The 70,633-nt window shown below is 41.2% G+C and overlaps 2 protein-coding genes across 7 annotated transcripts; one reads left to right on the top strand and one right to left on the bottom strand.

Moving 5' to 3' along the window:
- Positions 1-28,715: 28,715 nt before the first annotated feature.
- On the bottom strand, positions 28,716-43,935 carry LOC147528417 (uncharacterized). 6 transcript variants are annotated; one of them, XM_086614732.1, is made up of 5 exons: positions 43,758-43,935; positions 43,546-43,649; positions 43,067-43,337; positions 39,442-39,594; positions 33,444-33,487 (listed from the first exon to the last, which is right to left on the bottom strand). In XM_086614732.1, exons 2-5 carry the CDS (start codon positions 43,598-43,600, stop codon positions 33,451-33,453), a joined length of 516 nt encoding a protein of 171 aa, XP_086470858.1. In that variant the 5' UTR covers positions 43,601-43,649; positions 43,758-43,935; the 3' UTR covers positions 33,444-33,450. The 6 variants fall into 6 exon arrangements, 5 of the variants coding, with proteins under 5 accessions (XP_086470859.1, XP_086470862.1, XP_086470858.1 ...); XM_086614733.1 differs by lacking the exon at positions 33,444-33,487 and adding an exon at positions 28,716-28,918 and having other exon boundaries at positions 43,546-43,935; XM_086614736.1 differs by lacking the exon at positions 33,444-33,487 and adding an exon at positions 28,716-28,918 and having other exon boundaries at positions 43,067-43,332; positions 43,546-43,935.
- A 97-nt stretch (positions 43,936-44,032) lies between these two features.
- AQP1 (aquaporin 1 (Colton blood group)) lies at positions 44,033-67,536 on the top strand. The gene is made up of 4 exons (XM_009991757.2): positions 44,033-44,565; positions 62,651-62,815; positions 63,220-63,300; positions 64,814-67,536. The coding sequence occupies exons 1-4, from the start codon at positions 44,176-44,178 to the stop codon at positions 64,991-64,993; spliced, it is 816 nt and encodes a 271-aa protein (XP_009990059.1). The 5' UTR covers positions 44,033-44,175; the 3' UTR covers positions 64,994-67,536.
- Positions 67,537-70,633: the final 3,097 nt, after the last annotated feature.

Here is a 70,633-nt window from a genome sequence, read left to right as displayed (position 1 = left end):
TTTAGAGTGCACATCGTCCTAGGCAACGGTTTAATTTTATTAAAATTATTTTCATCTGTTAAGACAAATATGAAGTTTACTTGATTTTTTTTTTTTCTTTCCAAAATCCCTAGCACTACATCAAAGTCATGGAATTTGGAGTTCTGACCCTTAAGAAACCTGTCAGCAAACTGAGGATGTAACCTGCCTTGGGGTTATTATAGCTCTGAAAGTTAGATTTAACCTGCTATTGTCTGAATGCGTTTACAATCAAATAGATTGTAATTAAAATGATTTGATTTTTCATTTGCCTAACAATCTTGGTCTCAATTATTGAAGATTTTTGCTCTATTTTTGTCTTAGAAAGTCTAGATATTGCTGAAATTATTAATTTTGCAGTGACAGAAGATCTTACAGACAGACCTGAAGCTAAACAGAACTCTGTGTGCAGAGAACATCTTGTCTATTCTCAACAGGTATGTCTTGTCAAAGACCTGGAGGTTCAGCTCAGATGATTCCTCAGTTCTTATTTGGGTTTGAAACCTAAATGTTCTGGAAGTCAGCCTGGAACTAGCATGGTTTAAGAACAAAACAAAACAAAACAAAAATTTCTGGAAGTTACTTCGAAGATGATGGACGTGTTCTCTGAATTTAAAATAGAACAAAGCTTGCTTAATTGTGTTGACTGGGTCTGAAATACCACGAATCCTACGCCTTCCGCACAATTCTGGCAGATTGATGTTCTGTCCTAGCCAAATCTCAGTTGTACCAAAGAAAGAAAACATGTAAAAGAAAACATTATTTCATAGAGTCTGTCAATTTTTCACTTGTCAGGAAAGGTACAGATGAAGACTTAAGTAGTTTTTCATTTGTTCAAAAGCAGTTTATCGTCAAAAGGATAGAGCAGAAAAGAAAGTCTGTTTTTCTCTGGGACTGAATCTATACCCCGTGAATAAAGTTTTGACAACGTTTCAGTTTATGTTAAAGTGATTCAAATTTTATGCTCAAATTCTATGTAATATTTGACTTCCAGAAAAAAGAGAGAGAGTGAAAGTGGGAGATACGTTGACAGGCAAACCACAGACTGCACCTAGAACTGCAGGAGGTTTCTTGTGATTTCTGACAAAAGAGTCTATGAAATTTCCGGCTACCAAGACCATGTTACTTGTAGGTAATTGGAAGAATTTGCCGCTGAATTACTAAATTAAGAATTTTGAAAGTTTCATTTGGGTTTGGGAAAGAGTGCTCTTTTAGACACATTAAAAATGATAATTATAGAAAACAAAGCAGTAAAAGCTGAGCAGTTGTGAACGAGGAACGTAGCCCAACAGAACTCCAGCAAACTGTTACAGGCAAGCCGTCGGTCAGACTGCCTCCGACAAAACTCTTTCCCAACTGCTCAGCAGCTATGTGCTTTTCTGCCAAGGCACATGAAAGAATTCATTATAAAGAAATGCCTTTATCTATTGGCAAAGCTATTGAGAATGTAGGTGGGGTTACGGCTTTGCGTCCTACAAGTCGGAAGGGTCCAAGCCCCCACAAGAAGCGAGGCTGAAGTTGTGTGGATGTCCCTTCTCGTTCCCTTGTGAGCCCTCCAGTTTCAAACCTGCCACCTTGACCTCTCCTGGCCTTTTTCTTTTGGAAGTCACCCCCAGCTATGTCTCTCCTGTAACTTAATCTGCTTTTCTGGTTACATGCCTCCCGCTACATAACAATATTTCATCAAAACACATTTCTAATTAATATGTTCTGGATTTGATCCTACCTTAGAGAGAAAGTCCAACTGATTTAAGTGGGAGGAGGATCAATCTTTGCTGTGTTCTTTTCCGTTAAGAATGTAGCAAGATCTCATGAAACCTAATCAAATAAAGCTCTTTGCCAGTCTCTCTGTCTCTCATGAGCCTTTAAGAGGCTGTTCAGTTCATTAAAAACACCTTGGAAAATGTTGCTCTTGGAGACAACGAAAGGCATAAGCATGATTAGCTACAGATGAACATTTTCTTTTTAAAAATCAGGAAATTAGAATCAAGCTTTGGAATATCTGTGGCACTAGCAGTTCCTTCTCACTTCACTTGGGAAGGATTATCTGAGATATGTTGTTTTGACACCATCGTGTTTCAAAGACATCAACGGAGTGCACCTTAGCCCAGCCTGGCAATACATATCTTTGCTACTCTGTCAAGAGAGTCATGTTCTTTAATGGCATTTTCCTGTCACCACTGGTGTAACGTATTGTGCTGATTTTCCAGAGCTGGAAAACTGGCAGAGAATGGCTGGGAATGCACAAGAGCGTCTGTTGAAGGAGCAATTGTGTAGAGACTGCATGCTGCCTTAGAGTCAGTGTTTTCCTCCAGGGAGTTGCTCATGACTAGTGATTTGAATTAATAGAACCCCAATCAAAAGTGAATTGGAAAAATATCAGTGTTTTTTGGTTTATGGTAATTCCTACAGACCCAAATCAACCTTATAGCCCTTTATCTGGTGCATTGTACAGTTAAGCTGGGTCTATGCTGTTTAGTTAAAGATCACCAGGGCTGGACATGCAATCTTCCGTAGGGATCAACCGCCCAGCACACTCCCTGGGTGATGAGCAAAACCAATTTTGCTCCATGTAATTTTCCTCTTTCCCAGACAATGCTCAGCGACAGTTCAAATAATATCGCAGGTCAGAGAGTGTTCCCAGTAGGCGGTGTGGGTGAGGCCATGCTTTTTTTCACATGGAAGAAAGTTTAGCCATATGGCCATGAGATCACACCACTTGCCTTCAGGGCCAAGGAACAGGTCCTGGCCTGTTTGTCAAACTTGCATTGATGTTTCCTTGTGTAATATGAGAAAGGGCTTGCCTTTTAATACTTGTAATCTCAACAGAAAAGAAAATCAAAAGGCAAAAATTAAATAAATATGATTATTTTCCAGATGGTACAGAGAGATTAAAGACATGTTTACTTAGTGCAATGGAGCATTGTACAGACATCCTCAAGCTAGTGCTGACCTCTGGTTGATACATGTTGACCACAATTACAGATAGAGTATCTTTGTTGGCCTGTGAAACTTTAGAAGTTGGCTCAAATTTCATATAACCCAAAGATCACTGAGAAAACAGTCAATAAGAGTAGCAAAAAGACAGTTGACAAGAGACATAAAAGGAGGGGGCATTACTATAATCCTTGTATTAAATCTGGAGTGTGATCATATTAGGTTTGGTTCCATGCAAAACTTCTACTTCTACTAGGTAGTTGCCAGTGTCATTTTCTGATGGCATCTCCCTGCCTCAGAGCTTCGGGTCCCTTCAATTTTTGATGGAAAGACCATCAGACTGTAGTAGTGCCTGTGAGATTTATTAATCACCTTCAGTTATTATCTCTGAAGAAACTATGAGTTTCTTCACTCTTTTAGAGATTTGAACATGAACTCTTTATTGTGATAGAGGACATCGCCTCTTAGGATGTCTGAAGATCACACATTTATCACATTTTTGTTCATCATGTGACAGTCCGCCCCTTCTACAGAAGGACACCCTCAATTAAAGTATAGCCAGGCATCCCAGTTCAGCTTCCCTTTTCCGTGGGTGGGTGAATTGGCTTCCAGCTTTCCAGGAGACACACAATAAAAGTATGCTGTTGGCTTCATATGCTTGGGAAGCAAACCTCATCATCTACATGACCAGTTTCCAGGGCTCACATATTTTAGTCTTTATTTGCTAGTTAGAAACTTGAACCAAGAATTGGAAAGGAACAGGACTATCTGAGCTCTCCAGTGAAATTGTCCAGTCTTGTTTTTTGCCCAGCACAACAGGCCTCTTAAGAGCTGAGTGCAACTTCACATTAATATAATTATGACTTCTGCAAAGCTCATCGCTATTCATACATTGCTCCCAGCCATCTTCATGTTAATATCATTATAGAATCATAGAATCATAGAATGGTTTGGATTGGAAGGGACCTTAAAGATCATCTAGTTCCAACCCCCCTGCCATGAGCGGAGAAATCCTCCACTACACCAGGTTGCCCAAAGCCTCATCTAACCTGGCCTTGAACACTTCCAGGGATGGGGCAGCCACAACTTCTCTGGGCAACCTGTTCCAGTGCCTCACCACCCTCAATGAAAAAAATTTCTTCCTTATATCTAATCTAAATCTCCCCTCTTTCAGTTTAAAGCCATTGCCCCTTGTCCTATCACTACACGCCCTTGTAAAAAGTCCCTCTCCAGCTTTCCTGTAGCCCCTTTAGGTACTGGAAGGCTGCAATAAGATCACCCCGGAGCCTTCTCTTCTCCGGGCTGAACAGCTCCAACTCTCTCAGCCTGTCTTCATAGCAGAGGTGCTCCAGCCCTCAAATCATCTTCATGGCCCTCCTCTGGACTCGTTCCAGTAGCTCCATGTCCTTCTTATGTTTGGGACTCCAGAGCTGAACACAGTATTCCAGGTGGGGTCTCACGAGAGCTGAGTAGAGGGGCAGAATCACTTCCCTCGACCTGCTGGCCACACTTCTTTTGATACAGCCCAGGATACGATTTGCTTTCTGGGCTGCCAGTGCACATTGCCGGCTCATGTTGAGCTTCTCATCCACCAGCACTCCCAAGTCCTTTTCCTCAGGGCTGCTCTCAATCCATTCTCCGCCCAGCCTGTCCTTGTGCTTGGGATTGCCCCGACCCACGTGCAGGACCTTGCACTTGGCCTTGTTGAACTTCATGAGGTTCTCACAGGCCCATCTCTCCAGCCTGTCAAGGTCCCTCTGGATGGCATCCCTTCCCTCTAGCGTGTCCACAACACCACACAACTTGGTGTTGTCAGCAAACTTGCTGAGAGTGCACTCGACCCCACTGTCCATGTCACCAACAAAGATGTTAAATAGCACTGGTTCCAGTACTGACCCCTGAGGAACACCACTCGTCACAGGCCTCCACGTGGACATTGAACCATTGACCACAACTCTTTGAGTGCGATCATCCAGCCAATTCCTTATCCACCGAGTGATCCATCCATCAAAACCATGTCTTTCCAGTTTAGAGAGCAGGATGTGGTGTGGGACAGTATCAAATGCTTTAGATAAGTCCGGGTAGATGATGTCAGTTGCTCTTCCCCTATCCATCAATGCTGTAACCTCATCGTAGAAGGCCACCAAATTAGACAGGCAGGATTTGCCCTTAGTGAAGCCATGTTGGCTGTCACCAATCACCTCCTGATTTTCTACGTGCCTTAGCATAGTCGCCAGGCGGATCTGCTCCATGATCTTGCCGGGCACAGAGGTGAGACTGACTGGCCTGTAGTTCCCTGGGTCTTCTTTTTTCCCCTTTTTAAAGATGGGGGCTATGTTTCCCCTTTTCCAGTCATTGGGAACTTCACCAGATTGCCACGATTACGTTATGAGTGGAGAAGTGAGGCGCAGTGACTCTGTCAAAGTCAGAGAGGAAGCCTAGATTGGACCAGGAGACCTGGGCGGAATGCATAAATTAAAGTCCATTGTGGTAACTACTGGACCATCTTTCCTCTAGAGGCATTTATGATCTGGTCCTATGGTAATTTTAATATGAACTTGATTTCCTTGATTTTTACCTCTTTGCCTTGACCACTGGTAGTTTTTCCTAAAAACCTTCTGGCTGAAGACTTGTTCTGTATCTTGATTGTCCACCCATACTTGTGACTAAATTTATCTGCCTTTTAAGTTGTTTTTAAATTGCCTTTAGCGTGTGATGTTTCCTTATCTTGGACAAGAGAAAGGAAAAAGGAAGGAGTCTATTTCTGCCATCTCTTTCCTCCTGGAAGAAATCCCCCTCCCCCTTCCCTTCTCCCTGACTTCCAAAGCTTTTGTTAATTTAAAATTAGTCCTTTGAGATGTTCTTGGGAAAATCAGCCTCCACACAGTGAACAAGTCCCTGTGGAGAGGGTTGTTGCGGTAAACACGGGGCAGAATCTCAGTGAGTCACCTGGCTGACGTTCCCCCACTGGGTAGGAAGCCCATAAAGAAACATGCCACCACCACCAGGGAATCCACGCGGGATACTTCAGCAAAATCATTTCCCCTCCTATCCAGGCCTCCTACCAGCTATTCACTGCAAACGTCAGTCCAGATAGTAATTAGCGGGCACTAGATGCCTGGCTCTGATCTCATTGCCATTGTTTGGCCAAAGGAAGGATTCAAAACAAGGGTTGGGGCCAAAAATAAGTTCTGAAATGCTTTTTTAATATTCAGGTTCCCTTGCCCCCATGCTTTTTTCTTTTTCAATTTCCTTCACAGCTAATTTTTAGTGACACCCACCGGCCAAGGCTCGATTGTGACAAATCCCTGGTGACCCTGGTTGACTTGTAGAGAAGGTATCAGCTTGCAGTGCATCAAAGCAGTCTGATATCAGCACACACATGCTGTTCAGGTCAACCACTAAAAATGCTTAGGAGCACTGCTGCTTCCAAAAACACCTCTGTCTCTGTCCCAGTAAAGACATTGCAAGAGAGATGGGACAGACAAGCCATTTCTTGTCAGCCTTTTGATGTAAGAAAGAAAGCACATGGGACGTTTTATTCAAACCACCTGTCATGTTTACTCACAGAAGCTGTGTGAAATACGAGGAAAAAAGTACAGACAGTAACGTTTCTTGGCATCTTTATTATCTGTTTTGTTGATGTACGGTGGAACACATGGATGGAGGGTTTGTTTTGCAGGAGGAGGAGGAGGATGACAAATGCTGGCAGATTGTTTTGGGGGCTTTACTGGGTAGAAGATTTAAAGGAGCTTCTCTTTGAGGACAGAGGGAAAAGACTATGCACCCATGAACAGCGAGGACAAATATATTAAAGTCAGAGGGTGATACGTGGGTAACTTGGAAGATGAACTTCTTTCCCATTCTCTTTTTTTTCCCCACTTTCCACTCTACATAGATCAATCTTTAGATTTTTAGGAACCCCGAACCTCACATTTCTAATGCTGCAGTCACGTAGATCTAGGAAACAACGGCTCGATGTCCATGTGGAGACCGGTCACGAGTGGCGTCCCTCAGGGGTCCGTGTTGGGCCCGGCCCTCTTCAACATCTTTGTCGGTGACGTGGACAGTGGCATGGAGTGCACCCTCAGCAAGTTCACCGATGACACCAAGCTGTGTGGTGCCGTCGACACGCTGGAAGGGAGGGATGCCATCCAGAGGGACCTCGACAGGCTGGAGAGGTGGGCCCGTACCAACCTCACGAAGTTTAACCAGGCCAAGTGCAAGGTCCTACATCTGGGTCATGGCAATCCCAGGCACAATTACAGACTGGGTGGAGAATGGATCGTGAGCTGCCCTGAGGAGAAGGACTTGGGAGTACTGGTGGACGAGAAGCTCAATATGAGCCGGCAATGTGCTCTTGCGGCCCAGAAGGCCAACCGCATCCTGGGCTGCATCAAGAGGAGCGTGGCCAGCAGGTCGAGGGAGGTGATTCTCCCCCTCTACTCTGCCCTCGTGAGACCTCACTTGGAGTATTGCGTCCAGTTCTGGAGTCCCCAACATAAGAAGGACATGGACCAGTTGGAGAAGGTCCAGAGGAGGGCCACGAAGATGATAAGAGGGCTGGAGCACCTTTCCTATGAAGACAGGCTGAAAGAGTTGGGGCTGTTCAGCCTGGAGAAGAGGAAGCTCCAGGGTGACCTTATAGCGGTCTTCCAGTACCTCAAGGGGGCCTACAAGAAAGATGGGGAGAGGCTGTTCAGGAGGGCCAGTTGTGATAGGACAAGGGGTAATGGTTTTAAAATAGAGGGAGGTAGATTCAGGTTGGATATTAGGAAAAAATTTTTTACCATGAGAGTTGTAGAACACTGGAACAGGTTGCCCAGAGAGGTGGTGGATGCTCCATCCCTGGAGACGTTCAAGGCCCGGTTGGATGAGGCCCTGAGCAACCTGATCTAGTTGGAGATGTCCCTGTTCCTTGCAGGGGGGTTGGACTAGATGACCCTTGAAGGTCCCTTCCAGCCCTAACGATTCTATGATTCTATGATCTTCAGCGCTTGCTGTGAAATGCTGATTGCCTAAATCTTCTTCCAAATAAAAACTGTTTGGGATGCATACGTGAAAATCTAACTGTAAAGTCATGCTGTGCACTATAAATAAGACACATCTGGTGTCACAGCACATATTTACACCCTAGACATTCAGTGTAGCTTGTACCTCCAACCAAGCCAGCTCTCATTCTAGAGGTGCAGCAGCCGTGGTAGCACAGATCTCAGCAAAAGGTAGTTATTCTACTAAAGGATGTTTTGATCTGGTACATCAGACACCAACGCTACTGCACTGGTGTTCACTGCTCACAGCAAACAAGGGATGGGAACAGAATATCACTTTTACAGGCTGTAATATATGTGTGGACTGTTTCTGAGCCTATTACTGTGATGCTCGAAGTTTATTGCTCATGATGGAAATAGATACACATTTTCTCCTCACCTCTCAAACACGAAACTTTACTTCAGCTAAGGCTGGATATTTTCTTGATGTTTTAGAATTACATGTTTTTATGGCCTGAATACAGTTATCATGAAGTAAAAACCCCACAAAATCAGTGGTAGGTCTGATATTTCACGCAGAATAGTGCAATGGCACAGAACCAGGACATTTCACATTACGTTTTCTTCTTATGTTTTCATAGACATTTTTACACTTACATTTTTAAAGCACTCATAAGTTCATTTTCAAAAAAATACCCCAAAACGAACAAAAAGGCAGATGTCACCTGTCAGAACTATAATGATAACCAGTGTTTTCAAATCAAAGATTTTATCAAAATGAGCAAATAACAGTGCTCAGAAGTGGAGCGTACATGCACCACTGGGATAGTATTTTCTGTTGTGTGGTTTTTGGGGTTTTTTTTAATCGCTTCATTTCTAAGGAGTTTTTCATTAAAACATAAATTTTGAAACTTTAACATCTCAGGACAACAATCAAATGTGAGGAAGATAAATATATAGAAAACCATGCCTGAAATGAAAGAGTGATAAAGAAATAAAGGAGTGTGGAAATAAATATCGCTGTGGAGTAACCAAACAACTGAAGGAACATAAAGAAGAAAACCAAAGACTTCATAGACTGAGACCTTGCAGTGATGAGGATATACTAATATATCACTCCTTCCTTGGTTTTGAGTGACCCTTACAGCCTTCTATGAATAACAAAGGTCTCAAATTCAGGCAGAGGAAAGAAATGCCCCATCCCTGGAAGCGTTCCAGGCCAGGCTGGATGAGGCTTTGAGCAACCTGGTGCAGTGGAGAGTGTCCCTGCCCATGGAAGGGGATTGGGACTAGATGATCTTTGAGGTCCCTTCCAACCCAAACCATTCTGTGATTCTATGATTCTGTAATCAGCTTCCCACATGCACCTGCGTTTATATAACTTCAAAATGAAGTCTGTGCTGGACGTTGCTGGATAAGGTGTTATTCTCTAAAGGCTGGTTAAACTCTTTATTCTCCTTAGCAAAACACTGAAATTAGGTTGTTAAAGACAAGTCCTGAATACATTTCAGTGCTTACTGAAGGTAGTCTAAGTGGGTGGCTTACAGTTCATTGAACTATCACACATTCGATGCTCCCATAGCCTGGAAACATTTCCAAGACATAAAAACCAGTAGGGCAGGACCAAACAAGAAGGTGTCAGAGAGCTCAAGGGGCCTGCTTACATTGGTGTCAAGATCCAGATGTGACCAAAGGCGAGAGAGTGACCTGAGAAACGTGCTCACATTGAGGTCGATGAGCTCTGGCCAGAGACCAGCTATGAGCAGCAACCTTCCACTACACCAGGCTGCTCAAAGCCTCATCCAACCTGGCCTTGAACACTTCCAGGGATGGGGCATCTACACCTTCTCTGGGCAACCTGTGCCTCAGCCACCCTCAATATAAAAAATTCCTTCCTCATATCTGATCTAAATCTCCCCTCTTTCAGTTTAAAGTCCTTGCCCCTTGTCCTGTCACTCCACGCCCTTGTAAAAAGTCCCTGTCCAGCTTTTCTGTAGGCCTCCTTTAAGTACTGGAAGGCTGCTATAAGATCACCCCGGAGCCTTCTTTTCTCCAGGCTGAACCACCCCAACTCTCTCAGCCTGTCTTCATAGGAGACCAAACCATTCTATGTTTGTCCCTTCCAACCCTAACCATTCTATGATTCATAGATACAAAGATACGTCATCTTGGTTTCCTTCCAAAAACACTTAGGCAAGAGGAACTCAATGTTTTAGAGGGACTGTAGATATACCATACGCATGCATGTCTCTGATGTTATGTATAACATGTTGTGAGGACACGTTATACATAGGACTGTCTTTGTTGAGTGAACAAGCAGGTGACACTTCCATGCCCTGTCTTTCATAATTCCTCAGGACGCTTTGCTATACATGAAGAGGAGGGGAAAGAAGGAAAAAAAAAAGACCAGGGCATTCCTAGGAGCATCTTTAGGACTGTCAGGAAAAATCAGATGACATGAAATCAAGCCCTCTAGCTACAAACAATAGTTATTGCTTTCTTTTTGGAAAATTATTACAGATGTTCAACCCAATTGAAGAAACCTCAGCAATAGCTTGTGGAATGAAATCATCTATGCCATTAGTGAAGCTTGTTTGCTTTTTTTTTGAGCCCCAGAGAGCATTTAAAATGCTTTAAATTGTTTACCTCGACTTAAGTGAAGATTAATTAAGTTTTCCTTGGCTGCAACTGGTCATGTCCAGAAACTGTGGGATGAGCATGAGATACAAGTGTACATGGTAGGGTAAGTAGGCTAGCTTTTCACATAAGTCATAAATCCTGAGGCAGATCCCTCCAGATTGTTATATTGACTGGGAAATCATTAAAGGAAAAGGAGATCTTTTGTTCTCTTGATGCTTTTAAGCTTTTCTTTGCAAATACTTTTCTGAAAAGGTGGTATAAACTGATACTGTCACAGGAATTCCAGAGGAGTTAGCAAGTTCAAAAGCTGCAAGGATATGTGGATTTTAAAGCTAAAAGAGACTGTTTTAATCATGTGGCTTGAAAGCTTCCTAGCACAGGCTAGCATATTTAAGCCAATAATTCCTGTGGTGAGTTTAATAACATCTGGTTGAGATAACCCAAGTGTTTCTTAACTGGGTTTCATAAGAGGCCTCTTCATCTCAGCCTTTGTGTCTTATCAGTATATGATATTATATGAAATATTCCTGTTTTATCAATAGAATAATGGAAGGAATTTTCAGGGATGTCGCAGAGAGGGAAGCCCTTGACTTTCAGCAAACACTTAGAGAGATCGGTCTCAGACTTGAGCAACATGAAGCGCTTTAATGTTTGTTTTTCAAGAGATGTCTCCACAGTCTTACAGATGAAGAGGTGGATAACGAGGAAGATCTCCTCTTGAGCCTTTCAAACTTTCCTGAGGTGCTCAATTTCCATCCCTTGGAAAACCTAATGAGTTGTGAGCATATCAACCTGGCTTGCAAAGCAGGAACAGTTCGTTCCGAGCTATTTACCACACTGCTCCCTGTTTGCTTCATGTTATCAGCACACTGGCTTTGGTTTCAAGACACTCAAAATTAATCACTTTGCAAGCAAACAGGCTGGCTGTAGAGGTTTGCAGTGTTTTCTTCAGAGGGTGGGTTTACTTTGGAGGCCAAGTAAAGAGTTGCCAAGCAGCTGCCAGAGCTGATGGATAGAAGGCAATTGCAGGAATGTCCAGAAATGTTTCATTGTTCTTCAGTTGTTTAAACAAATGGATACAGGATGAACTCCAGGTTGTGCTGGGTGTGGTCATTGGCCAAAAGGGGGGAGTTTGCAAATATATGTGCTTTTTTAAAAGCAATTTTGTTCTTATTTCCTGTGTTTCTGCTTTACTGATTGTTGGAGAATCCCAAGAATATAATAACTTTACTTTTTGTTGTTGTTATTGTTGAAAGAAATGATTCAAATTCAGAAATTAGTTTGAGAAAGGGTTTGTATGAAATTGAGCCCTAGTGGTTATAAATTACTTCACTCCATTATAGTGATTGCTGAAAGTGTTGCTGACACCATAAACAAAGAAAAGGCTATTTGTATCACAAAATAGTAACTACACATGTAGTGGTGTCTTTTAAATTTGAAGATTAAATGGGTCAACACATAAAGCCATACGATGTGAGCACTTCATATAGACATCAGCATTTTCCATTCACAGCCTATGGGTTGAATCAGTTTCATAGCAGACTGGAACAGAGGCCCTTTCCAGTAAGATGATTGAATTGAAAAAAGAAGTTAACTGCATGTGGAACAAATGTTTTTCCCTTCATTGCGCTCTGGGAATTAATTATTTAATGAATATTCGTTTATAGAAGGAAGACGAATTATGATGACCAAGGATCATTGGAGTGCCAGGTATTTAAACATTGCAGATATTACAAAAAATGCTGTCAGCTCAGATATTAGGCTTCTAAATCTGTTTAGAAACCAGCTAGCTGGCTATGCTGTTGAAACGAACGGTGTTGCACATCTGGAAAAATCAGACAGTGTTCAAGTGCCTAAAAATGGCAATTGGGTTATGTTTTAGCTCTAAATAAATCACAAAACATTCTTTTAACCCACAGAGGCAGCACCAGGCCTTTAAGCAGTGGTACTGGCTGAGTAAGGGATAACTTATAGAGTATTTGTTACTAATAGTGATAGCTGGTACCAATTATTACAATTTTAGCTAGGCTGAGTATTACCTAAATAGGACATTGAGGTCCTACGTAAGGCAACTCATTCCCTGCTCTCTTAAATGGTATTTGCAGACTTTCTCATGTGCTTCTGGTGTTGCTGAAAAGGAATGCAGTAGTTCCACAACCTGGAGTATAAAATATTATTCTTCATTCTGACCTTTTGAGAAGGCTTTTTTTTTTTCTGGAAGTTTTTTTGGTCTAGCTTCTGCTATGGAAAAAAAAGAGATTTAAAAAAAAAAACAAAGAAAAATAATAAGTATGAAAAATGAGGTTCCCTGAAATATTTGCTATGTTAGAGACAAGAGTCCCTTCTCCACCTCATGTTTTGTGCTTCTGGGCCAGCTTGTTTTCTGGCATTGTCTTGTTCTGAAGATGTTTTGATTGCATTAAGTAGGAAAAGAAAAAATACCCAAATAAGGTAGAATCAAGTCTTGCCATGGGGAAAATGCTTCTTAGAGTGTCCTGCTCTTCTGTCGTCATGTTTGTAGAACAACGTGCATCTCTCAGTAGCCTGCATAATATGGTGGAAGAGAATTTGTAGTCCTTGAAGTCTGGGTTGGAAATTTCTATCTTCTATCAGTATTATATAACGTGCTGCGAATGTTTCAAGTATTCCATACAGCTGTGTCACTATTTTCTTAATGGAAACACAATCTTCCACCTGTATGCTTAAAGACCTCAAATTTCCTGGATCTTTATGAAAGTTGATTGTAGCAGAGGCCCTGTGAGGATGGAGATATTCGTATCATCTGATTTTCAAAGTTTGACACAAAAGTCAGCAGCTTAGGCTCCATGTACTTCTCTTCCTGTTCAAAGGAGAGGGATGAGTGTTTGGTGACAGCCTCTGAAGGAACCTCTCTTTACACTGACAATCTAGGAGGCAAGTGATCCAACTAGTATCCTCTTCTCATGGATGACCAGTCCATAAGGACTATGCTATGGAGATTTCCAGTCCAGCAAAGGCAAATCTTGAGGAACAGATTTAGTCTTTGCGAAGACGATAACTTCCCAAAGAGAATGATTTATCTTCTGCTGGCATTTGGTTGGACCCAGTCTTGCCGAAGTGAGCATTTGATAGATCAGGGAATAGTAACTCAAAAATGTTTTTAAACAGGTTTTCTCCTACATGACAAAAGCAGAGGGAGTCAGTACAGTCTTGTGAAGGATTTCTGACCTAAGTAAACTATGTTACTTCTTGCAAGGGCTGAGGAAAGAAATGCCAGACCTCTTTGCGTCTGGAGTAAATCCATGCGGTTGATGGTTATTCAGGCTGTGGTGCTGTGACTAGATTGTGTGCACTGTCAAACCTGCATATCTGGCTGTATAGAGTGAAAGAAATTTTAGTGAGCAAAAACTTTCCTTCATCTGGCCTGTGCTTGATGCAACTGATCCTATGCCTGTAATGATCTCCTAAGAGCCCCAAGACTTTCCCTTCGTTCTGCTTCCTCTGGCAAAAATACTTTATCTCTCAAGTAACTCATCTGTCTTCAGTTATTCAGCAGGAGTGGCTTCCGTTGAGACTTATCCCCCTCCACATCTGCTTCAGTGACCATTGCAGTCCCACCTGGCCAGGAGACTTGTCTAACTTTCAGTGAAGCCAGCAGGATCCGTTTCATGGCCCTCAGTGGCCAGCTTTGATTAGCCTCTGAAGACTGAAAGACAAACATGAATAAAAACGCTAAGCTACCACCCCATTAGCAACACAGTGAAGCATCAGGAAGGCATTTATTTCACATTAAGGATAAAACTGTCAGAGAAGCCAAAGTCATTAAATCTGACAGGACATTAACAGCTAGAAATGATTTGGAGGAGGTGGTCAGGGAAATCCCAAGACTGAAACAGAAATTATGTTGAAACAGTGCCTATTCAGTGATAAGTTAATGCTTAGAAATGCAACATCTGTGCAGTTTCCACAGACTGATAAGTCCTGAAGCAATTCCATACGAAATTACAGCTGCTTCTAGCAAGCCATCTTTCGTCTGATGTCCATCCCACTCTTGGAATGGTTTTTAATAAATGCACAGAAAAGAACTGGAACAACATCAGAAGGTGATTCATAGGCAAAACCCACATGCCGTGGGCACACAAGCTTGTTTATTGAGCAAAACTGCTGCCCTTCACTATCTGGTTGCAGACCAGGACCTGGAGACAGATGGGTCAACAGAAATGCACTGGAAAGAAAGCGTGGAAAAAAAGAAAAGTTTTGTTCCCCTGTGTCATCAGTTTTGATTATCTTCATCCTTGTTTTCCTGAATTTTCCTCATGAAATGAATAAGAAATGAATGAATAATGTGTTTGTTAATGACAGGGCATAGGTCTTTACAACAGACCAGTATAGGTAGCATAGTCAGACGTTACGTGGTATTGATCACTTCCACTTTTGGATCTATCATGTATCAAGGTGACAGGTTGCTTAGTCTGACCTGGTTTGGGAAACTGCTTTAGTAACTCCTGAGGTGTTTTCTCACTTGTGACTGATAATAAACTACTGGAAAGCATTGTCAAAATCTCTGTGGCTCATTTAACCCCTAAAGAGCTCCACAGAATCAGAAAATGCAGAGATAGGAAAGGGTTACTAAATGGTCCAATTCCTTGCCAGTAGAGATTTTCTACCCAGTGCACATCTGTTGGCTTTGAAAAAGCTCATGCTCAGGATTTCGTGAAATTATGTGCTCATCACTTCCCCAAGGAAGCTATCATTTAATAGGTGGTTTTGAGAAGAATTCCCTTCCACCTTGATGATTTTCTCTCATATATATATATAAAAATTATTTTCTTTCATATCCATATATATACATTTATATACATATATACACATTTTGCTAGTTTTGCTGCTGGGTTTGTTGTTTTTTTTTTTTTTTTCAAGTACAGGTCTACGTTTCAGCAGCAATATTAACAGAAAATGCCCAAGATGGGTAGGTCAAATACTGTTTCTCAGTTACTAAATTTGAATAGCAGAAAGCCATCAGCAAATTACAAATAAATTCCATAAAATCTATCTTATGGCAATAGCAGAAGAGGAGGTCTAAAACACCCTGAATGCTAATGACGCAGTTTATTTCTCACGTACATGACAGTCAGCAATTGGCTTCATATTCCTCATGGATTTCACTTCAATATAAATGCCAGGAACTGTGTCATGGCTGGGAATCTTAGATTAATGTACTTTCCTGTGTGATGATTTACATGAGACTTAAGTTTAAAGCCATAAAGTACTTCTCCTATGAGCAGTGGAATAAAGAAAGACTGGTTTGCACTAGTGATGTTTGTGTATGTTTTCCCTCTCCTACTTATTTTCCTCAATCAGCAGGTGTTGGGATGCCTAGAAAGGTAGTTCACAAGGAGGACTTTTATACTCAGCTGCCTATTTTAGTAAGTATTTTAGAAATTTACCATCTCTTGAGTTTTCCACCCTTCTTTTTAAATTTGGTTGAAAACACCCAAGATCTGTTTAAATGAACAAAAACACATGTACAGAAATTTATACATACTCTCATATAACATCAAAACCACTCAAAGAAGAAATGAGTGAAATAGGCTTAAAGGATCCGTTTTGTCCACCTTGTGGCACAGCAGAGTGCACAGGGCTAAAAAACAAGATTAATTGAAAAAGTGTTTTCAAAGAATAATCCTATACTGCTTGTAATTAATCTTATCTCAAAGCAGTGGTGAAAGCCATGAAAAGAACTTCAAACTTGGTAAATATCTCACAGGTAAGAGAAAAGTTGTGTTCAAGTGTGGACATCTTCCAACATCCACTGTCCACTCAGTGTGCTCTCCTCGTACCTTGGCTGTTCAGCAAAAGACGTGCCCGTAAGGACTACTGCTGCTTCTAATTTAATTAAACTTACTTAAACATCAACTTTAGCCAAATATATGCTGATGCCCTTCAGTTTGGCACAGCTGGATGTGTGCCCCATAAACTACACCTACACCATTAAGGTGCAGAGGGCCAGCAGAGGGACTCAATAACCTGCTCGCAGTTGTCCACACTGTGAAATTTGCCAGCACAATCTCTAATCGTTTTTTTGGTCTTGGATGAGCAACAACTTCCCAGAAAGGGGCACAGTTCACAGTGAGTGGTACAGATAAGGCACTTGGGGAGCAGAAGGGTGATGAAGGTCTTCCCTGGGTGGCTTAAGAGTTTGGCCATATCTTGTCCTGAGAATGGTCTCTAACCTCTGTTATTCACTAGCATGGACGTGACCAATGAAGATTTACAGAATACTGTGGTCTGAATAAATTCATGGCCTGAGTCCATGTTTGCAGGTTAGAGATGGGCAGACTAAGAAAGCTTTAAAATAGTGTGAATGATTCAAATAAGTCCCTGATTGTGTTTTTTAACATATTGTTAAGCGATATGATACCCCAAAGCCCTTCATAGCCTAAAGCTTGGATAAACAATTGACTCTTATGAGTCCCTTATTAGGATTCATTAATTTCTCCAGCTTGCTTCTAGTAAGTCACCACAGCCCCATGGCTACAGTAATAACCAGATTTGGGAAGACTTACATTTAGTTTCTTGCTCTGCCATATTCTTTTCATCAGATTCCTCTGACTATTCCTCTTCAGATCTCTTTGTTCCTTGTCAGTGCAAATGTTTTGAATGCTTTTCTTTTTCCTAGTTTTCTCGGATTTATCAAGATTGAATCTCACTGTGTTATTATCCTGTGTCTTTTTTTTTGTCCCTGTTTAGCGTAGGTCCTTCTTGAATTTACCTTTTTTGTGTTGGTAGGTTTTTCCAGATTAATCTCCCACACAGCTACAACTGCATTTAAAGGCTCCAATTTGCTTTTGCCTCTCTGACTTTTCAGACTGAAGCTTTTGCTCGGCAGCAGACATTGACAGCTCTGGCCAACAAGTGCTCCTCTAGAGGGAAGGAAAACTTTCTTGCCTTTATTTGTAGCATGTTTTTGGTACAGGAAATACCCCACTCCCTTGCTCCTGATCTGATTCATCCAGTGATTTCAAAGAAAATAACAGCAGATGATTTGAAAGGAATGATGGCAATTTCTACCCGGTGTGCTTCAGAAATTTTTCAGTACCTTTCCTTTCCTTTCGATGAAAACTCTGAAGGTTTCTGTGTGGGGAGAGATTGGCAGGTTGTTTTTGTTGTTAAGCTGAGACAGCAATGTGTGGGTGGAAGAAGATTTTATTTGATTCAGTGCTGGGAGGTGGGGGGACTTAATCTTGAGTCCAATATCCTGCTTCTCTGCTCAGTGAAAAACACTTGCTCCAAATGAAAAGCTAAAAGTCTCTGAGAGCAGCAAAGTGTTTGACTGTCTTGGTTAACATCCAAGGACAATGCCCAGAGAGTATCTAAAAACTATATGATGCATTTGAAAGCCAAGGAGAAAGAAGGTCTGAAAGCTGTAGCTGCAGAAGTAAGCTTTGCATTTCCGTGATTATCTAAATCACATGTAAATGGGGATATTTTAACCAAGGGAGCATTAATGGGTCATCATCTTCCACTTTGTCTTACCCTGTATGCCTACACTATGCAGGTCCCAAATCCAACAGCTGGCTTAAACCAGCCCGGGGAATCTGCTCCTGCATCCCCCTGTCTTGTTCATATTAGACACAAGGAAGTAGATTGAATTATTCTTTTCAATAAACAGTACAAGTTTAAACCTGATACAGGCCACCTAACTTTCTTAGTTTTAAGCCAGAAAAGACATTGATGATAATTTACTTTGCCTAAAAAACAGGACAGAGAAATGCATCTTTATTCTGCCAGCAAAGAGCCGCTCGGCTGGACACAGTGACCCCTTAATATAACCAGGAGTATGGGCAGCAGAAGGAAAAAAAGAAGAATGCACTTCCCGGTAAGCATATTAAGCAAGGAAAGAATTTTTTTTTTTTTTTTTCCCAAGCATAATTTTATTTCATAAAAAGTGTAATCCAAACTGCATAAGGACATTGTCAGGATCTTCACATACATATGGAGGCGGTCTAGCTAGCCTGAGAACCAGGCTGGCTGTCTAAGTTCAGTGCTGGAATACTTGATAACCATAGGACTTCTAGAAATTATAGGCAGTTGGAATGAATATATAAATGGACTGGATGACCTTTAATAGAAATACAATCTAATTTGAGTCAAAGCCCAAATAAACTCCTTTTTATAAACTTTTTAAAACCTTGCAAATTTAGAAGACTCCTCTCTGGAGTGTTTCTATACCTGTTTTAAACTGGTCAGCTTGGCTTCAGAGCAGCGAATATAAGAACTTGGCTAAAAGCAATGACTGAGAAAGGCTTTGGCTGTTCCTTGTAATTACTTGAGGGAAGACGAAGGAGACAAAGAGAAGAGTAATTTTAGGTAAAGTGTGACACAGGAATAGTGGGGATTATCTGAAAAGTAAAATGAATGTATTTTGAAATCAGACGTTCCTAGCCATGCTTCCACTGAAGTTTGGGAACAGCATTGTAATGGGAGAAACAGGGGAAGGAGAGAAAGAGCTAACTGTTTGTAAGATGGAGCTCTACGTATTTACTGAAGAAAGAACACGGTACTGATTCTTTTTAACAGTGGTGAATTGAATTCGATGATGGAAGAGGTCATGCAGCTCTCTTCACTTCCAAGAAACAGATGCTAACAAAACCACACATCCTCTCTGCTCATGGGCTAGCTAAGATATTGTGAATGCCATTCACATCCAAGCAGAGCAAGCACACAGAATGAAAATGTATCTCCCTGTTTTTGTCTAATATTTGGGCTCCGGGGCTGAGATGGCTTAAGAGATTAGGGACAGGATATGGAAGATTTCAGCAGAAGACAGCTTTTGAAATCAGGCTGCAGTTCTCAGCACATGAAGAGGCTGTTTTATGTTCAATGGAATTATGTAGTTATCTCAGTCTAATTTATGGGGATGCATATCTCAGACTATTCTTTCATGGCCCAATTTATTGCATTCAGAAATATCAGAGCCCTTTTTTCAGTCAGATCATAAATTCAAAATAGTGGAGTCAAAACTGGAAGCAGGTTATAACTTATCTCATTGGATATTCACACTGCTCATCTCTCTACTAGAGACTAGCCAGTGCCAAGGATGGTGGCTTTTAAGTCCAATTTAATACAGCTGATCCACTTAAGGTCTATGTTTGGTGTGCCTGAGGGATTTCAAGCTGCATTAGACTTCATTGGCTTCAAGGCCAGAAAAGGCTCTAAGATAATTTATTCCTGTCTCCTGTACTGTACAAACCCTTGGCCATCATCATGGGAATTTTTCTAGTGCTTGCTGATTATGTTTCTACTGTTTGTTACTAGGCTACTATTAGTATACTGCTAGTATACTGCTATATTAATCCAGTATTTGAGGAAAATCAAAAGTAGAGAAATTTTGTCTGCATTTTGCAGTGTGGAGAAACTCTGGTGTTTGTTTCTTTTGAACACTGAAAACAACAGGAAGGTAAAGAATCTGTAAACAATATCTCATGCCCATCCCACCCCCTCTCTCCCCATCTCCCTCTAATGCTCCACACTACCTTAGTTAATAAACCTAAGTGATGATTGACCCCACCTGGAATATTGCATTCAGCTCTGGAGTCCCCAAAACAAGAAGGACATGGAGCTGCTGGAGCGAGTCCAGAGGAGGCCACGAAGATGATCCGAGGGCTGGAGCACCTCTGCTATGAAGACAGGCTGAGAGAGTTGGGGCTGTTCAGCCTGGAGAAGAGAAGGCTCCAGGGTGATCTCATTGCAGCCTTCCAGTACCTAAAGGGGGCCTACAGGAAAGCTGGAGAGGGACTTTTTACAAGGGCATGTAGTGACAGGACAAGGGGCAAGGGCTTTAAACTGAAAGAAGGGAGATTTAGATTAGATATAAGGAAGAAATTTTTCACTCAGAGGGTGGTGAGGCACTGGAACAGGTTGCCCAGAGAAGTTGTGGGTGCTCCATCCCTGGAAGTGTTCAAGACCAGGTTGGATGAGGCTTTGGGCAACCTGGTGTAGTGGAGGGTGTCCCTGCCCATGGCAGGGGGGTTGGAACTAGATGATCTTTGAGGTCTCTACCAGTTCAAACCATTCTATGATTCTATGATTCTATGAATCCTTCAGGCATCAAGCTACTTGATCTTACTACTGGATACTTTTGTTACATAAAAGTAGACAAAAAAATGCAGAAGCCCTGTGGTCAAGCCAACTAATGGAAAAGGAGGAACATGGCAGCCTACTAGGAAAGATGAGAGATTATTACAATGCACTATCGCATACCTTCTTCCCTAGAGTAGTTAGGAGCAAGCCTTTGGGGCAGGAACCATATAATCTATCCTCAATTGCAGAAGTAACAAGAATCCTCCAAATCAAATGTCTACCCTGAAGACGTTCATCCACCGTTTCTTTTGCTGCTGATACCATCTTGGCCTTGTGACTGTAGAGCAAATGCTGGAATGGGGAATATTTCATGTCATCCTAATGACTGCCCAGGTGAACTAAAAGCAGTCCTGCTGCAAGTCCACAGAGGATTTCCAGCTGCAGATTGCACCACCTCATCTCCTGTTGCAGCACTTTGTGGACTCAGGTGACTACAATTCCTCTGCTTGTACCAGTAAAATGAATGGATTCAAGGTCCAGGATAAGTCTCCAGGAGACAACCATTTGTATCATTAGGTTGCTACCATCATTCTAGCATGGTGCTGCTGGCTCCCCAGACTTTCTGCTGGAAGAGATAGGCTAACAATTCTTCAGAAACACCAGAGAAGTATTTCAGCCCAGCGAGCTTCTTGACTGAAACACTGAAGCTGAGAACCCATTGCCTATGGCCCTATTCATAGTTGTGAAATGGGATGCTGTACTTCACTGGTTTCTCACTTGTGTTAGTGGAAGGCATCTAGCTGAATTTCTAACATCTTAGTTGTTTCCCCATTGAATGTATAGAGAAGTTGAACTGATGTGGTTGTGGTTCATGTATTATTCTCTTGAACACCACGTGCTGTTCAAGTGCTGTAAACACCTGTGTAGGCACTTGATTTTAGTGTGGCCCTACAGTAGTTTTGGAATATAGAGGAGAATACAGAAAAGTATGGAGCAGAAAGTTAAAAATATTCTTTGTGTCATCACGCGAGGTCGTGCTCGGTTGAACACTCACTACTACTGATGTACAGCCCCAGCAATATGTTTCCCAGCAGCACTGAATCAAAATAATCTGAAATGACAATAGCTTATCTATCATGTTTTTCTGTCACGGTGACATTTATTGTATTAAAATCTGATCAATATGATTATTAGCATATGTCAGTGCATGCCATCTGTCCCTTGGCACTGATAACTCAACCAAGATTGATATCTGCATCATCTACCCTCATGTCCTTTTTTTTTTGAAATCACTTTAAAGTGATTTTCTTTTTACAAACCATCTTCAGGCTTTAACTCTCTGTACTGAATAAATGTATTTATAGATCCTAGAAAACAACAATTGAATTCTTACTCATTTAAGCATGTCTGTCTTGCGCATTTGTTACTTAGCATGCTCAAAATGTAAACAGAATTTCTGAATGCTTTTACAGAACAAGTGGGTGTGCAGAGCTGTGAACACTGAGGCTCCGGCTGTGGAATCACCCAGGAAATGCTCTGAGAGCTCTGAGGCCCCTGTGTCCTTTACATACGTAGATGCTTTTACAAGAAATCCTTGACACAAGACAAAGACTGCTGTCCTCTAACATCCCATCCAGATGAGAGTTTGGAATGTGCCTCTGTCCGTTCCCCCCAGCCCCCTTCTTCTCCTTGACTTCACAAATTCCCAGTGGTTTGTCAAACCATTTCTATTTTATTTTAAAGCACAAGGCTCAATCAGTCAGTGACCACTGGAAGTCTTCCAAATACCAGTTAAAACCCAGCCTGAAATATGCTATTTTTTCCTTCTTTGAAACCTTCAAAACAGTGCAAGAAATCTGCTTTCACTCTGTATCCTCAACAAGGACATGTATCACTGATTAATTTCTGTTTCTCATTTTCTAGGACTTTTTTTTTCTCTTCTCATATCCTATTTCCATGCATTGTCACTAAAGAAATTGCTATTGAGATTATTTTGCTTTAACACAACTTTCAACCGATACTTCGTGAGAAGTGCAGCAAAATCAGAGTGTTTTTCAACCTGTGTCAGTTGTTGTAGTGATAATTTAGAAAAACAGTGTGGCCTCTGACAATCAAAGACTGCCTTCCTAACCCGTGTTCTTGTGACCTTACACAAAAGGAGTTCTGCTATGCTAGGAGACATATAGCAGAGGGTGGGCTTGCCACAGAGCAAGGGAGGCCTCAGTGCATTATTTGCATGATGTGGTGTTGCTCTAAAGAAAGCTTGTACGTTATTTAATCTCTCTGAATATGGGCTTTGCTGTAGACCGTGGCCTGCTGCGGTCGGTGGCGGAATAACTAACCATGAATCTGCAATTCGCAGTGTACGGGAGGATTGCGCTGGGAAGGAGCATCTTTGCAGAGTACTTTTAGGCTTGATTCAAAGGCCCTGGGCAATATATTCACACTGCAGGCCAGGTGAAGCTGGCCATCACTTGGAAATGAACCAGACCTTGGAGTAAATTGCTGTATAATAACCCATTCATTAATGCTCTGTTTTTTAGAGGATTGATTACAGCATCTCAAACACATTGCAAGAAGGGTGACCTCACAACTCCAGCTGCTTTCTCCAACAACAATGCTTTTCTCTGTTATTCTTTCATAGTACACCACCATAGATAGCATCATTGTTTTCTCCTCTTGGATCATTTCCATTTATTGTACTGGAAAAATCTATGCTGGCAAATAATATCGCCTAGGGGTCTCAACTTGATGTTCTTACATTCTATACGTTCTCAACTTTGACGCTGTTATTGCTTATTTACATCTGGGTAAACAGGTTCAAAATTGGATCCAGGGCAGTTAGCTTCACATTTTCAGGTGGTAAAGGAAAAAGGCAACTGGAAACTGTAAGTTCACCAAGTTTATATCTAGCCGATTATTTTATTCTAATTTTAACCTGCGGTAAGAAAAAAAAATAGACTGGATATTTTGAGTTCACTGTGTTTTTGTTCTTATGAATAACTGGCGTATTACTTTGCCAAATGGTACTGTAAATCCATGATGGAAAACGTTATGCAGAACCTCTCATTTCTCTTTAGAGTAGATACAGCTCCTTATAGAAGAGAATACTTGATTTAAAACTGAAGTAATGCAGACTTTAGGCACTTAGACTTTTCATATTTGTCAAATAATGAAAGATGCTAGGTGTGCAGGAAATAGTGACATCATAATCCTAAAATACAGACAGGCAATTCACAGAAAAATATATTTTTTAATACTTACATGTGACTTATTGTGGCTGGAAAAAACATTGTGAACTACATTATTCTAAATGTAAAACATCTAGATGGAGACAGACTGGAATTAATTCAGAGAAATAGCAAAGGCTATGAAGGGGCTAAGATTTATTAAAAAAAAAAGAAGTTTCATAAATAACCTAATCCAACAATCATTGAGGGGCCTGAGAGCAATCTTGAAGTAATGAGGGGGGATAAATGCAGCAGAGGAAAAGGGATTCTGCACTACTAATGCAGTGGAATATTACCTGGAGGATGTAACAAAATAATAAAAAAAAAAGTTAATTTAAATTGAGTCCAATTAATAGCTTTGTAATAGTGAAATCTGTCAGGTCCTGGAACCATTTTCCAAGGGTAGTAAATAACTCTTCACATTTTAGAGATCTAAATTCAGATTGGACAGAGGAGTATAAAAATACTGTAGTAAGCAAGTGTACAATCAATATGTAACATTACAAATAAAAGAGACTCATAACAGTCTGAAATGAATGTATTTACTTTCTTAATTTTCTCATCCAGGTATTATTTCTGAGAAGTTTCTTGGAACAAGTAATAAACTAACCCTTTCAATATGACTCTTCCAGTTTTGTATATAATAGGAATCATCTGTAACATTTGGCTGTTGAGCAAAACCTAATAGATACTAATTACACTTTCCTTGGAAGGTGTCCAAACCTTCTGCTTAAAAAAAAAAAAAAAAAAAAGAATAAAATAAAATCCATGCGAAAAGAATATGTGACAAATAATTGGTATTTTTCTTCTACGTGTGTTTTTTTCCAGCTGTTACTTGAAACTGTGCCTTCTCAAGAAATCTGATGGGACACAGACAGCACACTGAAGCAGATTATCTAGGAATATGTGCTGGGCTTTACCTCAGAGATTAAGCCTCTTCCATTTAGATGTCTGCATCTAGATGTTTACATGGAACTGTGTCACATCTCCCATTGCAATCTGTGGATGTCTCATCAATGTGATCGGTGGGATTCTAGAGAATAATTTGACTAGTCAAATGTATGCATTTTCTACCACATAAGCTTCAAAAGTCTCTAGGTTTCATTAGTTTTAGTAATTTATTCAGTTGCCTAAAGATAGAGTCTAGTGCCATTTGAGATGAATCTACATAGGAATAGTGGCCATTACAGAGAACCTACAAATTTATGGACTGGCAACTGCTTGTCAGGTGGAAGAAGGAATCTCTAATGCCCTTGACACAAAAATATGCCACCTTGATGCCTATATAAAGGTAACTAAATTAAATCCCAAATCTCAACTAAATATACAGGGATCATAGGCATGTAGTTTACATATAGACATGAACACTGAGATTTGCGATTCTTTGAGCTGAATGCCACCAGAAACAGCCATTAATAAAGAAAAAAAAAAAAAGCAAAGAAAAAGAATCATGGAGTTCCTAACAACTGCACAGATTTTGACATAGAAAATACATTTTTCAACGTATAGGTTTGTCTCTTTTGGCAGACTTTTGGGAAGTTCAATTTAAGGTGTGAACATCACTTGTTTTCTTAGGTGGTCTTGGAAGGGAAGTTATAGGGCTGCCAATAACAGATCAATTATTCCTAGGGGTTAAAAAAAGAGAATCCATGGAGACATATTTCAATCACAATATTGCACTGCTAGGTCTTTCCCCAAAATCCTGGCTTGTGTATTATCCGAGGGGTATATCACATGAAATGAGATTGTGAGAGATCATGTTCCCTGGGCTTCTGGCAGTTACTGACCCTTTGAAATGTGTAGCCAAATAAAACACTGAGACATATTTTGTTGATGTTACTATTACAGAGATTTGAACCATCCCTTATGGAGCAGGGTATTGCTGTGGAAATGACAAGGTGGCTTCTATCTTACAGAGCTACACTGAATGACTGTCTCCCAACTCATCACAAGTTATCTGTTCTCATGTGCTCTGCAGGCTTTGCTGTGAAAGCTGGTTTCAAAAAGGGAGGTTGTGGAATCTCCATCCTTGGAGATGTTCAAAAGCCATCCAGGCATGGTTCTCAGCAACCAGTTCTAGGTGGCCCTGCTTGGGCAGGTGGGTTGGACCAGATGACCTCCAGAGGTCCCTTCCAACCTCAATCATTCTGAGATTCTGTGAAGAGGTGAGTAAAGAGCAACAAAAATATTTTAAACTATATACAAAAACTTTTTCATTGTAAAACATAACCTGAAAAAAAGTTTAAGATCACTCGAAAATGAAATAAATAGGTTTATCCTCACTGCCTGCCTAGAGGTTTGTATCAGCTCATTAATATCGAGTGAAAAGAAGATAAAGGTCCTCCATGAAAGGCTCTGAGATTGAAAACAAGCAGTTGGTTTCATATTAGAGAAAAGGCCTGAATCAAGGAATCAGAGGACAAAGATATCGACATATTGATAACTTCTAGTTAAGGAAAGGTGGAGGAAAAATCAGGATGTGTAGTAGCAAGGTAAGGTTGCATAGGCTCAAAGGACACTACCCTTCTGTGGATGGACAGAAAAAGTAATTTCCAATAATATATTTACTGGATAAGGTGGGATGGCTTTGACATGACAGTCTTTCCCAATAACATGGAAACTTTGAAAACTATGAACTTTGCAGCTTATCTCTAGTTCCTCAAAAGAAGGTGAAGAGAAGAAGCCACGCTGAGTAGAAGGTTAGTTCAGTGTGGACAGGTCTGTATGCCACCTGCACTGAGGTGACAGCTGGAAAATGAGACTATGCAGAGTGAAGATGTAGAAGGAGAAACATGAGGTAAGTGGTGATGTGAGTCATTCTGACACACCATTAATTATGTTTCCAACCCTGGAATGAGATTGTGCCAGTCCTGTATGTTTGTCAAGGTGGAAAGCGCTGGCACAAGCCTGCATGTGTGTCAGAGAGTCTTCAAAAGGGAATTAGTTGAGACTGAAGTGGTCCCTTATGGGGACCTCATCTTTAACCATCTGAAACGAAGGAACAGGTTACACCTAAAGAGAAGCTGTTACATCCAGGGAATGGGTTGTATCACCTCTTTTGGACACTGTGCTGGGACAGGGTGCATTACCATCTGACTGTGCTGATCTTTATCTAATTTCGATAAAGGGGGACACACAACTTTTATACACCTGGACACTGATTTTAATCTCCCACACATCATTAGTTAGCTACTTCAGCCAGGGAACTCTTTACCTGAATGAAGTAGAGAGGTTCTTTGTTTTATTTTATAATAATATTGTAATGATAATTGTGTTTAATCATAGAATCATAGAATCATAGAATAGTTAAGGCTGGAAGGGACCTTCAAAGGTCATCTAGTCCAACCCCCCTGCAAGGAACAGGGATATCTTCAACTAGATCAGGTTGCTCAGGGCCTCGTCCAACCTGGCCTTGAACATCTCCAGGGATGGAGCATCTACCACCTCTCTGGGAAACCTGTTCCTGTGTTCTACAACTCTCATGGTAAAAAATTTTAATGTTTTGCTTGACTCCTAACCTACAGAATTATCTAATTCTCAGAGATCACAAGTGTGGGAAGTGGTCCTAAAGCACTAAAGTCTTGCACAAGCTTCATGTTCTTGAATACGTATGCAACTGTAAAGAAGCATGAGGCAGATCAGGAAATTTTCAAACAAGAATCAAAGATAGCGTTAGAAATCTTTTGTGTTTCTCCTCTTCACCTTTGTAAACCAGATATACAAGTGCTCTCAGGTAAGACTTCCCTGTCTGCTACTGATGGGAAACATATGTGCAGAAAATACTCTGAGGAAACAGTTCAAGAGCATGTTATTCTAGGAGAAACATTATTTATGCAGTCCTATCAAAGATATCAAGACTTCAGGTAATTGGCAGTGTTGTGCTCTCTGAGCAATTCAGTATCCATCACTGTGCAGGTAAAGGTTCCTATAAGTATAAAAGATATTTATCATTTAAAATTCTGCATTATGTGTCATTCTGCTCTTCTTTCATAGATTTTATGGTTAGAGCGAGCCACTCTGAGCATTTATCCTGCAAAAGTCAATGAGAATGAAAGTTTCAAATATCAACAGTTTCATCTGGGCTTCAACTGCCTTGCAAGATACTGAGCCCCCATCTCTCACGTGCCCTGATTCCTGCCCTTCCCGTGAGTGAAACCTGTAACACTGGAATTGCTGGAGAATTTTGGAGTATTGCTGAGAGCGTGGAAGGACAGGAGCGTGAGCCTTGAACCTCAGCCATTCCTCACGCACTCTCCAGACCATGAGGACACAGCGCAGTGAGCCAGAGAAGTGATTTCACCAGTGGCTTGCTCTGCAAGTCTGATTTGTAACTATGGCTTTTGGCATAAAGATTAATACAGAAAACTTTGGAAACTTCTATTTGAGTCAAAGTGTTTCCCTTTGTGTTGGTAATCCTGAAGGAACCCAAGAGTCCAGGTGTTCATGAACCACTGGTGACCTTGCACAGCATATGAAGGGATGATGTGGAGTTTTTTGTATTTTCTCAATGCTGCTGCAGATTGCACACGAGTGTAAAGGAGTCAAGAGATAAGGGGAGACTATGGGACACACAAACATTAGGATCTTGAGGCTTGGGAAAAAAAAAAAAAGGTACGTTTCAAAACCAGAAGCAATAAATTGAAGAGAACAGTCTGCAAAAACCTGCCACAGGAAAAATTACAGACATGAACACAAAGGAGAGAACTGAGAAACTCTTTAGCTTAAACTCAGTAGACATCAGACAGAACTAAAAAAGCCTCCAGAACTGAGTAGGAAAGGTAGATTACGCTTGTACTAAAATAATAAAGATTATATATTAAAAAATGAAAAGACTAGACAGAATGTTGCTTGATGAGCCAACAGCAGTACAGTTATCTGTTCCCCTGATAAGAAAATGAAGAACCCTACATCAAGAATAAACAAGATCGTATGGTCAGCAGAAGAGACCATTTTTGGAAGAGACTTATCACGTCAACCAATGACTTCACATCTTCCAGTTTTCCAGAGATCTTTCAAGTTCTCAGGGCTTCAGGAAAACACCTAAGAGAGAAAAAGATAAAGATAATGTTGGTTCAATTCTATCTAAAGTTTAGGAATCATCCCATAAGAATATATCTTTGTGAGTTCAGCTTGCTGGTATTATAACAAAGGTAGATTAGTAAATATTCAATAGGGCAGGAATGTCTAAATATTCATAGTCCAATCAAATTTGTTTTACTAAAGTCAAAATGAGGGTAAGATGTTTGGGAGACAAAACTGCAAGTTCCATGTGCGGGAGGGGAGACATTTATCTGGCAAGCGGCAAATGAAACATTGATAACTGTCTCAATACGAACTGTTACAAAAAAATTTCAACTTTTGGATGCACACAGAGAATATTCAGTAGAAGACAGGAGCTAACATTGTCTCTATACAGAATTTAAAATATTTGTAATATAACGTATCCAGCTCAGGAATACATATTTCGGAAAAGACACCTAAACAATGGAGAGAATTCAAAGGAGATCTGCCAATACAATCATAGAATCATAGAATCATAGAATCATAGAATCGTTAGGGATGGAAGGGATCTTCAAAGGTCATCTAGTCCAACCCCCCTGCAAGGAACAGGGATATCTCCAACTAGATCAGGTTGCTCAGGGCCTCATCCAACCTGGCCTTGAACGTCTCCAGGGATGAAGCATCCACCACCTCTTTGGGCAACCTGTTCCAGTGTTCTACAACTCTTATGGTAAAAAATAAAAAATATCCAATCTGAATCTATCTCCCTCTATTTTAAAACCATTACCCCTTGTCCTATCACAACTGGCCTTCCTGAACAGCCTCTCCCCATCTTTCTTGTAGGCCCCCTTGAGGTACTGGAAGACTGCTATAAGGTCACCCCGGAGCCTCCTCTTCTCCAGGCTGAACAGCCCCAACTCTTTCAGCCTGTCCTCATAGGAAAGGTGCTCCAGCCCTCTTATCATCTTCGTGGCCCTCCTCTGGACCCTCTCCAACTGGTCCATGTCCTTCTTATGTTGGGGACTCCAGAACTGGATGCAATACTCCAAGTGAGGTCTCACGAATCCAGGATGGGAAAGGAAATCCTTTGATAAGAAGCCTAAGAAACTTCAATTTTTCAGTTTGTTGCAAAGAAGGCTAAGGCACAATGCCATCTGATGAAAGAAACTCCCGATTCACAACCATAAGCTGTCCCAATGGCTCTACCTGCAACTATCACCCCCATCTCTTTGAGAAGGCTGGAGAAATCTTGTAGCAGGCTTCATATGTGGCTCTCTGGTAGTTGAAAATACAAAATGAAAATAAACATTAACATGCTAACACCTTGAAGAATTTGAGGTCAATTATTTTTTGGGATAGGATGAGACACCAGAGATTTCTACCCAAATATTACATTTTATTGGATGTTCAGGCTGTGTCCAGATGGCAGGAGATATTCCGGAGATAACCATCTACTTTACTTCTTTCTATGTCCACAATATATCTCTAACATGTCTTGCTTTTTGGGAGTAGAAGATATCAAATGTAAACAAAATAATGTAAACTGTTAATCCTTTGGAAAACTTAGCATCTGAAATATTATTGAAGAATGTGCATTTAATTGGTGTGAAATTGTTCAGTTTGTGTGTTCACTGCCCATCTCAGTCTCATTTCAGGCTTCTCACATTACTGAGAGAAAGGAAGAAAGATGAGGGCTACAGTTGGTATAACTATTATTTTAAAGAACTTAAATCACAGCCTGTGTCAGTCCCAATCCCTGTCATAGGGATGGGACAGGGATTGTCAGCTGGGCCGGGGAAACTGCTCTTTTCAGCCACTGCAATTCATGGTCCATAAAAGCCAAAAATTATTAAATCAATTAAATCAATTTGATGACATCTACTTGAATACAGAATGATGGAGACTCAGGCTATGGTTGGTCTTATATGTATACAGCACTAAGAGGACTGTAGTCTGGAAAGCATGCTTGGTATTCCCAGAGCGTCAGTGCACTCTTGATTTTGGGAGCAGCTATTTAGCAAGACCTGCTGAGCCTCAGCTAACGTTTGCATCTCAATTTGTTCAATAACATTACCAGCCAAAAGTCCCTGCGCATGTAAACAACAAAGTCCAGCTGTTCCTTTTTTATTTCCCTTGAGATTCCCTCTCTCAGATAAACTGACATTTTTCCTTCCACCATATTCAATCCTAGAATAATTCTAATATAAAACATACACAGCCGAGCCAAACTTTGCAGTGCTCATTTGCTCGATTATTAGCTCTCCCTTCCTAAGTCTTCACCAATGGAAACAGGATCACACTCTAAGCCAGATCTGCAACTTCTTTGCTAATAGACATGCCAGTGTTCCGTGGTGGTGGCAACTCTCCCTGACTTTTAAAGAGTCCAGCTGTGCCTTAAGAAGCTTGGGAGGCTTCGGATTCCAGAACAGTTGATATAAGAAGTCCCCATAGCTACTGTTTACATTCATGCTGTTAACTCACTAGTCCAAGGTATCTGCTTACTCAAACCTGCCAAACTCTGTTCTTTGTTTCATCTTTCAGAACACAGAAAACCATCCAGTCTCACTCTCCTTTTTCTCCCACTGTTGATCCAGTCATTATGAGAAAGTAATTTAATTAATTGGACAGACTTAATTTATGGAACACTGTTAAGTCTCCGTTGCTTGTCAGCTGAGCAGAGACACATCTTTCCAGGACACACATCCTTCTCAGCACAAATTCTGAAATACCTGGTCATTATATGTATTTCCATCCCAGATAGCTCCTTCTTCCACAGACTGGAGCATATTAAGAGGCAGGGAGCTAAACGTTTGCCTCAGAAATCTCTTGGAAGCTGAGAGTCAAACCCTGAGTGGTTCTGCTGAATGCCACCAGACTAGGGGACTTCTCCCCTTTCTTTCAAGCCAGCCAAAAGGAATTGGGAGGGGATTCTTATCTCCCCTCCTGCCCAGCAAAGGCAGAAGGAGATGCAGAGTCACTGCATGCGAAGAAAGTCAGCTTCCATTCAGTTCCATGATGGTCTTCTGCAGCTCTCATGCAGATCAAGTGTTTCTCTCTTACGTCAATGAGAGATGAATGTTGGCAAAGTCTTATCCCTTTTTCCCTTGTCCTGGAGCTAGTGGATACACTATCCCACAGTATGGCAGAATCTTGTCGGAGTGAGACTTGCCGTGTGAGAGACAGGACTGCCATTTGAAACGGACCAGACAGGTGGATGATTTTTCCTGTTTCTTACTTGTTCAGAAACTCTTAGCCATAGAATGTCACCCTCCTTCCCGTTTTTCCACCCTTACTGAAGACACACAAGTCTTCCTGCCGTGGAACCCACCTGACAAAGTGGCAATGCAAAGCCAGGATGAGTCTTTCATGCCTACAACCTCCTGCACTTCACTCCAAAGCAGCTTATTTAAGTCACTCTCCCTTTAACAGGCATTCAGATTTTAAATTAATATGCCTTCTGCTGACTCGATTTTACTTAGGTTTTGTGTTACAAGCCTTGTTTCTCAGAATCTCTTCTTTCCTTCAAAGCAATCTTGTGGCATATGGCAATGTTTTTGTTTTTCTTTTTAATTAACTTTCCGGGAATTTAACAGATCAAGGCAATACTTCTGTGGCAATATGCTGCAATTGGCTAAACAGTAATGAGCACATAAAAAGGCAGCGTTTGAACCACTCACAGGTATTCTGACACTGGAGGGAAAAGTTTGAAAAACCACGATATAAAAACACACACACACTTTCACAACAGAGTATAAATACTTCGTCTGGAATGACTGAGAGCTCTGCAAACCTTGGGGATATAATTATCTCAGCCTTCGTTGAATGGCGAGAACGAATGCAGAAATTAAAGGTGTGACCCAGCTCTCTTTATGCCACATTAGCCATAGTGGGTTCCTCTCCAGTTTTTGCCATCTCTTAAAGGAAAGTTTCTACCCGCCTAGCTGAGACACACCACCAAACGATGTGCACGTTCATAATCTATTTCTGTCTAAGCCAAAGGGTTTATTTAAAGTCACTGCTCCGTGAGCATGTTTGAGTCTCCTCTGAACACAGACCCTGACCTCAATTTACCTGTGGGATGGAGACTGTCCAGTGCAGGGATGGCACTAGATACAGACGTGTCTTAAACCACTACAGCAAACTCCAGAAAAGCTCGTTTTATGCCAGGATCGCTGTTTTATGGCCCAACACAGCATAAATGAATCAGTGTGAACGCACTCAGTGTCGAACAGTGAAGTGTTAGTGTGCCCTTACAGAGTACAACTCTGCATGCACTCAACATTCGAGTCTTACTTCCTTCTAGCACCAGGAAGAGAGGACAAAATAGGAGGGAACATGATAGGGACCATTCGTTACTGGTGAGAGGAGAGCAGAATCGCACAACCACAAAACTGAGAGATGACTTTGGGGAAGGCCCAAACTTTTAATGCTTCTTAGATCTCAGCTTTGCTTCTTTGAAGGAAAACTGGGATCTAATATAATTTATAGACTTTTTTTTTTAAATATTTTTCAGTTGTGCGTCTCAGAATACTTCTGCAGCAACTTAGCTCATCTGTATTTAGGCAAACTTTCTAGATAGACTCCATGGTTCTGCACATTGATGTTTTTCTGCAAGGAAGGAAAATGATGGTCTCTATAAATATTCATATCATGAGTGTGAACTTATTTAGAATTACTGCTGCAAGGAATAATTAATCTTTTCCAAACTGTTTTTAATTAATCTTATTTTTTTTACTTTCAGATGGGATCCCAAGTTGTAATGATGGTTAGATATTTGCAATGATCCTTATCATGTAGGGAGATAATTGAAGGTTACTCACAGTATTTATTTCACTTTTAATTAATTGGTTCCAATGCTGATCTCTTTGCTGGTGTCCTCATGTTCTTGTTTAGAGATAAAACAAGCCACAATGAAGGGCAACTCTCGTGTGATGCTGCCTTCTAATGAACAGGATTTTCAAACCTGGAAAGAAAGAGAGGATCTATTTGGTAAAAATGAGCAAGAAAGAAGAAAAGGACAAAAGGTGAAAAAGGAAGGGGGATGTGTTCAACCAATGAAATGGTCATATAGGGACGTTGGCAATCCCAAGCAAGACAAAGCAAAGTCAGAAAAAATGAGTTACATTACGTACAGGGGCACAGGGATGAAATTGTGCCTTCAAAGGTGCACAAATGCCCATGGTTATTATTCCTGAGTATTCAGAAATGGGAGGACAGGTGGTACCTTCAATAAAAAGAGAGAGTAGACAGTTAATGGATGAGTTTTATCACCAAAGATGCTTTAGGAGGTGGTGTCAATGAACAGAAAGAAGGAGTGGTGAGTGCAGTGCTGTGTTTTGGCTATGCTAGAGACAAGCCCATCTCCACTCACTTAAGTATAAAGAAACACTAGAGCTTAAGAATATGGATGCCTCGAGGCTTGGATGTAGTTTCTCTGTCTGAGGTCTTCACTGAGAGCAAGATTAATTTCACCTAGCTTAAGCCATCTAAAAGTTAAGCACTGAGTTTAACCTGATCGTCTGAGATCCCTCTATAGATATTAGAGGAAGACAGACACTTTCTTGAAAGTAGATCATGTCACCTTGATGAATGACTGAGGAAAAGTAGATCTTCAGGGTGGAGATCATTGCACTTCCTTTAAACCCATCCGCAGGATGAAAAGTAGTATTCAGAATCTTCAGCCTTTTCATGTGCAGATCACAAGGGGATTTGCAGGATGCCAGATATGCGACAAATGGCCAAGCCCTGGTCTGCCATGGCTGTGTAAGCCCAAATGCTGCTGGATGCAATGAGTATGAGACTCAGTGTGAAAAAGGACAAACCACAGCTGAAGGCCTTCCAGATATTTCGCCTACATGTGCCTGCATACTTGGGCCACGTAGGTCTTCACTCTGTAAGGTAATTGCAAAACAAGGTTCCTGAGGCTCAGTAGATTTACTGGTGAGAGTGCTGGTTAATCATGTGGCTAAATATAGTGTTTCCGGGCAGAAATACAACCATCAGGAAACTGAGTCAGTTTGTAATAGTTCATGTCCACAAGACTGTAGTCCATTCCCAGTTGTAACTTGTGTTTTTGTTACAACCAGAGCAGACAATGTTGGCAGATCTTCTTACTGCTTCATAGAATCATAGAATGGTTTGAACTGGTAGGGACCTTAAAGATCATCTATTTCCCATCTCCCTGCCATGGGCAGGGCACCTTCCCCTACATTCTTAAAGCCTCATCCAATCTGACCTTGAACACTTCCAGGGATGTGTCATCCACAACTTCTCTGGGCAACCTGTTCCACTGCCTCACCATCCTCAGAGGGAAGATTTTCCTCCTTATATCTAATCTAAATCTTCCCTCTTTCAGTTACATCCATTGCCCCTTGTCCTATCACTACATGCTTTTGTAAAAAGTCCCTCTCCAGCTTTCTCATAGGCCCTCTTTAAGTAGCAGAAGGCTGCCATAAGGTCTCCCTATGCTGGGTTTATGTGATGAGGTTTGGTAGCACAGGAGAGGCTGCAAAAATAGCCCCTGTAAGTAACTTTGAAAAGCTTCCTCAGATCCAAAACCAGTCAAACCAGTCTCTGGCCAGGTTGGATCCCCCCAACCCCTCAGGCCAGGGCCAAGTCAATCAGAATTTGAGATGAACCTTGTGAATTGTTAAAAAAAAAAAAAAAAAGAAAAGAAAAGAAACAGTGTTATAATCATACAAACATGAGATGAAGTATTAAATTTACAAAAGTCAAGATCAAAAGAGGAAAGTTTGTAAGAAAACGATCTGAGTAGTTTGGAAAAAATAAGACTAATAGCCTTTACAAATCTTACACATTTTTGAGAGGAAGGGAACAAATTGTTTTCCAAGATGAATGTAGTTGAGCTTTAATTGCAACAAGTGAAATTTGGGAATGTATTAGGTTTGCATGGCAAGGTTTTTGTAGTGAGGGGCTACAGGGGTGGCTTCTGTGAGAAGCTGCTAGAAGCTTCCCCTATGTCCGATAGAGCCAATGGCAGCCAGCTTCAAGATAGACCTGTCACTGGCCAAGGCTGAGCCCATCAGCAATGGTGGTAGCTCCTCTGTGATAACATAGCTAAGAAGGGGGATAAAAAAATACAGAATGGCAATTGCAGCCAAAGATTGAAGTGAGAAGATGTGAGAGCAACAACTCTGCAGACATCAAGGTCAGCGAAAAAGGAGGAGGAGATGGTGCTCCAGATGCCAGAGCAAAGATCCCCTGCAGCCTGTGGTGAAGACCATGGTGAGGCAGGCTGTGGCCCTACAGCCCGTGAAAGTCCACAGTGGAGCAGAGATCCACCTGTAGCCTGTGGAGGACCCCATGCCAGAGCAGGTGGATGCATCTGAAGGAGGCTGTGACCCCGTGGGAAGCTCAGGATGGAGCAGACTCTTGGCAGGACCTGTGGACCATGAAAAGAGGGGCCCTCGCTGGAGCAGGTTTGCTGGCAGGACTTGTGACCCCGTGGGGGACCCACACGGGAGCAGTTCATGAAAAACTGCAGCCCATGGGAAGGACACGTGTTGGAGAAGTTCATGGAGGACTGTCTCTCGTAGGAGGGACCCCACACTGGAGCAGAGGAAGAGTGTGAGGAGTCCTCCCCTTGAAGAGGAAGGAGCAGCAGAAATAACGTGTGATGAACTGATGTTCCCCATTCCCTGTCTCTCTGCGCAGCTGCAGGGGAGAAGACAGAGAAAATTAGTGTAAAGTTGAGCCCAGGAAGAAAGGAGGGGTGGGGGCAGGTGTTTTGAAGATTTGGTTTTATTTCTCATTATTCTACTTTGATTTGATTTGAAATATATTAAACTAATTTTTCTCCAAGTTGAGACTGTTTTGCCTGTGATGGTAACTGGTGAGTGATCTTTCCCTGTCCTTATCTCAACCCATGAGCCTTTAATTATATTTTCTGGCCTCTGTCCAGCTGAGGAGGGGGAGTGATAGGGCGTCTTTAGTGGGCACCTGGTATCCAACCAGGGTCAACCCACCACAGAGAAGACTGGATATTAGGAAATCTTTTTAATGGTAAGCACTGGAATCGATCATCTAAAGGGGTACTAGAATCACTATCCTTGAGGATGATCTTTAAGATGGCCTGGATAAACTACTCTCAGGAGGATTGTAAGTGTAACCGGAGATGTAGGAAAGACTAAGTAACATCCCAAGGTGCTCCATTTACCATGAAGTTCTGCCACAGCATTCTGCAAGGCTCACAAGTGCTCTGCCTATGGTTACTTGGGTTTATTGCTTTATTTCTGCTGCCTGTATTAAGACGATGAGTTACTTTGCTGCTGCAATGTGATCTCCTAGGTTTGACAAGTCCAGCTGACACTTCACAGACTTCTGTTGTGTGATGAACTTGACAAAGGTCACCTCAAGGCTTTTTCCTGGTTGGGAAATAGGTCACACGTTTCACCTCAAGTTCTCCCTTTTATTTTCATATCAGCTCAACATCCAGTGCCCTGTAACACTTGGCAGTTAAAAGAAATGCACTAATATAAAGAAGTCTCTGATGTTGAATCAGCACCTCAGACTGTGCCAAAGACAAGCTGTGAGCCTGAGCAGTTGAGCTGGGGTGAAACAGAGCATAGAGCACACAGTAATGATGAAATCTGGGTAGCAAAACTCCTGAAAATTACATAAAAAAATAAGCCTCCCTCAAAACAAATGGCAAACCAACCAAATAATCAGCATTGCTTCAGTGGAGCTTCGCAGCTTATGGCAGTAGAAGGTTAGACCTGATTTCTCCTGCACATTGAAAACCCAAGCGAATTGTGATCCATACTGGAAACTTTCTTATAGCAATAACAATGGTTTATTCACCTCCTGTGTTTGTAATGAGCTACCAAGGCTTTCATTAGCACAGTCACTGGTGTGTCATGCCCAGTATTCCTGGCAGACTTTTTACTTTATGTAACACAATGTGCAGAGCAAAAAAAAAAAAGGAGGAAAAAAAAAAATTGGTCAACCTCCCAGTGATGCACTGGGCACAGGAAATTCAAAAGGACAATTGTTGCTAAATATACTCATTTAAAAAAAAAAAATTAATTTAACCCTCAGTGTGGTGGCATTTTCTAGGACTGACCGAGAACTGTGTTTAATACATGGGAAGTTTTTCGGAGAAAGATCTAAGATTTTCTCCCATTTTATGGTAAGGGATTCATATCCCCTTTCTCACAAAAATTGCTTTTTCCTAAAGTGCGTTGACATTTGTTTGGTTACCATCCATTGCTACTTGAAAAGGGTCATTGGTTGGTATATTAATGCTGCTGCACGTTGCCTGCTGCTAAGCAGCAGAGCGTGTGGTTTATCTCTCCAGCATAAGCTTGGGGAGAAGAAATGCCTGTTTTGGGAGATGCCTTCAGACAAAAGATAATCCTGATGGCAGCCAACTTTTCTGCAGCCTTTCTCTAGCGCTATATGATGTGTGTCAGGAGAGCAGGCAGTGGCAAAGACTTCATGGTCCATAACGCTACCTTTGGAGAGACGCTGCTGTCAACTTGGTGGTACAAGAGAATCAGGGTGAAAGAAAAACCTTGTTCTCCATGCAAGCTAATTTAGCAGTTGTCTGGGAAATTCCCTTTTGTGTCCCAGTTGGAAGACAGTCATCTGTATTATTTCATGTCCTAGAAGTGTCAAAAAAGGGTAATAACAGTCCTTTTCACTGACATGGTTGGCAGCTTTACAGCTCTCATGGCCATGGAATTGAGATTTCCAGAGGAAGGTTAGCGCTGACTCTGGAGCTAGGCAGCCTAAATAGTTGTGTAAATGGAGCCAATGGAGTGTAGATGTCTTTAATCGAGGACTGTGATCACATCCTGAAAAATCCACACACTATGCATTCACTGAGAGGCAAACAAAGGACACCAGCTCAGCTGGAGCCATTTTCATGTTAGATACCTACAATTAAGGGAGATGAATGCCACCTGCATGGCTTTGTTGGGCTTGAGATGAAAAATCATGCTGAACACACACATTCATCACTGCATTATATGTGTTCTCAGGAAGTGCAGTAGAGTCTTTTACTGTCAGAGGAGACAACAACTTGAAATGAAATTTGGAGCAAAGTCTCCAAGGAAATTTATGAGTGATTTTCTCTTCAGATGCCTTCAATACCTCCTTCAAGAGAAAACAATGTTTTAATCATCATCTCTATCTAGCTGGACTAAGTTGGTCATTGATGCAAACATGTTTGCCTCTGCTGATACTGCATTTCATTCATTTATTCATAAAATCACAGATTTTATCCCATTGTATATTCACTGAAAAACTTTTCTCTTCTATTGTCTTATTGTGGCCTGGAGGGAAAGAATAAAAGAAAACGGAAAATTAAGAGCTGAAACGGGGAAGTGGTGTACTAAGGAAGCTCATATATACGTATATAGTGGAAATAAAAAGAAAAGAAAATATGTCAAAGAGATTTATGGTAACTAGGTGAACATGGAGGAATGTACAGATTGTTATTTTTCCTAAGAAAAGGAAAAAATTGATCAGTCTTTAGAACCTGCTTTGATTTCACTGAATCATGAAATACACAATGAAAATGAATCAGGTGAACTTTATACCTTTGAATCTTGCTCGTTACAGGGTGACACACCATCGTGGCTCCCGGCACCGCAGGTGGGTGATTCATCTGGTTGATAAATAATTGCTGATCCTCCCGGATGAATTTCTGAGAATTCAGGTCCAGCTTCGCAAAGGGGTTTAAGTGTCCAGCTCTGTAAGAGGATATTGCAGGCTTTGAGTTTATCGTACAGGGAATAAAATCAGCCGAGTAGTTAAAGAGGGAATTTTCAGCAGTTGGCATATGGAGCAAGTGGGTGCTTAGACAAGCTTGATAGCAAATGCTAAAGAGGGGGTTGTGTCTGAAATTTTCCATCTTTCCTGGATTTAGGAGCCTTAAGTCGGGGATTCAGTCTAAAACCCCTCCCAGTTCTTGGTCACCTTACTAGTACTGTCAGGTGTCAGTAGTGCTCAGGCATCACTCTTCCAGAGAAATTCCCAAGTGTCTTTGCATTACCTCAACTGCCACCTCATACTTTTTACATTAGCAAAATGGGACAGGTTCTCCTTCTAGCCAGAAAGTGAACTGAGATCAGGAAGCAGCTCTTGGATATTGGTGTCAGTCTGTTTAAGTCAGTGACATTATTCTTATAGGAAACTCCAACTTTCTGTATGGACAGCACTGAACAGAATACATGGAAAAACATTTTTATGCTAGACAGTAGTGCCAGACTGCTTTCCATTTCTGAGATGCTGAGGCAAGAATACACGGATCCTCTAGCTCTTCCCTGCTGCATGGCTTTTCTCTTCTCGATGGTGGTGAGATTCAGCGATGCCTCAGAGGGTGAAAGTCCATGGGCATAAAGTAGGAATTGCTGTTGTCCCTGAATCTGTGAATAATATATTTTTCCTAGCAATTGCTGCTTGCATGCTAAAAGACTTGGCTGGCAGGGTCACAGGATAACTCATTCATCTCGAGAGAAGAAGAGTTGTAGTTTACTGATGTTCCCCTGGTTCTTCCAATCATTTGGCAGCTGGACTGACATACATTCCCTCTGCCCTTCAACTTTGACTGTTCCTTCACCTAAGTGGAAAATTCCCAGAGAAGTCATGTCAGCCAAGACCAAATCTGCAGTGGCTGACATTTGTTTCTTGTTCAAGTAGTAGAGACATCCTGAGCAACTTGACATGTGGGAGCACAGAACAAAGCCGACCACTTAACCAACAAGTACATTCGTTTTCCGACTGAAACATTAAGTGAGGATTGTGCTACAGCCTTTCAAAACCTGATTTGTTTCAGATAAAAAGTGAATTGGCCCTGGGATCTTGGCAATTACATATTGAGTATGTGAGCCTGATGTTTCACTCAATTGTCTCTAGTGTTAACTAAATTAGAGAGTTGTTGAGAGTACACGGCTTTAAATCATCTGTGAAGAATTACTCCTCTTCTCAAAAGCTGCTTTTTCCCTCTTGTTCCCATCAGATATGTTCTTCACTGCCTGTCCTAAACACTTACATAATGCTGGCAGTCATCTCTCTCTATTTCTAGATACATAATTCCAGAAAAAAACAAACTCCATCTTTGAGTGTGATTTGGCACATAAGCTAAAACCATGCCCAGAGAAGCTGTGTGCACAAAACCCAGCTCATCTGATATGCAGGATGCTGGATTTTGCCCTTTTTTAATTTACAGTGGTTTATGAGGACTGAGTGTTCAGGCCCCCGAGCACTTGCTGGGGTGTTTGCCATCAGCCTCAGTAAGGTGGGATGGAGCTCATTTTGTGGAAAAGTGGCATAATGAGTTGGACACCAGTTAGATCTGCATTGTAGAGGACATTTCTGAAGAGGTCAAACTAATTTGTTGCTGTTCTACTCATGCCTTCTCTCTCCTCTTTCCTCATTACACTTAAACCACTGATTTAATTTGTCCACTCTGATGATTCCCTCTATTTCTTGTGCAGAATATTTGTTCTTCTGTCTCCATCTCCTTCTGTTTCCCCACTTGGTGGTTCTTCTACACACAGGACATGACTGTTTCTGCTGACTCTCTCTGAGAAGCACTGAAGGCATGGGGGCCCCGGGTATCATCACCATGCAAGCAATTAGTAACAACACAGCAATGATGTTCATGATTTTGTTCACATCAGACCATAGACAGGTAATATTGGCTAATAGTTCCACATGTTTCTTTTAGATGTGTATTTTCCCTGTTTATATGTAACGGTTTTTGGTTTTGGTTTATTTCAGCTGAATTTTTAATTTAATTTTTTTTTTCTATCTGCGTGATAATTGCATTATTATTCCCTTCTGGTGATATCTAGTCCCAAAATATAAAATGAGAGTTGGGTAGTAGTTATAAAGAGGCAAATGGAGAGTTTCAGGATGAAAATATAAGGAGGGTGACCAATCTGCTGCTCTCCAGGCATACTTAATTCATGTGTTGTTCACCTATGCCAAGGTAATTTTACTGGTCAGACTAAATGTCTTGCTTGCCTGGTGCCCTGTCTCTGGCATAGACCACTCAGGAGTACCTAGGAGAGACGAAATCAGGGAAGCATTTTGCTATACTTCCCCAGCCTATTTTCCTGGCTTCTAGAAATTTTCCTTTGAGGGATTCCTTCTCACCTTATCAGTATTGGTACAGAGATTTTTTGGTGACCCAGATCCTAATTGCAGGAAGAAGGGAGTAAAGAGGGAATTTCCTGTGGACATAGTTGAACATCTAGGCAGCTCCATCCCACAGGTGCGGATTTGGGACACATGGAAACACTTGTAAACTATTCGTAGAGCTCTGCTTTCCCTAGTTACCTGAGGTGGAGGATGTATCCCCTGTGCCTTGGTCATCTGCTTGGTAGGACCAGAGAAGCTGGTCACTTATGGTCTTCAAGTCTCAGAGACTGTTTGCAGTACATAAAAAATTTCACTGAACAGAATACTACTAGCATCAACTGTATCTTATATTAAAATTCTGCCACACACTGTGTTTGGCTAAATTTGATATTTAATTTGTCTATCACGTGGTTCTTCACTAAAGTCTCACTGTAATTAGATGGGTAAAACCAATAATTAATTTGTTCTCATTTCTTTGCTTTTTCCTTTTTTCACTGATACAGTTCTGTTGTGTAAGTATATTATAAAACAGAAGGAAATAAATTGGTTATATGGAAAATCAAGAACATCTGATGTCTAGAAAGAATAAGAACTTGCAGAAGCCAGGCTGCAGACATCTGGATTTTTATTTAAACAGTCTTCAGCTTTTTATCTGAATAATCTTTTGAAAACCAAATATATTTTAAAAACCCTTCTTGACTGGCTAATACTATCCAGGTGTGTGTTTGATTTTATCTTCATAATAGACATATCGTCCAAGTGGAAAAGCTCTTGAATTAATTTAAGTACAATTTAGAAGCTGACACCAGTGGATTAAAGTAAGAAGAGGGAGAAAAAAAAAGAGGAGGCAGAGAAGTAGGCTGATTTTAAACACCCTTCTTTCAAGACTTGTTTGTGCCTGGGGAGTTAGTTTCTGACTTGGGATAAGATTTTGCAGAGTTTGAAGTCAGAGCAAACCCCCCTATCTAAAGATGAAGGTACCACCAGCTGTTAAAGCAGGCAGGGATCTGATAACACAGAGCTTAATCTGAGGCAAGTGTACAAGTTCTGCTGTGATAAAACCAGAGGCTGTCAGACCTTTTGCTCCGAAGGACACTCTGGCACTCCTGGGAGACATACTTTGTCTGCAAAACCAAGCGTGTAATTTCCCTTCTTTCTGTCTCTGCCTCCAGCCAGTCCCGTGGCACGATGGCAGTGGGCAGCGGGCAGTCTCCCCAGGGACAGCCAGGACAGCCGACCTTCAGAGCGCGGTGGGAGATATGCTTCCACTGCAGGACGTGGGCTGGGAAGCCCCCAAATTGGCTTTTTTTCCAGAGCAAGCCTGGGGAAACCCTGAGGCACTTCTGTGCTTGAAAGAAAAAAAAAAAAGTGAAGGAACGAAGTGAATTTAAAAAAAATTAAAAAAAAAAAAAAAAAAACAAACACAAACATCCCCAAATCATCTGCGTCTCAGCATCCAAATTGCATCCAAAGCTTCCAGCTTGCATGCAGTGTTACATTAGATTTACACGGCGGTCACAGGGATTAAAACTGATCCATAATATTCATCAACTAACCCCAGCTTGCGTTGAGCCCGCTAAATACGTGTGTCTGTACAGCCATCACCGGCATCAGAAACAAGTCCAAGTCTCCACAGAGCCAGCAGAAGAGACGTTTCTACCTGTTTTCAAACGAAACAGAGGTACTTAAGTCCCTAGAGTGTGGATTTGGTTGTCAGTTTTATTTACTACTTTCAGATGTCATCTGCCACCGAGTGTGAATAACTTACCCGCCTGCACAGAGAACTTTGCTTTCTGTTTCAGTCCAGCTCGAGACAGAAATCCCATAAAAACTTCCACTCCAGCCCGTGTGCTGAATGATGATATAGGAATTAAAGAAGTGAGGGTAAAATTCCTGAGGCACTCGTAAGTACTTTTCCAAGGATTTTAAAAAGCCTCTTAAAAACGGCAGCAGAGATCGAACGCTGTTAAGGGAGGAGGAAAAAAAAAAAAAAAAAAGAGGAAGAAAAAACTTTGGCAGGCAACACCCCTTCCCTCCTACAGACCACCCGAACCTTATAAATAATCCAAGGACTGTATTTTTTCTCCAGATTTCTCTTCAGACCTCAAAGGAAAAATATCAGGCAAAGGAAGGGAGAGAAGGAGAAGGGAAGGTGAGGAGGGAAGAGAGAAAGAGAGAGAGGAAAGATGGCTAGTGAATTCAAAAAGAAAATGTTCTGGAGGGCAGTGGTGGCTGAGTTCCTTGCCATGAGCCTTTTTATTTTTATCAGCATTGGCTCAGCTCTAGGTTTTAGCTTCCCCGTGGTGGGCAACAAGACATCAACAAGGTCTCAGGACAACGTGAAGGTTTCGCTGGCTTTTGGGTTATCCATCGCTACCATGGCACAGAGCGTGGGCCACATCAGCGGTGCCCACCTGAACCCCGCTGTGACCCTGGGCCTCCTGCTGAGCTGCCAGATCAGCATCTTCAAGGCGCTCATGTACATCATTGCCCAGTGCCTGGGGGCAGTGGTGGCCACAGCTATTCTGTCGGGAGTCACCTCCTCTCTCCCAAACAACCTCCTGGGACTCAACTCGGTAAGTAGAAACTTTTAATTCCTTCTCCATTTTTTTTTTTTTTTTTTGAGTAGAAATATAACACCTGTAATCTCCTAAGGATGGGGAGGGAGTGGGGAGGGGGAGGGGGGGGATGATGGTGGTGGTGATGGCAACCTCAGGCAGCCAATTGCATATTGTAGCTGTGGATCCAGTCCTGACTGATGCCATGGTGGATCTATGGCACTGGGACAGTCTTTTCTCCTCACCCCTTTTTTTGAGCTTTATGGTCGTGCTCAATTTTGCTTATGTTCAATTTTGTACATCCAAGTTGCTGAAAGGTGCTTTTTGACACCAATTTAACATTGAAATCACTGACAGTGGCATGATTGAGTCCGTGTGGCGGTTCTGAAGGACTCAGGTAACATGCTGATTAATTTGCATATACCAATGTTGGTTTTGCCTCTGTGGATGTGGCTCAATACCTAATTAATAGTTTGTGTAACCTGATGATGACTGTAATGAAGACCTATGGGAATAGCAGGAGAAATGTGTAGCAAGAGAAACCCTGTCACCAAAGGTGTGGGCATTACCTGTTGCATTAAGCAGAGTGCTCAGATCCTGCCTGACACAGAATCCCAGCTGCACTTTCTGTGTGTTTCTCCTTTTGCTGTGCAAAAATGGGAAAAACCCTGAATTCTCAGATGTAGATGGGAGAAAGATGTGAGGCAGATACGTTTAACTGGGGTCCAGGTTTCAGCCTTCTCCCAGCCAGGTGTTCACATCATGCTGCATAAAAACTGCCTGGCCACAGCTCCTCCTCTTCAAAATGTTGTCATTTTCCTGTTGTCATTGTACCATACCAGGAGAAAAAGGGATAGATACACTTTTAAACTTGAAATCAGCCCACTATCAGAGGCAGTGCTACAGCTGCTGCAGTACACAGAGTACTATAAATGGAAATTGTCTTCTCGTCACTTATTTCACCTGATTCTATTAAGAACAAGCATTTCACATCTTTTCTATGGCCCTTTTCTCGTAGAATATTTGTGACTGCAGTTTGAAACTTGAGCTAATTCGAAATCTTATGCCCATTTGAAGTCACAGGGATATTTGGAATAGAAACCTGCAAATACAAACTCTCTTTAGAAATCATTTAAAAGTAAAGGTAAAAATAATTCAAAGGTAAAAAACAAAGAAAGGATAAAAAAAAATAAAATACAGTAATATGTTTTTACTTGCTGTGGCATTACAGAAGATGAGGCAGTTTCTGAAAACATAATAAAATCTGATATTACGAAGGTGATTCCTGAGCAGTTTAGTATCATCCACTCTTGTGTTATGCTGTGGGTTGGCTGCTTACCTCCGTTGAGCCTGGTGCCTGCAGGTATTCCATCGTGCCAGTGTTTTGGAAATTTTGATGTGTTAATCCAAAACATTTTGGGGAAGAAGAGCAAATAATTTTATTAACTCCAGAAGGCTCTGGCTGTGTGCGTGATATGTGATCTTTTCCTCTGAAACCACTGGCAGAGGGAACTGCTCAACCACATGGGACAGGGTATCCGCCCAAGTGGTTTCTTCGAGAGGTCCAACTGCCATTAAACACGGGAGGTCTGGTTTCAGCAAGGCTCACATTTGATCTTCCCCTTTTGTTTATCACAAAATACTGACAGCTAACTCTTTCCTCTATCCAAAAGCCCTGAAACTGGCCATTTGTAAAGGGGTTGTAGATGATAACCCCAGACTCTTCTTGCTCCTCGGTCAGCTACTCTCCAAGCTACAAAGATACACTCCAGAACTCTGCACAAGGACATCTCAGAAGACAAGAACCTGTGGGAACAGATGGAAAGACCAGGAAAGATCAGGAAAGATCAGTGCAGTCACTGATTTTAGTAAGCTTAGGAGACAGCTTCATGAATTTCAAAAATTGCATATTAGGTGGAAGCCTTGTTCTCCCCTAAGGGATACCTCTGGAATATAATCAAATACATTGTTTTCAAGGCCATAAAATACGCTGCAGGTGAAAACAGAGAGTGTAAGTCTCCATCATACCAATTTTACAAATCTAGCAACAGTTTCTAGGTGTGAATTAATGGATAAAGCGATTCCTAAAAGCCCCAGTTTCAGTGCTTGTCGTTGTCAAATACTCAGAATTGTTATGTTTTGTTTTCTCTTTCACATTCAGTTATAAAGATTCTGGCTAGAAGAGCAGTGGGGAGACCTCCCTGGGGATGGGGAGGGCAGCAGCTGTTCTTCTCCCTTGCGAGAGAGAACTAGAGAGGAAGGCAAATCCATTCATTTCCCACTGACAAGCTTGGAGTCTCTGGGGAGGGGAGGGTTGAGGAGGGAGTTGGGTCTGAGCCCAACGCAGGGGAGAACGGCAGGACAGCTGTCCTTGTGCAGCTGATGGCAGCAAGGCACATCCTGAAACCACAACACACAACCAAGAGCACGCTGCCTCCTTCAGCAAACAGACAATAAGGACAAACCACAGAGATTTGCTTTTATGTCACGCTTTTTAACCTGAGGACAAGGAGGGGAGGGACAGAGCTGGCATCCCTGCCAGCTGCTTTGTCTTCCTGCGTTTCCTGTGGAAAACGAGATGTAGATTCACTACTGAGAAAAATAATCGAAAGAAAAGGAGTGCTGTTTGCTTGACAAGGTTGGGAAGAGGGCTTGGATGTGCATGATTGTGCCCTCTGTTCTGACTCTGCCGTGCTCTTGGAGGGGTGGTTTTTATAGGAAAAATGTGCTGGGAGCATTTCAATGGAGTCAGTGGCTGTCAAGTGTTCCCAGTGGATACTGGGTGGGATTGTATGCCAGAACTTGAGATTTATCCTGCCCAGCTGTAGGTCCTGCACTGAGGGGTCAAGTGAGGAACCCATTTCCATAGGCTCCTTTCTAGTTCACAGACAAGGAGAGACAAAGAGAGGTACTTCAGCCTTTCTATCTGTTGCATTGTCCTCCAGAGACAGCCAGCTCTTCTTTGATGGGATGAGGTTGAAGGCTTGGGAGACTGTTAAGTATCTGAAACAAGTGGGATGAATTTGTGACTTTCTCATTGCCCAAAGGGAAAAAGGGAGTCACAAGCAAATCAAGCAAAAAAAAACAAACAACAAACCAGCCATGGAAAGTGCAAGGCTGAAGAGAGGGAAGGGAGAATGAAAAAGTGGGATGCTCCTTTAACGTGTTCAATATTAAGGTCAGTTTTACACTAAGACAAGCAAAACAGTAGCATATAAAGAGTTTGATCTGAACTTTATTGAAATCCATGGAGATATTTTTAGTTACTTTGCCTGGTTCCAAATAAGACATTCTGGACAGTATTCACAGAGGTATTTAGGTTACTGAATCCTTTTAAGGCACTTAACTTCTCATATATTTTAGTGGTAGTTTGAATGCCAAAGCAAAAACTTTGAGAATTGGAAAAGCTGAAAGAGGAGCATGCAGTCTGTTTGTTGTTCTACAAATTTAAATATTTTTCCTTGCATCATCTTGTATCATTTTTTGGCAATCGGATTACTACATGTTACAAATTTCCATTAGGTAAAACTGTAAGAATAGAGAATACCTAATCCAAAATGCACTCATCTGCCAGCATAGCTGGCTATTGTCTAGTGAGGACAGATCTGTAGTTTGGATAATGGAAGAAACTATTCATCATGGGCAGTTAACGACCAACAAAGAGCTCGAGCAGGAAAGGCGGGTGAGAGGAGACTTCTGTACTGTAAGGTAACACAATATTTGCAGTTCAGCAATGATTATCTTGAGAACTGTTATCCAGCTTTTAAAAACATGCTGAGAAAATTTCTTTAGCTCAGTATTTTTTTTTGTTTTGTTTTATTGTGGTGGTTTTGTTGTTGCCTTTTTTTTTTTTGTGAAAATAATACGAGTTTGTGAAAAAAGCAGACACTGCTTTACAATTTCATAATTTCAGCATTATGGCATACTGATTAGAGTGCCAGGAAATGTGCCCCCTAAGTCTCGGGGCTACAATTTGGAAAGTATTTGAAAACTCTGCCTTGAAGTTTACGATGAAAGATATTATTTTAAAAGTTATAAGTAGATCAAACATTGTAGGCAAGGAAAACAGACCTGAAGGTAGCGTTGCTCACAGTAGATAAAGAGAAAAGAAAAACAACCAAAAATAACAAATAGAAGGACTCGTTTTTAAAAAACACTCAGTGGACTGATAAAAGTTGTTTGTGTAACTGAAGAACTTTCTGGAAAAGCCAGAAAAGATCTGTGGTCAGTGTATTCACAAGTCTGGAGCATTTTCTTAAGACAGGTGAACAGTCACTCGGATGTCACTCCTGGACTGTGGAAAGTCACTTGTTGCTGGAATACCCTTTGGCTTTCCAGTGTGGTTGGCTGTGTGTCTGCTGTGATAAATGAGTGAGTCCCAAGCAGAACTCCAATTAAAGTTTACAATTTATTAGGCGAATAAAAGCAAGCAAACAGCGCTGGGTGCGCCGGGAGTCTCCGCTCCACCAAGACACACACCGTGTAGTTCTTATTTCTGGTTTATATTCCTTTTACTAATACATATTCTTAATTATTTCTGAGAAAAAGGTGGTCTTATTACAATGAGCTCAGAGAAGTCATCTCCATAGTCTCCACCCCTAACCCCCCTCAGCTGCGCGTGCGCAGTGTCTCCTGGTGGTCGTGAGTAGGGGTCTCAGGGATGAAGGCTGTACGTCTTCCTCGTGATGACTTTTTCACTTCCCCAGAAAACTAGTGAAGTCATCATGACTGTGCTCTGAGAAGTCATCAGGACCGTCCTTGCTCTCCATCTTGGCTCCTGCTTATCTTACACAAGGGCTGTGCAACTTACAGATATATGGCTTGAGCAAGCTGACTTAAAAGTGGTTAAGTGAGATTAGAGATTAAGCGTGTACAGGCCCCTGGGCCCCTCTTGTCTAACACCTTGCAACTGGCAGTAAAGCAAAAGAAGAAGAGAAAAAAAAAACCCAAAAACGTTAGGTGGCTTCTGCAAGAAGCGAGAACTATATACACACCATTCTGCTTTCTCTAGGGCTGCGGTTATACAAGAACGAACAGAATGGTTAAAAGTTACATATACAGAGAAGGTCATATTTCACTGTGCGGCCCTAACATTGTTTTATATTGCCGTGTATCAGGTGAACACGTTTCACAATTTGGGCTCCTGGTTAGTAGCATCATGAGGCATTTCATAGAATCATAGAATCATAGAATCATAGAATGGTTAGAGTTGGAAGGGACCTTAAAGATCATCTAGTTCCAACCCCCCTGCCATGGGCAGGGAAACCCTCCACTACACCAGGTTGCCCAGAGCCTCATCCAACCTGGCCTTGAACACTGCCAGGGATGGGGCAGCCACAACTTCTCTGGGCAACCCGTTCCAGTACCTCACCACCCTCAATGTAAAGAATTTCTTATATCTAACCTAAATCTGCCCTCTTTCAGTTTAAATCCATTGCCCCTTGTCCTATCACTACACACTCTTGTCAAAAGTCCCTCTCCAGCTTTCCTGTAGGCCCCCTTTAGGTACTGGGAGGCTGCAATAAGATCACCCTGGAGCCTTCTCTTCTCCAGGCTGAACAGCCCCAACTCTCTCAGCCTGTCTTCATAGCAGAGGTGCTCCAGCCCTCTGATCATCTTCATGGCCCTCCTCTGGACTCATTCCAGTAGCTCTATGTCCTTCTTGTGTTGGGGACTCCAGAGGTTTTGCTGGTTTACGTTTTTGCATTTCACAGAGATCTTAGACTAAGACAACCACTTATCTTGAATAAGCACACCCTGCTCCTCGCCACCTATTTGCACACCCATCCGTTGTCCCATATTGACACGAGTCAAATGAACATATTTCACATCTGCCACGGCTGCTCAGCAGACCGTCCCCAAATTTGGATCAGTCGTGTCGAATTGATGCACATAAGGGTGCAATGCCCTTTGGTGATAAACACACAGTGGCCAACTTCAACTCCTTTCTCAAAGACAGGGAGAAAGGAGCCCTTTACTGTCCTTGCAGTACCAGGGCAGTATCTGCTATTTTGAGACCCTTTCCACTCTCACAAAAATCACACTACAGGATGGATCCCTTTTCCATGAGCAATCTCACTTAACTGGCTTGCGGTCCAGCAGCAGCAGCGCAACTTTGAACCCCTATGCTGGAGATGGTTTTTTTTTCCCTGCTACCTGTGTGTCTCCCAGGTCCAGCCTTATTTGAGGCAAATAAGGATGAGGCATTTGATGTGTGGATCCCTAGCTTCTGCAGATGTATCATCTCATCTCTAGGACATCAATGTTGGTGATTTTTCTCTCAAAATTTTCCAAGGCAGACAGAATTCTACTGCAAACATAAAATTGACCCTGCACTGGGAGTTCCCTTTCATAAAGTTGAGACCTGCCACAACTTTTACTGGGGGGTGTGTGTGTGTGTCAGTACTGATATTTTTATTCTGGTATTCCTTAGTGAATCTTTCCCATCCTTTAGAAAGTTGCCTCAGAGGGGTTCACAGATAGAAATCGCCAGACTCTCCACATTTGGTCCAAACCAGTGCAGCAGTGGTGGCCCTCTGACCAAGGGGAACAGGACTTGTATGGTTGGCCTTGATGACTCAGTGTTTACCTTGTGATTTCCCTCTTTGTGCCCGCACCCTATGAGTCTGTTCTTCTCCAACCTCAAATTAAACAAAGTCGGGTTGAGTTGGAAGAACTTCCAAAATAAACTGAGAACTTGACAGTGTGAGTGGACAACTGAGTAAGTGATGCTGCTTTTCCTCTGAGTCAGTATGGAAAATTGCAGTTCCAGAGGTGCTGCTAGATGGACGAGACATGCAGCTGAGTTCCTGACCTCTAGTGCTTATTAAAAATCCTTGGATGTCTTTTCTCGATGCAGATTATATACTGCGCCTTTCTCAAGTTTCAGTGCAGTGAGATTCATTCTCCTTGTCACTGCGCTCTGCTCTCCCTGTTTTCAACCCAATGTAGACTTCTCCTGCCAGCCTTGCTTGTGCTGAGACATCTGCGTGATTAAGCACTTGAGCTTCTACAAGGGACCAGAAGTTGCTTCATTTTTAGAGTGAGCAAAACGATTCCTGTACATGAGATTAGTCTTGGATTTTTGTTCAACAGAGTGCCACAACAATGGCTCATTATTCAATTTCGATTTTCAAGCAGTAGTCTTTTATGGCATGCCAGCATTGTATTGAATCACTCCAGGCCAGGGAGGTGGAACACAGGAAAGGCACCTGCTCAAAACTGGCCATGGTCTTGGCCGCTTTCTAGTGTGTTCACACAGTGACAGTAGAAACATCTGGGCTGAGATGTAAACCTGATGGTTATCACCTATCCTCTGGAACATTTGGGGATAACACGTTATAGCTCTAATCCTTATCTCAGGTCTCACAATTTATTTCTTATTTTGATTTCTACAAAGGTTTGCTTAGTGCTTCTATAATAATTTACCCATATTGTGAGCTTGTGACAGAGAGCATGCAGGGATGCAGCAGCACGGCCATTTCTGGCACGAGGAGAGGGCCTTAGTGATCATTCACTTGCAGGCCAGTCTTTTGGTACTAGAATGGAGTGATTAAAAGTGGGTTTTGCACCATGAACTGGGTCAGTGTCCAGAAGATCCAAGGATGACTGGTGCATTGTTTGAAAAATGCTTCGCAAGCCTCAGATTAAAGGTTCTCTTCATTTATTTCTATGTAGTAATGATAGAAATTGATGAAAAGAGTGCACAGAGAGTTGTAAAATAATGGGTTTCAATAGACATAAAAACATTATTAATTTGGTAGATTGGATAATATTGTAATTCAAAGGGAGTTATGTTGGGATTTTTGGAGAACAACTTATTTTCTGTGTTTGACCAGCTGTCAAACTAAATAGGTTGAAGTATGAAACACAAGGAAATTCATTTGGCCACCACCCTTCCTGACTGGTGAATAAACAGTTAAAATTGTCTTCCTTTCCTTAGCGTTTTAGGTATTATGTCATATGGGATGTTTTGTGTGTATGTGTATACACACCTCCACGCATACACCAGAGACGGATAGACTGATAGATAGAAAGATTCTTCAGATGAGGTAAAAACAAATATCATTTCCTAATTTAAATTAACCAGAAATTTTAAAACCAAATTCTATTAGTGAATCTCTATTCTGAACCAATCTCTCACATTGCAAGTACTGCACCCAGAGAAAAAATGGAAATTTCCACAGCAAACATGGGAATGAATATTATGGATCTCTTCTGGTTAAACTGAAGCAATGGTAAAAACAACATTGTAGCAGGGCTCGTGCACTTCAGCAGATAATTTGAACCTTCAGGTGAGTCGAGAATAGCATTTCTTTAATCAGAGAATTCTAAAAAATGTCACTATCTGGGCTGCATACAGATGCCTTTAAGAGAAGCATTTTTAAAGCGAGGATACTAAACCACATCACAAGTACTAAAGGAAGAAAAAATAGCCTATACAAAATTTCCTGTTTGTCTCAAGAGGAAATTGCCTGTTTTCTTTAGAGCAGCAGTACGTTTCTGCTTATTTGTCCATTCTCTAGCTTAATAGAGAGAATTCAATAACAGAGAGATCTTTACCTGGTATCACAATTGAAAATTTCAAAGAAATCTTCATTCTTCGGAAAACCTCCATTCCAGAGTTAGGGAAACCAGATCAAACTATTGTGCTTGTGCTCAACTTCATAGATAGCAAACTATGTTACACGTATGTTACGTGTCTTTGTTTCTCAGTTTCTGCATTTCTTCGTCTTTAAACTGTTGTCTCTTTGTCACAAACACGCAGAGGCAGAGGCACCCCGTTCATGGCGGGCTGATGCGGTACCTGGCACAATGAGACGTCGTGGTCTATGGCTGTACTCCTCAGTACCTCCAGATAAATATTAATTCCAATGTCATGGAGCAAGTGAATGCCTCCAGGAGGTTTTTAAGGCCTTGCTGGGAGCAGCATGTGGTCCTGTGTATTTATTAATGTGCAACCTAATGGGAAAGTGCAGCTCTTTCTGGCATCCAGAGCCAAAGCTAGTGCTGGTGTTTAACTGCTGCTACTTCACTGAAGTCAATGAGATCTGAGGAAGGCACAGCATTAATCTGTTAAATCAAATATACAGGGCCTGATAGGCATCCTGGAGGAAAAATCTATGAACAGCAGGAGGGCAAAAATGTGTCCTGAAATCTCTGCAAGGGATTCCTCTTTTGGCATTTGTGGACCGGAAAGGAGCAAAGAAATCCTCTGTGTACTTTCCTGGTAGAGCCCTGTGCATCCCCTCTCCAGGAATCCCTGAGAGGTACTGCAGAAAAACAAACTTTTCCAGGCTCTTGACACTAATTCTGTGCCAAGTGAAGTCAATGAACATTTTCAAAGCAGAACTGTAGCACATGCTTCCTTACACATATATGTGCAACTTCTCCCGAAGTTAACGATGACTATATTTGGACTGCAAAACAAACACAGTCAGGTTTGGCCCCTGTTCCTCTTTTTTTTTTTTTTGTAAGACTTCTTGCTTGATGAACAAGGTGGAGAAATTAAGGAGCTGGAACTGCTCCCCTGATTCCTGAAATCCATCTGCCCAGGGAGGTGGTTGAGTCCCCATCCCTGGATGTGTTTAAGAATAGGGTGGATGATCTACTTGAGAATATGGTTTAATGGGGATTAGGGATGGTTGGACTCGATGATCTCTAAGGTCTTTTCCAACCTAGAAATCTATGAATCTGTGAAATCTATGAATCACACATATTCAGAGCTGGTTTTTAACTCCATGGAAATGCTGAATCATCAATGCTCTGCACAGGACTGACTGTATGAACTACCTCAAACTTGGAAAGTTTGAAAACTTCACAGATTTGCTGGGGTGTTTATCTAGAAGTATAAAATGAATATTGCTTTGGTGCAGCTGCCAACAACCATACTGTGAGGTTCGTGCAAATCCAGCTAGTTATTCCAGCAGCAACATAGAAAGGAAGGTTCTATCAGGCTCAAAATTCGGATATGCCCAAAATTCTCCATTGAAAGATCGTTTCCTTGTGGGCTGACAATAAAGGAGATCATAAATAGCTCTGTGGTATAAAAGAGTGCTTCAAAAGTGTTATGGAAAATGAACTATTTGCTTGGGTTTTGCTGAGTAAAGAAAAAAAAAACCAAACCTCACCATTCCTCATCCTCTGAATAGGAGTTGTTTATTTCTCAGCAGCAAGATTGAAAAGAAAAAGATTTCCCCAAAGCAACTTTCCCAGAGGCACATCAAAAAGTAAAAGTGTAAATGAGACAAATGGTCTATCTCTAACTAGCAGTGCTAAATGGAAATCCTATAGAGGAATTGACTTTTACTGCCTGTCACTGGCCTCAAATGTAAACTTTAAGTGCTCTGGTTTAGTATAAATGAAACCATCTTTCTTCTCTTTGTGGCATACCAGGCTGCTGCAACACAAAGCCCTGGCTAGTTTCTCATCAGCCTGAAGATAGGGTGGGAGGAGGGAGGTTAGTCTTGTTCCTGGAGGGTGTCTGCTGTCCAAAGAATGGAAAATATGATTTCTGCTTTGGGAATTGAATGAGTCCCCTTTAGAAGTCTTAAGGCTGTATTTATAGGAAGGATCATCTAACAGAGGACAATGTGTTTTGTCCCTAGGTTCTGCTGAATGCTTCTATTGTTGATCTAGGATATGATCCAAAGCTAATTCTTTGCCTCATAAGCAGCTTCTTCTGAGTGCTCCAGTCATATAATTTTAAGTGAAACTCTTTAGATCTTTGCCTGTCTCTTCTTACTAAAGAAATGAGACTTTTGTACTCTCTGAATCCCTAACACTCAAATAATGGGTACAGAAACATTCATTTCAGACTGATACTGTTAAATAGCAAGGAGAGAAGAGAATAACTGTAGTTAAAGAGCTGGGGATAAAACCTCTGAATGCATTTTGACTGTGAGTTTAAGGAAGGTTAATAGACAGATTTCCAGCAGAAGAAAGGCATGTTAGCAGGATGGAAGTTATCAAGTTATTTTCATGACAGAGTTGGAGCTAAAAGAATGAAGAGTCAGACAAAATGACAGGCCAGATAGTGGAAGATGGTTTTGAGGGAAGAAGGGAGATCAATTTCTGAGATTACATTTGAAGAATATTGCATTAAGGACTTTGCTCACCTAAACACTTAAATGATAGTTGGTATAAAGCAACAAAACTAATATTTCCAGCACGAGGATGACGAAGAGAGCATGAAGCGTCAGAACTAATGTGAAGAATTTTCCTTATTAAGAAAAATAAGGAAAATCAAAGAAGGTCAAGTTTAAACTATAGGAAGAAAACTCTGTAAGACAATGAGAATTTTCTTGAATAAAATGCTAAAAGTCTTCCTTTAAGAAAACAGTCTGCCATGGCAGAGATAAGATAATAATTTGGAATGCTGAAAATAGCAGGCCTGGTGCAAGTTGTTAGCTGTTTATTTGAATTCAACACACAATGAAAGAGGTCTGTCTGATGTGAAGATATTTTTTATTGCAGAACAACTTCTTAAAATGCTAAATTTTGTGTGGACAGGAGAACATAGTTCTCCTCTCAACATGAATATTAAAACCACTTTAATAAAAGGTAATATGTTTATAGTCAGTCCACAACATGCTTCTTATTATGTGCCAGCCATGCTATTGCTGGGGTTCTGCAAAAGCTGCCTTACCTAGGGGATGGCTGGGATATGCAAAGAAGAGAAGTCTCAGCCATCACTGATGTCATATGTGTCATTAAATTGCTGTGGCTTAACTTCTCTCTCTCTAAAAAACATCAGCCAGCACGGCTTGCAGTGAAGTGTTTCATAAGAATGGAGAAAGTTGACATTCTCCTACTGAAAAATAGATTTCTACATTTCCAGAGGCCTATAATTTTTCAGGAACAATGAGAAACTAATCCCTGTTATATGAAAGTACACTAGATCCTAGAAGATACAATCCATGGCTAAGAGTTTGTTGGATGAGATGGAGCGTAGCACCACGTGATGAAACCACCTTGCATAACAAACTGTCTTATCCGTATAACGGGAAACAGGCTTGAACTTGATATACTTTTACTCCTAATGAGAAAAAATATGGAGTCACTAGGGAAGTACACAGTTGGGTTTACCTTGGGCCAGTTTAATTTCCTGTCCTCATTTCTTTTCTGAAGGCAGACAACTAATAAATATCCCGGTTTAAAAAACCCAACACAAAACCAACAAAAGGCAGGAAAGCATACCATTAATTTGCCCACATTATTTCTTGGAGCTGTGGAAGACAGTCAGCTAAACATGACAGTTAAGGGCACTTCTGAGAAACAAGCTTCCGTAGTTCCTGTCTGATGTTGTGGGGAAATGGAAGCAATGCAACCTCTACCCGTTTCCTGAGACCACAAAGCAGGTGTTCATCTCAACTAGTTGCTCTCATAGTCATGACTAGATAATGATTTTCCATGAATTTTGCCTTTGGGTTTAATAGTCCTCATTTGATTATATTACATGTCTCTTGACTCACTCAGCAATGTGGATTATACCTATTCAGAGCTCTCACAGTGATTGATACATCAGCTGTGGCTCCACTATCTGCTGCATCTAGACATTAACTCAACTGAGCCAGAGCAGCATTGAGATAATTCTATTCCAGACCTTCCCACAGTAAGAACCTTTCCAAAGACCCAAGGTCTCTTATATGATAATTCAGCTTGGAAGGGACCTCAGGAGGTCTCCAGTCCACTCTCTTGCTCAAAGCAGAGTCAGCACTGAAGTCAAACCAGGTTGCTCAGGATTGGCAGCAGCATTACCAGATAAAGCTAATGCAGAACCGGTATTGTACCTCATCCCATGTCCAGTAATGCAAAGCAGAGGGCTTCAGCATGATCTAAGTGCTTCCTTAAGTTCCAACCAGTTGCAACTCAGGAGCTTTCTGAATGAGATGTGATTTCTATACATTCACTGAATTCCAGTGGATTTTTTTTTCCACAAACTTGTTCAGATTCACAGTGAACTCAAGTGAAAATATTAATGGTGGAATTCAGCTCACAGAAGGATACACCATGATTGAGGCGTCTACATGTAGGCTTCTGCTTGTTGTCTGGATGCTATTGCAGTCAAGGGAGAATTGCTCATTGCAAGCGAATGCAACCAAGATTGATTCAGTTGATCAAACATATGTATCTACATATAACTCTCAGATCTTGTCAATGATGTGACTCAGTTCTTGGGTGTGTTTCTGGTGCTTCTCCTGTCAAAATAGTGACTTAGCAATGAAGTTTAGTGGAAGAATTAATGTGAACAAGTAAGGAGGAGAAGTCCGGATTGACTTCTATGGTGTGGGAAATTGTGTTGGAGATGAATGTGGGCTTGTGAATTTAATTTTAATCCCTTAAAGTGCACTTGGTTCCTTAAAGCACTGAATCCACTCTTCAAGCCTCAGAGGTCTGAAGCATGAAAAGCTCAGGGAGTTACTATGCTGTTCCCTGCCTTCTGACACTTTTTCTGTTGCCTTAATGAGCATCACCTAAAATGCAGAGCATGTGAGAGCTATTGGACTGAGATGAGAAGACGTCAGAGATTTCCCAGCAGATACCTCAAGGACAAATACAGTGTCAGCCCACACACGTTGCCCACATACCTTGTTGTTACTGCTGGTAAGCAGCCTACAAAAGCATGGAAGAAATTCATTGCAGCTTGGGTACAAGTCACAGGAAAGGCACTCCTTTACCCCAACACTACGGTAGAAGAGAGTGTATCTTATGTTTCAAGGCATTACTCTATCTATTTAAGAACCAGAGATATGGTCACTTTATATTCTGGATATTCTCTCTGGCATGCTAGACGTTAAGACCAGCAGTTAATTTTTGCCTTTGTTTTACTGACAGTCTCAGGTAGTCAGGTCTCTGCAATGTATAGACTACTTCTCACTAGATTCAGATTAAGCTTTGGACAGCCCTGAAGCTTCTGGAGTCAGGTATTCTACAAAAATTCAAGCTTTCTTTAAAAAAAAATGAGTAACTTATGGAAAATACAACCAAAGGGTAACCAAGTAGTGTTGATTATGCCTACCTGGTTCCATCAAGAGCTTAAACCAGCAGATTCAAAAGGTGCAAAATCTTTCCTATTACATTGTTATCCGAGTAGTGCTTGTAAATCCACTGTAACCAAGAATTATATAAATATATACACATATATATGGGCATTATAACTTGATACTAAGAAAAGCACCTTCCTACTAGCCACGTTGTGCTTTAGCTGGGATGTGGTTTGGATGGTGAAGGCTTGTGCTGCTCCATGTGTTGCTGTACCCTGGATGGTCCAGGCTGCTGCCTTAGTGACATTATAGCTCTGACGAGTGGGTAAATAATGAACATCTGTGATACTACACTTATATACTGCAGATCCACAGGCCACAGCAAAGCAGAACGTCCAAGGTTTGTCTCGATTTGCCTCATTTTGGAACATGGCCCACAGTCCTTGATCTCACAGTGGAATCTTACGTCCCTGGCAGGCTGCTAAATTATATGCTAGGGGAAAGCAAAAAGTTTCCTATGATATTTCCAGGTTTTCTTTGATTCCACACAGCCCATCAATAAGTGCTGATTAGCAGAGAGAATGACCTTAAGTCACGTCAGCTGTAGGATGTGTTTTCCTGGAGGGAAAGGAAGAATATGATTTCCGCCTCTCAAAGATAAGATTTATCACAGGTTTAAAAAGCATAGTTTTGCTGTTATTGGCTTTTCTTATCTTGTAGAAGCCCTTCAAATGAAGGGAAAGTCTAATGGTAGGTCAGTGTTTAACTGTTTGAAATGCCAAGGCTTTGTCAAATATTAACATCAATGTGTCAAACCTCAGATCTGGATTCTCTGGGGTTTAACAGTTGCATTATGATAGAAAAGAATGTAGTTCTTATCCATTTTTGAGCATTTGCATACCACTCACTTATTTACCGATACATTTGACTTTTAAGTTTGACCATTTGGCCATCCAAATGTGAGAGAATCTTCCAGACAGTCTACAGTCCATGTTCTTAAAGTGATACCATTACTTTTGATATCAACGTGATGCATTTGAAGCCTAATTTGTTGAGAGCCACAATTCTCACTGTCTCTGCATGAAAAAAAAAAAAAAACTTATTATTTTTAACAGGGAATGACAAAAGCAAAAGAATACTAATTTAGCAATATATCAGACATTTAGCATGAATTTCTGGATCATGTCTTTTTCACTGCCAGCTTGTCTGCATCTATTCATACCAGACTTGCATTTCTCACGTGTAAGTCTTATTAATGCTGAAGGTTTCATTAACTGATTTCAGTTGCTACTGTATGGATGTCGAAGGAACCAAAATGCCCATGATTTCAACCAGAATTCCCTTCTATCCATGGATAAACTGCTTCTAACTCAAAGGATATAAGTCTTGCATATTAAGTACAAGATATAAAAAAATATTATTAATGTTTCAGATTGGCAGGTTTCAGAAATCAATATATTTTTACTGTTTTTAATGTAGCTAATGAGATTTATGCTGGGTGAAGACCCCAATGAGTTTTTCGAGTGCTTAGGAATTTGATATTATGCTGCTTTGTTACAGAGAAGAAACAAGAAAAGCGACTAGCAAAGTTGGAAAGTTAAAGAGTTCAGCTAAACATCTTCGTGTTTTGAGGTTATTCAAATATTAGTTTGGGGTAAATTAGGGCGTAAAACCACAAAACCAGATTTAAAGCAAGATTTCCTATAGTTTCATTGTTCTGGGCAGGTCACAATAACATTTGATTAAGTTTTTGCTGAGTATGACCCAGCAATTTTTAATGTAGAGCCTACGACAGATGGGATAACCTACTGATAGCACTATTCTTGAGCATAAGTTTTGCAGAGTTCGCTTCCTACTCTGAGTCACTCACATTCTCAGTTTTTCTGGCCAGTGTCCAAGCTCATGTTTCATGTTATCCATGCAATGTAGTTACTTCTGCTTAACACCAAGTTATTCAGCTCAGATACAGGCTTGTCTTGTCTTAACTAACATATCACTGAATATAGCAATTAGAAGCAGAATTCAAAACTCGTTATAACATGGAATGGTTGGGGAGCAGCACAGGGGAAAGGGACCTGGGGGTCCTGCTGGACAGCAGGATGGCCATGAGCCAGCAATGTGCCTTTGTGGCCAAGAAGGCCAATGGCATCCTGGGGTGTATTAGAGGGGTGTGGTTAGTAGGTTGAGAGAGGTTCTCCCTCTCTACTCTGCCCTGGTGAGGCCGCATCTGGAATATTGTGTCCAGTTCTGGGCCCCTCAGTTCAAGAAGGACAAGGAACTGCTGGAGAAAGTCCAGCGTAGGTTCACAAAGATGATTAAGGGAGTGGAGCATCTCCCTTATGAGGAAAGGCTGAGGGAGCTGGGTCTCTTTAGTTTGGAGAAGAGGAAACTGAGGGGGGACCTCATTAATGTTTATAAATATGGAAAGGGTGATTGTCATGAGGATGGAGCCAGGCTCTTCTCAGTGGCATCCAGTGATAGAACAATGGGAAATGGATATAAGCTGGAACATTGGAGGCTCCGCTTAAACATGAGGAAGAACTTCTTCCCAGTAAGGGTAACAGAACACTGGAACCGGCTGCCCAGAGAGGTTGTGGAGTCTCCTTCTCTGGAGATGTCCCAAACCCGCCTGGACGCGTTCTTGTGTGATCTGATTGAGGTGGTCCTGCTCCGGCAGGGGGATTGGACTAGATGATCCTTTGAGGTCCCTTCCAATCCCTGACATTCTGGGATTCTGTGTGATGGTTTGGCTCCATGATTTCTTGTTGAGCACAATTTTCTAACAGTACTCCTGAAATAAGACAGGATTTCTACTCTATGATGTTCATGTATGTGAATTACTGTGGGTTTAATATATTTCACAGCATTTACATTTATAAGAAACTCTACTGATTTCATGATTAATAATACAGTTGAAATATCTATGGCTGCCAGTGTGAGCTTTTCTAGAGAATTTGCTTTACTTCAGTAGGAAATTGAAATACTTCGCCCATGAGCCCCTTAGGATTCCTGAATTGTGGATGTTTTTTTATGGCTCCCAAAGAAGTTGAGTGAGATTCAGTTTGAGTCTAAGACACCTGGAATTAGTCTACATGGGAGTTAAGTGTCTAAGCTATTGAACTCAAATGAGATCTAGTGAATACAAAATAAAAGATAGAACTACTTAGCAGGCTCTCAAATGATCACCTACATTTCATCAGCTGAATGGATCTCATCTGCATTGACTACGTTCATTACCTATCCGAGTTAGAGATACATTGCCCAAGCATTGACATCTAGAGATATTTTAGACACCATTGGTCTTTTGGAGGCCTTGTGTCACATCTACCAGTCCCACATGGGCGCTGTGGATAACTCAGGGTACTTCAAATGGCATTAGAGGCATATTTTCAGGCCACTGAATCACAGTATAGGTGTCTTAATATTAATGTGGATATCTGCCCAAGGGGCCAGCATTATGCAGGACATTGTCCACCTGAAGTTCTGTGTTTTGAAGAGCTCATACTGAATTACAGAAAATTACAGCAGTGGTGGGAGAAAAGAAGAAAAGATTAATGTGACTTGTCAATAACAGAGATAGGTACTTTCAAGGTATGCACTTTTCTTATTATTTGTCCCTTCCTCCTCTTGCCTCTGTTTACTTAACAATTGTTTCTGAAGGCAAGCTGAGCAATATTCAACACAACCACAGGATCCTCTCAGAAACAATTAATAAATATCTCAAGACACCACAGTTCCCTTCTATGGGTAAACTCTACTGAAGATGAATCTCTGGCTCATTTGTTTCTCAGGTAGATCGGTTACGTTCTCATTGTGTCCAGTGGTTGAGTGTTCACTTTGGCTGGATGCAGCACCCATGCAACCATGTTGCACCACCACCAAAAGCTGGTTATGCCTAGACTTGAGTACAGCAGTGAGTGTTTCAAAAATAATTTCCGTTCACCGTCTTTTTTTCTTTTTTTTTTTCTTCACCTGTTAAGCAAAAGCAACCGGAAGAGGGAAATGATTGTGCAGGTCTGCATTTTCCTAAAGAGAAAGTAGATCCTGCAAAACTTTGTCTTACTGGTTGAAGTCAGGTAGGAACATCAAATGACATTTTCCTTCTTGTCTCCATGCAGCTTTCAGAGGGAATCAATGCAGGCCAAGGACTAGGTATCGAAATCATTGCTACCTTCCAACTAGTGTTGTGTGTCCTCGCCACCACAGACCGGAGAAGAACTGATGTCTCGGGATCAGCACCTTTGGCCATAGGTCTCTCTGTTGCCTTGGGACATCTTCTTGCTGTAAGTTTTAGCTCTCACAGTTGATATCTGCAATGTCCCACCTCAGGATGGGCCAATGAAGGCAAGGAGATGACAGGGAGATGATAGTTTCTTCCTTCTCCTTCCACTTCACAGACTGACCTTGTTTCTGCAACATGCATAGCCCTTCTTTCTTGGGCCATGTGGCTGTGGCAATAAATGATGAGGTTGCACATCTGGGAGGAGTGGCTGCGGTATGACCTGTTTCCCTGGTGGGATAGGACAGGCACATGGCAAACGATCTTACTCCCTTTTTCTGAGGAAGAGCGGGTGGGATGGATGAAGCTATTGTGAGCATCCAAACAAGGCTGCATGCTGCCACTTGTGTAATGAAGGTGCCACATGTACATCAGTGCCTCACCACCAGTTCTCTTTCCACCTCCTAGATTGATTACACCGGTTGTGGAATTAACCCAGCTAGATCTTTTGGCTCAGCCCTGATTGCCAACAACTTTGAAAATCACTGGGTAAGTTGAATAAATTTGTTTAGCTCACTAGAGGTTCTGTGTATACATAATCTACAAGATCAGAAACACTTAAGCACATATAATTAGCACCAAGTCAATGAGTTACTATTTCTATTTCATTTAACAAAGGATAATCTCTTTTTGCTCCTGATCAGCCTTGGGAGATCACAAAGTCCTTAAGCTGAAGTTACTATGTTCAAAGTAACACAGTTTGGTTATTTCTCTTTATGTTTATTTATTTCAAATATATTAAACATTAAATTCTCATTACACAGAATTATGTATTGAGTATTGTTTAAACTGAGTTTCAAAGTTCTACTGCTTAATCTGGTAGGATCTAATTTAGGAAGGTTCTTAAGCATGTTTATAAACTGAAATGGATCATCCAATATCTGGAAGGTAATAAAATATTCATCTTAAAGTTAAGTGTCTGCTTATGTGTTTGCATGGATAAGTGCTCTGGAAACGCTATAAATTTTAGATTGTGCCCTGTGGTTAAAAGTGGTTAAAATGAGGAACTTCACAACAATTTACTTATTTCACTAAAGCTCAATAAAAAAGGCTGATACAAAAGTTCTAAATGAGCATGTGTTCTTGAATATTAAAATGTAGCTTGTTCCAACTCTCCTACTCACGATTTTGGCAGCCAATTCAATAGACATTCATGGAAATTTAGTAGTAGTACAATGGGTTGTGAAAATTTTGGATATGGATGCCATTTTAACCAAAGAGTAAAACACAAAAGGAGGATACTCGGGAAATTTTGCCATTATCTCCCACTTAAAAAATTCTTTTGGGATACTAAGGCATTACAACTAAAGTAGTAGCTATTGTTTTCAGAATTTAATAGAAAATCATTTTCCTTTATAAAGAGAGAAGGAGATAGAGGTAATAATTTATATTAAAATACTAATATTTCTGAATAAAAGAAAACATGTTTTCAGACTCAGGAGCTCTTTGGCCATGCAAATCCCTCAAAGTCATCTGTTATTTCTAACAAAATCAACCTGTTTACTAAAACATTTTTATTACCTCTACCTCTGAACTTTACTTGCCTTAAGTGATTAGACCAGTGCAATTATAGCAATATCACTAGCTAAATAGCAGGTAGTAGCGAATTAAACCCCTAATTATGTCCTTACTAGGTATTAATTCACCTATCACTGAAAGTTAGTGGGAGAATGGAATGTGATGCCCTTGTTGCTTTTAGAAATTGTACCCTTCTGCCAAATATATCTGGAGAAAGAGATGTTTTACCAGTAGATACTCAATTTTAAATATCAGAACTTGACCACAACATATTCACATTTATTAATCTCTAGGTCTATTTCCAATTCACGGTGAGAAATTCCCGGTTTCTTGCCGTGTGGTTAAGCAAATATTCAGGTGATAGACCGTAATTTTAATGTTTAAACTGTAAATTTTGTAGTGAAAATCCTCAGGGGAGATTTTAAGAATAGCTTCAAATGCATTAATACCTGATGTATTAACTGGGCTTGGAACCGTGTTTCAGATCTTCTGGGTTGGCCCAATCATTGGAGGAGCAAGTGCTGCCCTGATTTATGACTTCATCCTGGCTCCCAGAAGCAGTGACCTGACTGACCGCGTGAAGGTGTGGACAAGTGGCCAAGTAGAAGAGTATGATCTGGAAGGAGATGATATGAACTCCCGGGTTGAAATGAAGCCAAAATAAAGAAGGACAAGGAAAATAAAAACCGCACACATTGGTTTCCGAAGATTTTATCAGTGTTATAGACTCTTTGTAAACCAGCAAGCAGTACTTGTTTTTTAATTCAGTATGGTTTTTCACTTTTTGCCCATCATCTTAAGATCATTTTTATATCTGACGTTTTTCAATTATAAAGTCTTCAGGCCTAGAGGTCTTTAGACATTTTTGCTTGAGCTAAATAAATTGGGCTGAAATTTAACCCCTCTCTTGCCACCATCAAATTTCCTGGTGTATTTAGCATGAGCGGTTCTCCCGGTGCGTCACTCAGTAATGATAAGTAGTTCAAATGACCAGTCTATTTGCTGAAAGAATAGATACTGAGGGCAAAGAACCATCCGTACCAATAATGGAGGCCCTATACTGGAAAAAGTATTTATACAAATATGAAAGGCTAGTATGTAATGCCAGCAGTGCATGTGAAAAACTATCTCAAATCATTTCCCAAAAGCACCTTTTGGAAAGAAAGGCCATTAAAAATTACTTGTTATATAGAATTAACCAAAATTTTCTAAATTATTGATAATCTCTGAGAAAGAGAGCCAGAAAAGTTAAGTAGAGCAAGAGTCTCCAGAGTCCCAGGATCCATTTAGATCCTCTAGTTTTTCATTCTCCCTGAACCTGCATCCAGCTCATTGTGAGGGGAGAGAATATATGACAAAAAGTGTATCGATATATTAATTCCTGGGAAGTAATAACTAGAAGTCAAATTGGAGAGTAGTAACTACAACGACAACAACATGGTGCCAATATGTAAATAGGATCTGATTGTTCCCGTAACTACTCTGCTTTTGTTCATCTTAGGTAATTTAAATGTATGTTTTAAAGCAAACCAGGAAAAAAAAGGCTCCTTTCTTCTTGACCCCATTCTAATAGCCAGGACTTTGACATTCAGGGACAATTAATAGATATGCACACGGTATATTTTCTAATGAGGGACAAATACATACCTGTGTGTAAGTCCATTGTGGGGGTCATTGCTTTGTTTTTATATATATATATATATAAATGTTTATATATATGTTTTATACAGAAAGACTAGTATAGTGTTTTGTAAGAAAATAAGAGCATAAGACAAGTGGAAAGAATTGCAGTAGTGCTTAGCAAAATAAATGACACTGGAAACGTAAAGAAAATTAACACTCTAAATGACGTGGAAGACTATTTTCTGTTTTCTTTTTTGTGTGTGTGCTACTTATGATTTCCTGAGTAACCCAAAGCATTAGCTGGTCTTATCTACTAACTACAGAATATAGTTAAAACAGATACATGCTGATATACTTGTTCTGCACTGAACAGTTTTACATAAGAATGAGGCCCAGAGGAACCTATATAAAAATCTGCACACTTTATCATTCAGGCAAACACCCCAGAGGTGATATGATGGATGTCTGCACTTAGAGAGACAGCATGGACTTGGGAATTGAGAAAGGATTGACCTGGGAGTTCATATAGCTTGGATCATTGCATTAGGTTGAGCAGATGTACAATGAAAATAAAAAATAAAATCTCCAGATGATCTTTGAGGTCCCTGCCAACCCAAACCATTCTACAATTCTATGATTCTTGTCTACATTTGGTGTACTGTCCCATGTATTGTCTATGTACATACAGCATGATTGGATTTTGGGGTGGTTTAAAAATAAACAAAATCAGTTGTGTTAACACACAAAACGTTCATGATTCTTGATTTTTAATTTACCTTTCAACGGAACACAATTTCACTTTCTATGTCATTCTTCAGATGTCAACCTGTAAGACTGAGACAATTTCTGCTTTTCCACTCTTGACTGCTCCTTTGGTTGATGCTAGCCTTTGGGGAAAGGAAGCTTTTTTCTTTGAATGGAAGGCAAAGCAGGCCCTCACCTGTAAAGGAAGCTCTATCTAAGTTATACATAGAAATGAAGCAGGATACCATGACCTTGTGGCCACTTTCCAAAATCTTCCTTCAACTTTATATGCTGGTATCCTACTGCATCTCTTGACCGAAAACCAACTCGTCTTTGTCTTGCAGGATCTACAAGCCAGAGCAGTTGTAGAATTCACCTACAGTAAATTGTTTGGACAAGCTTGAGATAGCTTGACACATATAGTGATAGAGAAAATGTGAGATTCACAATTTGTTCCTTAGTCTACACCCTGTGAACAGCAGTATCTTGGCCTATTTTCTATGCTTCAAAGTCCAAAACTTTGAAGACAAGCAATATTGCCTTTCCATTTGGTGTGTAATAGGACTACGTCACGTGAGCTGCCCTAGCTGCTGCTTATGATCACCACAGCAATAAATAAAATAGATGAAAAATACACAATAGCTGTTTCACTAGTGAAGAAACAAAAACCAGATCAAAGTATATGACTTGTGGTTTGTTGATGTATTTATTCACAGTGATAATGTTTAAACAATTTACAATAAATCTCTTGGAAATTAAGGAAAATGTATTTCAACAGAATTGCAGGCTTGAACGCCTCCTTTCTTCTTCAAGAAACAAAAGCTTAATGGTGCATTTAAAGTGTTTTTGTAGTACTTAGATCCTGAACTGAAAACAGCAGCTTCTTAACAAGGCAAGTCCACCACTGCGTATGGTCTGCCCACTCCTGGCACGAATGGTTGTGCTTTGTGCTTTTTTAAAAAAAATCACCTCATTAAAATGTTTGGAAAATACCCAGCAAAGGAATTGAAAGCATGAAGCAGCAAGTATCGAAACTCGCTGACAAATGTCAAGTGGGAAAACGTATTTACATGTGGTCACCCAGAAACTCAACAAAATCTCCCTGGTGTCAAGACGAAGCCCGGAACGCAGTTCTTTAAAACAGCTCTCATAATGTGAGGCAGTGGAACAGGTTGCCCAGAGAAGTTGTGGATGCCCCATCCCTGGCAGTGTTCAAGGCCAGGTTGGACGAGGCTTTGGGCAACCTGGTGTAGTGAAGGGTTTCCCTGCCCATGGAAGGGGGGTTGGAACTAGATGATCTTTAAGGTCCCTTCCAACCCTAACCATTCTATGATTCTGTGATTCTATAATAGTTCCTGACCTATGGACAAATAGACCATGCCTGTGCCCTGGTGATGCCTGGGAACAAACCTCTGTATTTATCACACATTCTAACAGGAAAAGATGATAAAAGGTTGATACTTTCATAGATTAGCTAAGGACCAGCTGTCATGGTCTCAGCAGCCACCCTGTCAGGTAGCCCACAGCATACCAAATACATATAGAGACTGGCTACACAGAGGCTAGAGAATGAAAAAGCACATGGGAATATTCCCAAGTACAGGAATACAGATGTCAATGCCTGTCTGGGCCACTTCTACTAATGTTCTCCAAAACTTTTCCTGGGCAAAGTTGAGCACTGCAAAGATGATCCACTTTTGGTTTTGTTTGAGAGCCAGTTGTGATCCCAGGGAGAGACAGCGCCGGCAGTGCAGATGTATTCACCCTGTGGCTTAGAGAGCTCTTAAAGTACCATCTGGTTTTTGCATGCACCCGCACAAGACAACTTAGAAGAAACCTGAGCAAAGGTGCTTTGAAAGTGTTCCCTGGAGAAACCGCTGCTGCTCCATGGATTCTGTAGACAATCCAAGGAGTTACAGGTCCTAACTTTAGCTATCTATCTTTAGAAGTAAATACATGCTCTGCCTCCCCATTGTAACCGTGGCGATTTAATTTTAGAGTTTATGTTGCTCGATTCTAGGTAGACTTTTAACACGTGCAAGGAAAGAAAGGCGATTGAAACATAACATAATGACAGCCAATAAGCCAGGAAGCTTCCATTGTCTTTCCATATCCACCAGCTGCACCAGTCACAATTCACAGTTTAATGTTTTTTAAAATTAAAATAACACAATAATACTAATAAAGAGTTTCTCATAGTATTTCAGTGTTTTACCTCCTTTGGCCCAGCTGAAGTTTGGACGTGCCAAGACTCACACAATAAAATTATATTAAGAATATGGATGTTATGATTCAGTCAAAGCTTGGGCTCTAGTAAACATCTGTGTCAAGAATGGTTCAGGTTTCATTTTACTCAACTCTGACATCCATGAAAGGACAGTATTTTTTGTATACAAGTTGTTTAATATTATGGAAATTACTTAGCCTAGAATTCCGTCTGGGGACAAACGCATCATTTTATAGACTTTCCAAAGCTGAATTGTGAAACCAAACCTCTGTTTAAATAGATAATTCGACATTAGTCATCGATGAGATCACACCACTTTAGGTTCTTGAAATCATATGTTCATATATTGTTCTAATCATAAATTCTATGATTCTATATGTCACATAAGGCTATGAATGATGTTCCTGAACGATGTTCAAGATTCCCTTGTGCTGTTGGACAAATTTAATATGTTCAGACCTACAAATGGAGTTAACACACTAAATTCTGATTTGACAGTAGCGAGACTTCGCTTAAAACCTCTCAGAGAAATTCTATTCTTGCTGAAGCCACAGTCATTGTCTGCTATTTATTTTGGGAAAGTGAAACTTGACCCCAACTGTTTATCACCAGATAAAACCCGAATTTACTACCAGATCAGTTTCATAGATTTCATAGATTTCATAGATTTCTAGGTTGGAAAAGACCTTAGAGATCATCGAGTCCAACCATCCCTAATCCCCATTAAACCATATCCTCAAGTAGCTCATCCACCCTATTCTTAAACACATCCAGGGATGGGGACTCAACCACTTCCCTGGGCAGCCTATTCCAGTGGCTGACAACCCTTTCAGAGAAGAAATACTTCCTAACATCCAACCTGAATCTCCCCTGACTAAGCTTATGCCCATTTCCTCTTGTTCTATCACCCGTCACTAATGTAAAGAGCCCTTCCCCTAACTCCCCACCATCTTTTCTCAAGTATTTATAGGCCGTAATCAGGTCTCCCCTCAGCCTCCTCTTCTCCAGGCTAAACAGCCCCAACTCCCTCAGCCGCTCCCCATAAGTTTTATTTTCCAGCCCCTTGACCAGTTTAGTCGCCCTTCTTTGGACTCGCTCCAGGAGCTCAATATCTCTCTTAAAGCGAGGGGCCCAAAACTGGACACAATAATCCAGGTGCGGCCTCACCAGTGCCGAGTACAGGGGCAGGATCACTTCCCTGCTCCTGCTGGTCACACTATTCTTGATACATGCCAGTGTCCCATTGGCCTTTTTGGCCACCTGGGCACACTGCTGGCTCATATCAAGCCGGTAGTCAAACAACACCCCCAGGTCCAGTTATTTGTTGCTGCATGTCTTTGCTTCTGAATGAAACTTTCTAGGGACCTGTGCTCCTGGTCACTTCCACATAACCATGGACGCCTGCCCATGACCATTCATGTTCTTCTACACCCTGTCTAATCCTGAAGGGAGAGATGGGCAGGTAACAGCGATTGGCAGAACCAGTTAGCTGTCTCATCTATAATTGTCTTCAGATTTGGACATCAAACCCTATTGCCTGTAATACTGTGATATGTTACTGTATATTTAAGAATTTGGTAAAGAGACTGAGCGCAAAATAATCACGGGAATGAAGAATGGAGAGAGGGAAGTGACACATAGCATAAAAGGCAACTGATTTGTGGATTTTACGAGCACTCAAAAGGATTTATTCCCCTTTCATCTTGGTTC

Source organism: Tauraco erythrolophus, chromosome 7 (genome assembly GCF_009769465.1).
Source record: "Tauraco erythrolophus isolate bTauEry1 chromosome 7, bTauEry1.pri, whole genome shotgun sequence".
In the NCBI taxonomy this organism is placed as follows: Eukaryota; Metazoa; Chordata; class Aves; order Musophagiformes; family Musophagidae; genus Tauraco; species Tauraco erythrolophus.
Note: the sequence above shows the minus strand (reverse complement) of the source record. Positions and strands in the feature narration are given on the sequence as shown.

Bases quoted from the DNA above. Each gene is read 5' to 3' on its own strand.
- LOC147528417 (XM_086614732.1), bottom strand. From the start codon at position 43,600: ATGCCGGTGATGGCTGTACAGACACACGTATTTAGCGGGCTCAACGCA. The intron at 43,338-43,545 runs GTTAGTTGATGA...TTTTCTTTCAAG, and splicing joins CGGGCTCAACGCAAGCTGGG to CACAGAAGTGCCTCAGGGTT. The intron at 33,488-39,441 runs GTATAAAGTTCA...CCTTCCTTGCAG, and splicing joins GTAACGAGCAAGATTCAAAG to AAAAACATCAATGTGCAGAA.
- AQP1 (XM_009991757.2), top strand. From the start codon at position 44,176: ATGGCTAGTGAATTCAAAAAGAAAATGTTCTGGAGGGCAGTGGTGGCT. The intron at 44,566-62,650 runs GTAAGTAGAAAC...GTCTCCATGCAG, and splicing joins ACCTCCTGGGACTCAACTCG to CTTTCAGAGGGAATCAATGC. The intron at 62,816-63,219 runs GTAAGTTTTAGC...TCCACCTCCTAG, and splicing joins CCTTGGGACATCTTCTTGCT to ATTGATTACACCGGTTGTGG.